Source organism: Pithys albifrons, chromosome 15 (genome assembly GCF_047495875.1).
Source record: "Pithys albifrons albifrons isolate INPA30051 chromosome 15, PitAlb_v1, whole genome shotgun sequence".
Classification (NCBI taxonomy): Eukaryota; Metazoa; Chordata; class Aves; order Passeriformes; family Thamnophilidae; genus Pithys; species Pithys albifrons.
The window spans coordinates 16968857-17039643 of record NC_092472.1 but is presented as its reverse complement, the minus strand read 5'-3'; the positions used below and the strand labels follow the sequence as shown (position 1 = coordinate 17039643).

The 70787-nt window shown below is 47.2% G+C and overlaps 2 protein-coding genes across 8 annotated transcripts in view; both read left to right on the top strand.

The window, feature by feature from the left end:
• Window positions 1-21787: 21787 nt before the first annotated feature.
• Window positions 21788-37337, top strand: SLC25A48 (solute carrier family 25 member 48). 3 transcript variants are annotated; one of them, XM_071570501.1, is made up of 8 exons: window positions 21788-21954; window positions 24342-24385; window positions 28144-28215; window positions 28874-29126; window positions 30888-31136; window positions 32338-32471; window positions 34847-34976; window positions 36255-37337. In XM_071570501.1, exons 1-7 carry the CDS (start codon window positions 21909-21911, stop codon window positions 34967-34969), a joined length of 921 nt encoding a protein of 306 aa, XP_071426602.1. In that variant the 5' UTR covers window positions 21788-21908; the 3' UTR covers window positions 34970-34976; window positions 36255-37337. The 3 variants fall into 3 exon arrangements, with proteins under 3 accessions (XP_071426602.1, XP_071426601.1, XP_071426603.1); XM_071570500.1 differs by lacking the exon at window positions 36255-37337 and adding an exon at window positions 35539-35627; XM_071570502.1 differs by lacking the exon at window positions 34847-34976 and having other exon boundaries at window positions 35539-37337.
• Window positions 37338-60231: 22894 nt separating this feature from the next.
• The window catches only part of LOC139678778 (F-box/LRR-repeat protein 21-like), a 12965-nt gene continuing 2409 nt past the window's right edge, over window positions 60232-70787 (top strand). Inside the window, exons 1-6 of one of the 5 annotated variants that reach the window (XM_071569909.1) lie at window positions 60232-60406; window positions 64610-64705; window positions 66088-66228; window positions 68601-69048; window positions 69827-69949; window positions 70276-70447. In XM_071569909.1, coding sequence (XP_071426010.1) covers window positions 68677-69048; window positions 69827-69949; window positions 70276-70447 — 667 coding nt within the window. In that variant the 5' untranslated portion in view covers window positions 60232-60406; window positions 64610-64705; window positions 66088-66228; window positions 68601-68676. The other 4 variants (XM_071569911.1, XM_071569910.1, XM_071569913.1 and 1 more) reach the window with 4 other exon arrangements.

The window sequence follows — 70787 nt, the reverse complement described above, 5'->3', positions numbered from 1 at the left end:
CTCAGACCTGATCTCACAGAACACCCTACAAGGTAATTCCAGTCGAGTTACACCCCGGAGGGGGATCCACATATGTGCCATTTTAGGAGCAGGTCCCCATTTTTGAGCACATTAACAGCACCCAGAAGGGCTGTGCTGCACAGACTTTGCAGGTCTGTTCTGCAGAGCATGAACAATTAGGAGAAACAGGGACAGTGGGTCTCTAAAGCATCTCTGGATGTGCTGTCGTGAGTGACTGGACAAATTCTGCTCAGGAAGGATTTATTTCCCCTCATTTCAGGTCTTGTGGCTGTGAGAGGCTTGCAAAACTTTTCACCTTCTTTCCCAGGAGTCAGATCTATTTTATGAGAAATTTAAGAATTACCTCTTATTAAAATGGGGATAGTGTAATTACCAATAAAAAGCAGATGTTATGGCACGACTAACGCCTGGGAATGTGTGTGCAGCAAGCACGACACGCCACCACAGCCAGACTTTGCACTGAGATAATAAAAATTGTCTTTGTAGAAACGAACTGGATGAGTCTCAGAGGTCTGAAGTCGCAGGGAGATCATTGTGGAAAAGGCTGGAAGGCTCCACGAAAGGGCAGCTTTGTGATCTCAGCAGCAAAATGTAACTCCGGGAGGCTGAGATGAAGAACCTCCTGTTCACCTTGACAGTGTCAGGAGGGGTCTGGAAAGGTGTCCTGTTCAAACAGCCACGCTGAGAACATCCTTCCCCCTCAGGCTGTAATGAGCCATAATTAGTGAGCTCCCTGACACCTCTAGCACCTCTCAGGGGTCTGCAGCCCACCTGCAGCAGTCGAGATCATTCCCTTGGATGACTCCCAAGGATTTGGGGAGCGTAGGCTGACTTTTGAACCAGGAATGTGCAAATAGCATGTAAATGGAGTTCAACAAATCTGCTCAGGCAACCCCAGTGTTCACAAACTTCTGCTCAGCTCAAAACTCTCTCTTCCTTTCCTGAAAATTGCACTTATTGCTCTCTACAACTGCCTGTATGGAGGCAGAAGAGGGGAGGATTGGCCTCTTCTCCCAGGGAACTAGAGGGGGAAATAGCCTCAAGTTGCACCAGGAGAGGTTCAGATTGGATATCTGGAAACATTTCTTCTCATTGGAACAGGTTGCCCAGGGAAGTGGTGAAGTCCCCATGCCTGGATGTGTTAAAAAAACAAGGAGACATGGAACATTTCAGTGTGGTTTAGTGGGCATGGGGGGTCTTCAGTCAAAGGTTAGACTTGATGATCTTGGAGGTCTTTTCCAACCTTAAAAATTCTATCATTCTGTTGCTTTTTGCCATAAAAGAATCTTTAGAGATGTGCTCGGTTTGCAAAGGAGCCTTTGCAGCTCAGGAGGAGTGTCTGGGTCAGGGTGTGGGTATAAATTTGGGGCACAGGGAGGATCTGTGCCTTGGCCAGGGAGCTGAAGGTGAAAGCTCAACATCCAGGGGGTGCAGGAGGGCCTGGGAAACCACAACAGCCATGGACTGGTGCTCAGCTCTGCTTTCTCATCTTCAAACCCCACGTTTTTGAGTTTTTGAGCCTTCTTTGTCCCAAACCCCATGTTTTTCCCCAAATTCAGTGACTCAGGCAGCAGAGACCTCCTCAATTTTTTCCTTAAGTCCCTCCCATATCCTGTCATTATTTCCTCTGCACACAAATTCCTTATTTCAATTTACAGGGGGAAAAAAAAAGTATCCAAATCCTCAGCCTATTCTTGGCCCTGTGGAGTGTCAGCTCACTGGAGGAACCTCCAGCCCTGTGCTGGGAGGTTTGTTCACATCACTTTGTACCAGCTTTAGCTCTGCCAGTCTGTGAAATGAAACTAAGACATATGCATAAGCAGCCTTGACAGCAATTAGTTCTGGCAGAACCTCTGTGGTAATGAATTTCAATGATGCTGGGGCTTTGGGTGCCTGAACACTCCATTAGCTGCTGGTATATCATCCTGATGCAGCTGAGGAATCACATTATAATAAACCACCTTTTACTGCAGGCAGCAACCAGGGTAATAAATGGGATGAATAATAATTTAGTCCAGTCAAAATTGTTCCGTGCTTCAGAGCTCTGAAATTTCAGTAAATAGATCAAATAACATGCAGGAATGAATCTTATTCTGAATTTCTCCATTTCCCAGGTATTTATGAGCATTTTTAATGTATTGGCAGCAGAGCTGCTCCAATCTATTAGACTTGCCAGTTAAACTCTCAAATACACATATGTTGGTGCAGTAATAGCAAAAAACATCCATGATTTAGCAAAAAAAGTGGTTTAGGTTTAAATGGAGGAAAATATATGATAACTATTTCAGGGTAAAACAGCACAAAGACTGTCTGTCTCTATATATTTACAGGATATATTCTCTTTTTAAAGTATGGAAAGACATGACTTAGAAAATACCTTAAAAGACACAGCAATACATGGCTTAGAAAGTACCTTAAAAGGCACAACTGACAGTTCTATGTTTATATACCAGGAATTTCATTATTATATGGGCAGATAATGGGAGAGCATTTTCTTGCACAGGCCAATAGTGATAGGACAGGGGGAAATGGTTTTAAACAAAAGAAAGGGAGATTTGGATCAGGTATTAGGAAGAATTTCTTTACTCAGAGGGTGGGCAGGCCTTGGCACAGGTTGCCCAGAGAAGCTGCAGCTGCCCCATCCTGGAAGTGTCCAAGGTCAGGTTGGATTAACCTGGGACAGTGGAAGGTGTCTCTGCCCATGGCAGGGGCATTGGGATAAGATGGGTTTTAAAGTGCCTTCAACCCAGACCTTTCTGTGATTCCCTCATTATGTCACAGTAAAATGGAACCTTTCTTATCACTGTCTTTGCAGTGCTTAGTATGAAAACGAGAAAAATGCATGAATCTGATGCTGTTTCTGCCCAACTGTGTCCTTTGAATGTGTCACTTTGGCTGCTGGTTGCTTGGCTGGGCATCCATCAGATACCAGTGAAGGAGGAGGTGGAAGGTGGTGTCTGGTTTATCAGGGCTGATCTCAGCAGTTCATCACCTCCCTGGCAGGGAGAAAAGGAGCTGCTGCTCCTTTAGAAAGAGGCCAGGCCATCTGTGAGCATCCCAGAGAAGGCAGGATGGCCACAAGACTGTGCTGGGGGGCAGGAAAGGGAGAGCTGTGCCAGGAGGGAGCTGGGGGTGGGTGGGGGGTTCCCCCTTTGTGATGCTGTCCCAGAGCTCCATCCCCATGGCAGCCACAGACTGTCCCTGCTGGTTTACCCTGCTTGGATTCCCCTTGAGTACTTGGGAACTACAAAATTATCCTTTTGCCCACCCTGGTGAACAGGTGGGTGGCAGTTTTGTTGCCCAACATGAAAATTCAGGCCCATTTGAATGAGATGTTTGTAAGATATCCTTTAAATGCAAAAATCTCAGAGACAGGGCTTTAGAGAAGAAAAAAAGCAGAAGAAAGTAAATGTGGGTGGGGGAAACAGCCAAGAGGCAGAGAAATTTTCTAGTACAAAGATATTTGTGTATGTTTATCTATAACAGCAAGAGGATCTTTTTTTGTTGTTTTTTTCAATGAAATAATGTCTTTTAATAGTGAGCAGATAAATGAGCTTTTCAAATAAAGATAGACATAAAACTGGGGTTGATTTGAAACATCAAACTCTTTTAAAGACCTGAATTGCATCTGTCTGTTTTGCTTGTGTGGAAAACTCAGAATGTATCTGGAGGAGAGGAGGATTCTACAGTTTGGGGGTTTTTCAGGCTCTACCCAAATGTTCATGTTCTTCCATTTCCAGAGTGCTCACAAGCACTGCTGATCCACCAAGATTTTCAGGAGACCATAAATCTCCCTAAATAGCCCAAGCCTGTGGGAGTCCCTTTTCCTTGGCTTGGAATCTGTCAAGGCAGCTCCTGAAAGCTGATCTAAGTTTAACCTCAAATGAGGCACAAACACTGTCTCTGTGGGCCTTGGTTTCACACAGTGCCAGACCAGTAGTCTATGAAAAATCAGGTAGCAGGGCACAGAGACTGGGGGGTTGTTTTTTAAAGCTCTGTCCTTGCTGCTTTGCATCACCACGAAGAAAACGTCACATTTCTTATTTTTTCTTATTTTTCCTGTGTGAGCTGCTAAGGACTGCTTGGGAGTATTGGAACTAACTTGGTATTTACATCTAAATACCTACAGGAGAGAACATTTCAAGACTAAAAAAGAGCTGAAAGACAGTGTGAAATCCTTGTGATCCTCAGTCTTCTAACTGGCCTCATTGTCTCCCATCAGTGGCCAAGGTGCAGGCCCTGGGTGTGAAGCAGAACAGGTTGACATTGGTGGTTGATTTGGGTTGTGGCTCTTGCCCATGGATAGTAAAGTTTTATTACATTTTATTAAATACAAATTTATTTCAGGACCTTTCAGGAGATGTGGAGACAAAGGAAAAAACCATGTCCCCATCATCCAGCCCAGGAGTCTCAGGGCTTCCTGCTGACCACAGACAGTGCTGAAGGTTTGGATTCCAACCTCCTGCTCTGCAATGACCAGCCATTCCCGGATTCCCTGGGGGTGGATCTTGCATACCTGCCCTACTACAGAACATCCCACGTCTGGGGCTGCCCACCTTCCCTCACTGCATCATCCCACATCCTCACAGAAGCACAAGAAAGCTCCAAAGAAGGCAAGGCTGACACCAAGCAGGATGAGAAAGTGAGTTATTCAACCACCTCCACAGATATTTTCCATACTGCGGAACACAGGAAGAGTTTCTTGGCCAACCACCCACATATGGATTATCTATATGGTTAAAGTAGGTTAAATACCTGCAAACTAGGTGAGATGAACTCCCCTTTACTGGTTCTGAAGGGGGTAGGAAGGGAGGAACAGAGGTGGGCACGTCCCACACCAAACTGTTCATCAAAGTTTGTCCCTCAGGGACAAAGTAATGTCTTGTGCTCTGAAATCGTGGTGCAGGAGCAGAGCCCTCTGCAAGGAGGAGATACCTGAGGCAGCCCTGGCAAGGTCCCTGTCCCTTCAAACCACCTGTGGACCCCACATGGCTGCTGTGTGGGACACAGTTGGGTCTGATGGGGCCTGTCCCCCTGTTCTGTGTCCCCAGGGGCAGTGCAGTTCCTGCGGTGTCACCCTCTCAGCCCTCAGCCCTTGGTCCTGTTCCTATATTTTTTCCAGACCATCCCACCAGGGCTGGAGTTGAGCAAGAGGGCAATTTCTTCTGCAACCTGTGAAAAGCCACCACCCCACCAGCTGCTGAGAGTCACCACCTCTGAACTCTGCCTGCCCACGACCTCCTTGCCCAGGGGGCTGCCCCATCTGAACCTTCCCTGCAGTGGGTACTTCCCTTACTACAGGACAGAGGGAGAGATCTGCACTGGCCCAGCTCAAGGAAATGGGCCACGAGGTCTGGAGGCCAAAGAGGGAGGACAAGGAGGAGGGACAGGCTTTTGGAGTCTCAGTGCCAGCTGCTTGGTGTGCTGAGAAGAAAGCAAAGGGTTTGTGAACCTCCTGAGTGAATGAGGAACTCTTGAAACTTCTGACATGAAAATCTGCATGAATAGGAAAGAAAGATATTCATTCTCAAACAAAACAAGTGATAACCCAGCCTGTGTAAAGACAACAGAAAGAGGCAGAGCAGGAACTGACTGATCCAGAGAGATCCAAATCAACTGGCTCTAGAGGTGAGGAGGAGAAGTGTTTTTCTGTGGCTAATCCCAAAGGAAAGATGCTCACTCGAGGAGTTTGCAGCAATGGGAAATGGCCAATGGGAAAAAAAGGAAAAAGAAAAGGAATTATTTCAATCTAAACTGCTTGGAGGAATTAAGCAGAGACATAATTTCCAGTAGGGATTGGGAAATACATTTCCTTTCCTCCTCACTACAATCCTTCCATTGTTTTACTGGCATGTGTTAGACCTGGTTACTGTGCACAACAGCCATACACAGGAGGAAAAAAAAACCATTTTTATTTAAATTCTTTGTCAATAAGATTTTTTGAACACATTTCCATTATGTCTGTCTTCATTTCACTTGCACAGTCAGTAATGAAAATCCTCCTGATTACTTTAATATGTGCAACTATGAGATTTCTATAAACATCAGTTTTGACTCTGGAAAATGGGGAATCAGCATCCAGAAATATTTTGGCTTCGGTGAATCTTGGCTGATTTACACCAGATGAGGATCTGACCAAAAAAAGCCCAGCTTGGTGTTTTCTTTGCAGTTGTGAAATCTTGCAACATCCTCTCCTTGCTGCCAACTGTGTCACCTCCTCGAGACACCACAGGGGCTGATGAAACACACGGCTCTCCCCATCCCTGTGCTGAGCACAGGCAACTTCTGTCAAAACACAGGAGTTTACTCCGAGCATTTAGACAATCCTGGAGTGTTCCTGCAATGATCCCACACTGGCATGATGGTGTTTGATAGGCTGGATCTAAATGTCCCAGGGTTATCTATTTTCTCGTAAGGATCAAAGGAGCAAAACACTCATATTTGGCTATTTCACATCTCCAGAGTTGGACCAGTTTTCCCTGGGCTAAGTGGGACAGAGATCCTGCAGCCATGAAAGGTGGGGATGGTTTGGATAATAATTTCTGCCCACACTGTATTTTTGTGTTCTTTGTCCAGCTGGGAAGGGGGTTTGGCTGGATGCTGGAAACCAGCAGAGCTCCCGGACTGGAGCTTTGATCCCAGTCTCTCCCAGGATGAAGTGGGGCCTCACCTCCAGGTTTATAAAAACCCTGGATTCAGCCAAAGGGGTGAAAATTCATCCCAGTCTCCATACCCAGCTGTCCCAGCTGCATCCCCACAGCCCCTCAGGATCATCCTGCACCTTCTCACTGAAAAAAAGAGTCAGGCTCTGGATGAACTAAGTCAGACTGTATGAAACAGCCTCTGCTTTTAAGCACAAAGAAGGCTGAAGTGTTGGGTACATTGAAAGAAAGCCATGCAAAATAGAATGAGATTATCCAAACTCAAGGGATCAGGCAGAGGAGAGAAGGAATTTTGACTGAAAAGCAGGTGTGGTTTGCTCAGAGAATATTAAGTTCAGCATTTCCATAAATTTGGTATATTAAAATAGTTCAAACTATGTAGCATCAAATCCACAAATCTGCCTGACTTCTACTAGACAGAAAATAACTGCTTTCTATTGGCTGTACTTGATAATTTATGGGAACAGTGAGCATCAGAAATCAAGGATTTGGGAGATGAGAATATCACAAGCTTTGTTCTTATGGATCAGAGAAGCCTAATTTTAATCAAAAGCTGGCAAATATCATATCATATGTTGCCATCTTGAAATTGGAGCTGAACAAAACTCATTATTTTAATATATTTTCCATACAGCCTTGCTCAGAGGTAAAAGGGAAAGGATGGAGGGCAGTGGTAGAAGCTTCTGTTTCTCTCTAAGGTTTGTGCTGCTTTATTACTTTCCCACATAGTGAACATTCTGTACACAGGCAGCAAAGGATTTTTCTCCAACTCCTGTGTGGCTCAGGTTGCTGCCTCAGCGAGGACATCATGTGCCCTCACTCCAAGAGTGGTCCTAGGGAGCCCAAAGTAACAAACAGTTGGGTTCAGTCCTGTGTGCTGATATTTCCTTTCATCTCTCTATTTGAAAAATCCATAATTATTGCCCCAAGCCTTCAGTACTTCAATACCAGCAGCCCTCTGGAGTTCCAAAAACAATCTGCAGTTACTTTGATGCATGCTGTGTAGTCGTCATTGATCCCCTTTAAGCTTTTAATCTCATGAATTCACAAACTTAATTCATAAAACAAACCAAACAAACCTCGGCAAAATATCCCCTTTAATAACAAAAGTGGTGATGACTGTAAATGTCTCGGGGGATTTCTTATAAAGCAGGTTCTTCTTTCTCAGCAGCTGATGTCAGATTTCATTTGGAAAGGGGGGAAAGGACTTAGTCACACTATTTGTTAATCTGTGTACCCCTAAGGAAAAACCTACTTCAAAGTCAATAAAAAGGTTCCATGGCAGGGCATGGAATTTGTCTCTGAAATCAGGTACAAGAGAATTCCTTCAGCAAAACACTTCAGGCCAAGATCTAGACCCAAGATTCCTAAAATCAATAAGAAACCTCCCTCAGCCTCAGCAAGGTGGAGCTTTGGCCTCCAGTCTCCCTACCTGGGACAGAGCAGCAGGCTGAAACATTCCTTTTATAAACCTGAACTGCACCAAACGCTGTTTTAGGCAGAAAATGATCTCCCCAGTGTTTAATTGTATTGCTGTGCACCCTTCTGCAAGGACTGTGGTTAGCTGAGCTCCCCTTTCTCCCCAAATCCTCACTGCGTCAATGTGGATGACTTAATAACTTCCCTTTGAACTCCTAGAAACCAGAAATGAAGCTTTTGGGAAGTAGCATTTATCAGAGAGCAGCAGAGCCCAGCAGGAAACAAAGAAGCTTAGGCAGGTCCCTGCCCAGCAATGCGATGGGGAGCAATGGAAGTGAGTCATGAATATGAAACAACTTGGCCTCCTTTCAGAGCTGCATTTGTGGGCAGGGATTAGAGAACACCTTGAATGTACAACTCCATGCAAATCCCAGCACTGGGTGGGCCTGGGGATGGGGGAACCACACAGCTCTGCTGCTGGGACAGCCTCATCCAGGGTTCTGTGCTTTGCCCAGGCAATTTGGGAAGCGCATCAGAGAGGAGGACCCGTGTCCTGCAGAGCAGGGCTGGGTTGAAGGCAGTGCCTGAGGGCTGTGCTGAGTGCTAATCATGAGCATTGGACACATGGACCACCTGGAAATACAAAGGAATGGAGAAGCAAGGGATGGCTGCAAGCTCCAGTGATCCACAGGGATGCTGGTGCAACAGGAGGGAAGCAGCTGTGCTCCTGCCACACCTGGGCCCTCAAATGGATTTCATGAGTCTGTCCTGACACACAGGCCTGGATCTGGATCTCCCTAGAGCTGTATCCCAATGCTCACCAGCACAAATGTGTTTGGATCCCAAGTGAGGTACCTGCCCAGAGCAAGTGTTCCCAAAAACATAAAGAGAAAAGCTGGGCTGGGGTGGAGGCACAGGCTGGACCTGTGTGCAATCCTTTCTTGGATACAGGTGGGAAGGGATGATGAAAAAGCAACAGTCCCCTGACCTGCATAACCACCCATAAATCCATCTGTCCCCACCCCAGTGCTACCAGTTCCTGTTAACTCCCTCCAGGTTCCCAGGCTGCTGGGGACACAAAAGCCTTTCCCAGGAACACAAGTGATGGGATTTGCAGGTGTGGGCAAGGCAGAAACACCAGCACCTGATCCAAGTTATGCAGCCTTTGACTTCTGCAGCAATCATTAGACTCTCACACGTGGAAAAATGCAAGTGCTACGGATTTCAGTTAGCAGCCCTTTGTCAAGGCTGGTGTCCCTGGGCCTGATCCTGCTACTGGCAAATGCAAGCAGGGAAATGCATTCCCCAGGACAGCTGTGCATCAGGATCACCTGAGCTGGGGACTCCTGCAAACTCATGTTTGAAATGCACACACTGTGCAGGGAAATGACTGTGCTTCTGCTTGTCTGAGCTCCTACCTCTGGGCACGAGGAGGAAATTCTGTACTGGGAAGGTGACAGGGCTCTGGAACAGGCTGCCCAGAGAGGCTGTGGAGTCTCCTTCCCTGGAAATACCCAAAAGCCACCTGGACACAATCCTCAGGAATGTGGTCTAGGGGATCCTGCCTGAGCAGGGAGGTTGGACTAACTGAGCTCCAATAATCCCTTCCCACCTGAACCATTCCTTGATTCTTGTGCATCAGTCACTGGAGTGGGCACAGAACCTTTGCCTGTGGTCTGGGGGAAACTGGGGCACCTTCTTGTGTGATTAGATGAGAAAAAGATCCTGCCAAAGCCTGGGGTGGCACACAGCTGCTTCTGCTGCAGTTACACCAAGGAATAAGCACACTCCATGAGGCTTCTACTGAGCAAAATTAGCAAAGGCAAGCAGAGAAAATGGGAATTCCTGCTGGAGGAAGAGCTGAAGGAATCTGGCACCACAAGCAATGCAAAGGGAGCGTGGTGGAGAGTGAAGAGTTAAGCTTGCCTGGCTGACCAGAGCTGTGAAAATAGACCCCAACCTGCCTGGGAGGAGGCAGTGGCCTCCTTCCCACTCCAAAACTCTGCAATGGCTGAGACATCCACCCTCCAGCACAATATGAACCTGAACAACAGGGTCTGACAGCTGCAGAGTGTTTGAGCAACGCCTCAGATGGGGAAGGTTGTGAAATCCTCCCTATCCCACTGGAGCTGCAGCTTTTCCTGGTTGCTGTGGCTGGATTTTCCCTGGACAGTGGAGTTACTGACAGTGAGGGGTGAGCACAGGTCCCACCAGCAGAGGAGAAGCAGAGGGAAGGAATCACCCAGCAATACCTTAACCCAGAGATTGTGCCCCTGATCCTTCCTGGTCCATCACACCCTTCCAGGGACCCAACATACACCCAGAGCCACTGAGCTTTGGCTCTGCTCCCTAGATATGTCCCTCTGGCAGCTCATTCTCTCATGGCACCCTCACAAATGGGTGCTCTGGGTCAAGGTGATGGGGTCTCACTCCAAGCAGCTGCCCCGTTAGCACCTGATGCTGGCTAATAATAATGATTAATGAATCTTAATCTTTCTGTCACAATTCCCTTTCATTAATATTTATATCTGGCAGATGTACCCCCAAGGGGACACTTGAGCTGCTAAGTATTAGTCTGCTATGTACAGCTGGTATTTTCTCCAGAAACTTTGAGGACATTCTTCTAAACAGCAAATTATGTGCAATTTTATTTCCAATTGTTAACACTGTCACGTGTCAGCGTGGAGAAGAATGTTTATTTTAGGCCTCCTCGTTTGATAAAACAAAAAATACTCTCCTTAAATACCAACATTTTCAGGAAGGAAGAATGAATCTGGTGTAAAGGAATGATTACACACTTAACAACTGGCATAATCACAGAGGTCAAGCTCAGCTATGGAAGCACCACTGAACCTCCTAATTACAACAGGGTGTAATTTAAGGGCATCTTTAGCAGGCAGTGATTTTAAACATGTGTCATTTGCCAGTTGGATTTATGTGTTCAGCTGCTTAAAAAAAAGTCTTGTGAAGCACTTTTGGAAGCATAAACATTCAATTAAATGATCTAAGTTGAGTCCTTATAATTGGGCTGAAGTCTGTTTATAACTAATTCATAATACAGCATCATTAGCCAAATGATTAATTGGTAATTACTCTAGGAAAACAAATTAATCACAGTGTTTTCCAAATCATGATCCTCTCTCTCCACCATTGCAAACCATTGGACTCTGCTCTGTGGTTGTCGTGATTTATTTCTAGTTATCCGTCGACATCCTGGTTATTAAATTGGGAGGAATCTCCTCCCAGCTCTCAGCAATGCACTTTCAGCTGCAGCAACAGGCAGCACCAAAAGCATTTTCCATTTTTCTCAACATTTTATGACCCTCCCCAGACATGCCTGAACCTTGGCTGGCTGGATATGATTTTTTTGATGGGGCTCTCACTTGAAAGTAGGAACATGAATCCTGCAATTATGTTCATGTAAAGACCGATCAAATCAGCAGAGGAGGATGGGAATTACAGCCAGCCTTTGTGCCTGAAACATTCCTCAGCCCACAGAGCCTTCCACCTTAGAGGCAGAGCTTCCAAAATGATTTGTTAAACCATGTGGGCACAGGGAAAGCACGAACAGGTTGTATGTGAAAAAAAAAACAACTAAAATAGCTGCCTCTGCAGTTGTGAGTTATCTTCAGGAGCTGGTGGAAATGCTCTGGTGTCTGGGAAACAGCTCAGCATGTCCAGCCCAGGGAGGGACCTGAGATCACCCTCAGGAGAGTCTGGGGACAGCAATGGGCAGCTTCACAGTCAAAACAGCCTTAAAGCAGAATAATTGAGGTTGGAAAAGCCCTCTAAAATCATGGAGTCCAACCATTAACCAGCACTGCCAAGCCATGTCTGTAAGTGCCACATCTACGTGTCTTCTAAATCCCTCCAGGGCTGATGGCTCTGGCACTTCCCAAGGGGGCCTGTTCTGATGCAGCTTCCAGGTTTGGGGTAATAAAACAAGCTGAAAGTTTCTGCTTGTCCTCATGAACAGCAGGTCTGGACTAGTTTTTTATTTGACTCTTCACAGTTTTTCCACTGAGCAGCCTCAGTGGATGGAGTGGGATGATCTTGGGATAATTTGGTAACAAGCCTTCTGACGTTTCTTCCAAGTCTGTCACTGGGAGCATTTTTTTCCCTCCTGTCTTTCTTTTCTGCCCTTTTACAACCAAAATGCTGTGGTTTGAAGGCAGGGCTGATGGGCTGGGTACCACATGCCCTGGTGGGAGGGTGCTGAGCCTGCAAACAGGAGCTTTCTGCCTCCTCCTTGCACAGCCCCAGCCTGCCCCTGGCAGGATTCTCACTCCCCAGTGCCTTTTTCTCCCCTCATCTCACACAACAGCAGCAAGAAAAATTCAACCAACTTTGGACTGACTCCTCTGATGTTGCTCATCTTGACAGGGATAGGCAGAAAGCCAGAAAAATGATGCTGAACTACTGTGTAAAAACAAACAAACAAACAACAACCCAGGAAACCCGAACAGGTGAAAATATTCCATCTGTAAAAATGTCACAGACTCAATTTGAAAGGGCACCACCACCTTTGGCCCATTCAGACCAGTCTGTTGGCTGCATCTCTTATCTGGCATCTGTGTGTTCTCACTGAATGGAAAAGAATGGCATAGGGGATGAGCCAAATGCTGAAAATCACGGTCCTCAAGGTGGCCTGGAGACGTGGGAGAGCTGCAGCAGCTTCACTGGAGAGGCAGGATTAGAGGGAACCCAAGAGTAACCAGGAGCAAAACCATGGCAGGAATTTTAATGGCAGCAAACAGCTTTTTAAACCATTGTGTAGCTGGTGATGAGCAAGGCATAAGCATTTAATGCTGAAATGAAATGGATTTAAAAGCCATCAAGAACAAATGATGTCAGCTGCTGAGGGCTGGGAAAGCTGCTCAGGATGTCCCATGGCTGGAGAGGGCTTGTGGTCCCCACCATCACGTGCCACCCACCACCGTGTCCTCATCCCTGCCCCATCCTGCTGTCCCCTGCAAGCACCACAGGGAAACCTGTCCATGCTTCCCTGAATTAGGGAAGATCAAAGCAAAGGACAGAAGGCAGCATTTGGTAGTGGGAGCACAGCCTGGTTTTGTCATTATTTAAGGCAAAAAGCTGCCTTTGAAAACAGCAAATGAAGTCTAGAATTAAACCAGAGGAGTGAATTACTGAGTCCTGAGATGTGATGCTGCAGCTCTCAGTCCCAAGGGTGGCACTGACAAAGCCCAGCTGGGCCTGGACTGTTGCCCACAAACAAAAGGCACATTTTTAGGTGGGTAAAACAAATAGCAACTGGTGTCACTGGTAATGAAATTAAAATGTTGGGAAGGGACAAAGATCCTTAGGATGACAATAAAAAATTATTTTTATACCTCACCAGTGCAGGGAGGCCAAGCTGTGGTTTTCTCATCATCCGATTAAAAAGAAATAGGGATATTCATCCTTTCTCCACAGCAAGAAAAATACAACTTGTGTGAAGCTCTTTGATCCTCCCTGCTCTGCTCCAAGAAATCAGCCTGGTCTCATCAAACCCTTGCCTCTGGTTTATACCCCTCAAGCACACTGGTCTGGGGACACCCTGACCCAGACAGGAGCTGCAAGACCCTGCTGTGCTCCATATCAAACCTGGGCAGTGTTTTTTCCAAGGTACCAGCTCCAGGCACCCGGGTGGGATGTGGAAACAGAACACGGATTTTCTCTGCCCTATTTAATTAAAGTCTTTGAGTGGGGTTGTACCATTTAGGTCTGTGCCGAGCCTGGACTGACATTCCAACAGGAAAATCCTTTAATATCCCCCTGAACGACACAGGTTCCCTCCTGCTCTGCAGAGTCCCCTGTACTGCAGCTTAACAGCACCCTCTGCAGCCACCCCGGCAGCCAAGGCTGCAAAGAAACCTTTGGAGGAGCATTTCAATCCATCTTCCCCTGTAAATGAAGACTGTTGCTTTTGGCTTCTTGTTAATTTAAGAGAAACTTGCAGTTGTGACTTCAGCTTGATGTAAAGCACATCAGACATTTAGTCCTTCATCCCTGTCTGGCAGATCCAGGTTTCAGCTGGGACTCATCCACGATAAGCCCAGGATGCTCCAGCAGCTGTGCCCAGAGTCCAGCCATGGATCAGGACCAAAACATCCTGGAGCAAAGTCAGCTCTGGAGCAATCAGTGCTTTAAAGATCCAGGCAAACTCTGAAATGTTTCATTTCCTTTGACAGTGCCTGCTTGGAGACAAATTGATAAAAGAATTCCAGTTAACCACAAGCAAATACAGTCTTGTTTTGCAGGATAAAGGGAATAAATGTCATCCTAAAACAAAGAGTAAGATTACTCCATTGTTGCAATTCAGCATTCAAGCAATTTTATGTCACTGTATAGAGCTGGAAAAATCTTTAGCTGCCAGGCTAAAAGAGACTCTCAGCTGAACGACCAAAACACAAATTTCTTTTCCCCAGTGTCTTGGGAGGACTGTGTGTGTTTCCTGACAGAGACTGATGCACCGAAGGGGGAGTAAGGCAGAGATCTGGAGGGAGGGCAGGCAGAGAACTCCTCCAAAAACACCAGCAAGAGGCATTTCTAGGCTGGGTACTTTATCTTGTTTCCTTTTGGTGGCACTGTCTGCCCAAGTATCACCAATCATCAGCTGCAGGATGAAACCCCACCTTGAGGGTCTGGCTTCCTCCAGGTACTAAAATCCAGCTCTTGGTGCTGTGAGAAATTTATTTCCAGCAACTTATTTCTGCTGCTTTCACAGGTTTTGGAGGAAAGATGCAATGAGGGAAACACTCAGCATTGCACTGGGACAAATATCCTCTGGGCAAAGGCTGGTCCAGGCTGGACCTGGAGGGTTTGTGGTATCTGAGTGTTTGTTGTTTGAAAATCAAGTTTAAATGAAATCAGGGGTTAATACTGTTTTTATTGTTCTTTCTACCTGTCCCATCCACTGTTTAGTTTAGTTGCTTCAGTGCCCCAACCCTCTCTCCATGGCTGTTCCAGCACCAGTTCTTACTTTGCTGGTCTTCACTTTTACTGCCTTAATTATTCTGTTCATAATCAACTCATTAACACTCTGCATGTCAGTGTTAGGCTCTAGAGTTCATGGGGATTAATGGAGGGGTCAGGCAGAGAGGGACCTCTCAGAGCTTTTGTTTCAAGTGGGTCTGCAAGTTGGAGAGCACTGTAGCAGTTTCCATTTCAAATGCAAGTCACATCTTTCCCAGATGTGGATCTTAAACTTTCAACACGTGTTTACATTTTGCATAGGCAGTTAAATGCCACCCTGAGGCAGATCTCAGAAGCTAAGCAGGGTCAGACTGGATTAGTACTTGGGAGACCATCCATCCATCCATCCATCCATCCATCCATCCATCCATCCATCCATCCATCCACCCATCCATCCACCCGTCCATCCATCCATCCACCCGTCCATCCATCCATCCATCCATCCATCCATCCATCCATCCATCCATCCATCCATCCACCCACCCATCCATCCACCCACCCGTCCGTCCATCCATCCATCCATCCATCCATCCATCCATCCATCCATCCATCCATCCATCCATCCACCCACCCATCCACCCATCCACCCATCCACCCATCCACCCACCCATCCACCCATCCATCCATCCATCCACCCATCCATCCATCCATCCATCCATCCACCCATCCATCCATCCATCCATCCATCCATCCATCCATCCATCCATCCAAGATGAACACAAAATTCTTCCTATAGACCCCACAGTGAGTTAATGCAGCTTAAATAGGACATTGTGCGCAGGGAGTGAGTGAGACTGAACACGAACAAAAGGATGTTTCTCCATTCACACAAATGAGAAACTGTCTCACTGTGCTCATTTCATGAAATCATTGTCCACAAAGCAGTGGTGTTTCCTTCTCTCATGTGAATTTTGATTGCAGAGGTGTTTCCAGGCAAACAGGGTGTTCACCTTGAAAAATTAGCCTGCTCCTCTTTCCCCTATGATGAGTTTCTACCCCAGCCCAGGATTCTAAAAAAAAAAAAAATCACTGTCAAGGTGATAATGTGTGATGGTCAGATTTGAAGTATTTTGGGGTTCAGAAAGAGAGTTTGGGCAGCCTGGGCAGAAGTTTTGCTTTTCACCACAAGCAGGCAGGAGGGCAGCAAATGCACCATCTCCCCTGCAGCTGTCTGAGAGTTTTGGCATGGCAGTTCCAGATGCTTTGCTGGAGTATGGAGCTCCCTGAGCTTGCAACCTGCTTGTATCCTGCAGAGACATTCCTGTTTAAGCATGAAGAAAACCTCCTATCTGCTCAACCATTCTTTCTGCATGGTCTAGTCCCCTCTGTGAAAGCATGGAGGGTCTGACATCTATGAGAGAAGGTCACAAGAACCAACACTTCCTAGAGAGGCCCAAGAAAGTGATATCCCCATGACTGTCACATTGCTATTTCAGCAGCACACCTTGGACTGTTAAATTCTGCTCTGGTTGAACATCAACCCATCCCTTGATCTTCTCTTTGGCAGCTCTCTCTGTTCTTTGCCTGTACTATAACTGATATTAAATGGTGGTGCTGGTGAAAGTGTCCCTGAAGTGCACCTTGAAGGGAGTCTGCAAGAAAGATGGAGAGAAACTTTACCAGGGTGTGTTTTACAAGGGAGTGACAGGACAAGGGGGAATGGTTTCATACTGAGAGGGAGTGGGTTTAGATTAGATGTTAGGAAGAATTTCCTGTGAGGGTGGTGAAGCACTGGAACATGTTGACTAGACAGACTGTGGATGCACCATCCATGGGAGGTTGGTTGGACTGGGCTTGGAACAACCTGGACTAGAGGAAGGTGTCCCCATGGCAGGTGATTAGGACTGGAGGAGCTTTAAGGTCCCTTCCAACCCAAACCATTCTGTCATTCTGTGGTATGACCCTGAAGTCTAATGGGGCTGAGTTGGCAGCTGTTGAGGGAACAGTCAAAGCTCAGAAACTTGTTCATGGCTTTGAGCAAAGTGCTCCACTCAGGTTCATTAGCAGTGTAACCACATGTTGCCTGACCAGCTGCTTCTGCCAGGAAACTTCCTGCTCTTTCAAGGTCTTATCAATAGCTGCTGTGTGAAAAATGAACCTGGGGGATGGGAGCAGGGAACATGAGTCACAGCTGGTTGTCTCCTCCTAACAGGGCAGAGAAAAACACGTTTTCTGCCATACTGCAGCTGGCTTTTACAGCATTGCTCTGCTCTCAGCTTCAAGCATGTCCCTGCTGAGCTGGCTCTTCTCAGCCAAAACCTCCTCAGCTGGTGGGAGGATCAGCCTTGCCTGGGTGGGAGTGTGGCTGCAGCCCACCTGGCTCCAGATACTGCTGCTTCTCCTGCTCTCCAGAAACAGTGGCAGAGGAAGACCTTGGCATGGCAGACAGGGCTGCTCATGGAAGCAAAGATGTTGGATGGTGCTTGGGAGCTGCTCATGGAATGCTTGTCCTGACTGCTGCCTGATGCTCAGGGGGTATGTTAGATGTAACAGGGAAATGTCCTGGTCTTCTGGGATGAGGGCAGCCAGTCCCAGGAGGTCTGTCCAGCACTCTGGAACTGCATCAGCCGGGTCCTGCTGATAGGTCTGGAGATGTATCTTCTCACATGACATCAGCTACTTCACCATTTGCCAGAGGTGTTCCCTATACGCAAAAAATAATAGGTAAGATGTAGAGAGATAGAGATACGGATTAGATATAGATGATAGATAAAGATATATAGATAAAAAGATATCTAATGAAAAGACCAGAGGATTCTCTTCACTGCTTAATTCTTCCTGGAATGCTGCTCCTCCAGTAAAACCTCCCCAGGTCCTGGGTAAGGAAGGGCAGAGAAGAGCTGCACAGCCATTCATAGTGGGGCCCTCCATGCCTGTTTCTGGTGTTTTTGTAGCCTCTAATTCCTCTTCCACTCACATTCCTGCAGAGCAGGAACTCATGTTTTGCTGCCCACAGAAACAGACTTCTTCAGTAGCTCCTGCAGGGGAAAACTATTTCTGCTATGTGGCCCCTGACATGTCTTCCCACAGAAGGGTAGATCTGTCTGGTTGCTGTAGCCATGAAGTTGACCTCTTATCTCCACTTACACATTGCTTCATGCTGTTTGTACATTGCTTTTTAATTTATTGGGCTCTGCTCCTGTAACTCAGCCCCTCAAAGAGACACCAAGTGTTAGACCCTGCTGACCAGTGACTCTGGCTGCAGCAGTGAGGTTTAAGGGCATTTTACTTGTATCTTGTACAGCAGCTTGAGCCATTATATGTCACTAACAGGTTAATATTTAAAGGGACTTTATCCCTGGATCAGCTGTCTTTCCAGTGAAATGCATCCCAGCCCAGAAATCGTTTACAGTTGGATAGGAAATTCATAATCTCTCTTTGACATACTCTGTCCCTGCTAAGCTGATTCTTTAATTCCCAGAGTGGTTAAGTGTGAATCCACCATGAGTTCCTGAGCCTGCTGGGTCCAGTTCCTGTACTACAGTGCTCTCCCAGAGAAAATACAAAACTCTGGGTATGACAGTGGGAAATTTCTTCCCTTTTATCAGTAGCATTATAAACCTATTGTGGAAGGGATGTAAACTGGTCAAAGGAGTGTGGAACAATGGGATTGTCAGCAAGGAGGAGGCAGAATCAAGAGTGCTCAGATGACACAATCTCCCTGTGCCCCCTCTGGGCAGGAGGAAGAGGATTTCCCATCCATAATCCAAACCACACTCATCTCCCTTTGCCCAGTGCTTGAGAGTGGCTGCAAGCCCAGGCTGGGATTCAGAACAGCAGAGAGGATGGATTCCTTCCCAGTTTTCCACATGGCACCAGTGAAAGGAGATGCCCTGTCAGCTGGGAGGTGGAAGTGTACTCAGAGGTCTCAGCAAACACCACTGTATCCAACACTGCTGGGAGGAGATAAGAGCAAAGAGCCTCAGCCCATGGACAGGATGTGGCACCATTCTGGAAACTACACTGGAGTGCAAAGATGCCCCTGCTGGTGCCAGCCACTGCCCCAAAGGAGCTTTGCTTTGGTGGTTCCAGCTCACTCCAGTATAAGAGCTGTTTGGCAAAATCATGGGATCACAGAATCCTAGAATGGTTTGGGTTGGAAGGGACCTCAGAGCTCCTCTAGTTCCAACATCCCTGACCCCTTCCACTAGAGCAGACAGCCCTCAGAGCAGCAGACAGAGCAGCAGCAGCAGCACAGGTTCACTTGTGCATAACCAGAGAGGTGCTGCAGCCTGCCTGGAAACAGCTCTCTGCTCCCACTGCACAGCTGGCAGAAAGGAAAACCTCTCCTTTGGAGCTGCAGCCACTGCACTTTAGGGGCAGAAACACCCTCCCAACCCCCCGAGGAGCACTGAGGGGCTGGGTGAGCAGAACCACCCCACACTTGCACACAGGTCCCTGCCTGTGCTGGGCTGGTCTGTAGGTCTGTGGGCACTGCCAAAGGCAGGAGCCATGAGTGTCCTGCATCCCTGTGTCTGTGAGGGCATCTCTGCTCAGCTCTGCCCATCCCATCTGTGAGGGCATCTCTGCTCAGCTGTGCCCATCCCATCTCTGAGGGCAACTCTGCTCGGCTCTGCCCATCCCATCTGTGAGGGCAACTCTGCTTGGCTCTGCCCATCCCATCTCTGAGGGCATCTCTGCTCGGCTCTGCCCATCCCATCTCTGAGGGCAACTCTGCTCGGCTCTGCCCATCCCATCTGTGAGGGCAACTCTGCTCGGCTCTGCCCATCCCATCTCTGAGGGCAACTCTGCTCGGCTCTGCCCATCCCATCTCTGAGGGCAACTCTGCTCGGCTCTGCCCATCCCATCTGTGAGGGCATCTCTGTTTGGCTCTGCCCATCCCATCTGTGAGGGCATCTCTGTTTGGCTCTGCCCATCCCATCTGTGAGGGCATCTCTGCTCAGCTCTGCCCATCCCATCTCTGCCTCCCTGCTCCAGGCTGGTTGCTGTTCACAGTAAACTCTCCATAACTCTTGGTTTCAGTTCCTGTTTCAGCATTGCACACAGACTATGTCCAGTATTCCCCCTGACTTAGCAGATGTCCTGAATTTGGCATGGAAAGGTGCTACTCACAGTTAAAGAGAATTCATGACTAATGATTAATGCTGCTGTCTGAATAATTACCTCACTCAGCCAGCTTTTCTTCTGGCATTGCAAGAACACATGCATGAAAAATGAGGACAAAATTCTCTTTTTTTCTTTTTTGTTACTGTATATATGGAATAACATTTCTTCTAAAAAGGAGAAAGGGAATTCATTGGAGAAAACAAAAAAACTGAGAAGTTTTCACAGTGCTTGTGCACACATGTTCCCTCCAACATCTATCCAGGACCACAGCCCCACCCAAAATCCATTAGAGACCTGATGTTTGAGGAAAACTCTCCTCATGAAGAATGCACATTATTATATGCATTGAAAAATCTCAAGTTTCAGGTGTAGATTATCTGAGCTGATAACCATGCAGGCAATATCAAATTTCTATAAGCAATTTCTAGACAAAAACTCCCTTCAGCCAACTGGGTGATAAGGTTTCCTGTGCCCAAGTGCATGCACATAAGGGAACATTGTTTTAAGGTCTTTTTGTGGAATATATTAACTTACCAATGGAAATTAAAATATCAATTATTTAAGAATTTTTGGCTCATGAACTACTATTTTATGTAGTTACCAGAATATACAGACAAAATACATCTCAGCAAACCCCATCTGGTATCCCTTGAAGACAGTGTAGAAAACCTGATCCCAGTATTTTCAGAAAGCCTCCAAAGCCAATCCAAGGAACTGTTGTCTGAAGAAACTTCGCCTGGACAGAATAAAATTCACTTTGGGCTGTAGTATAAACCACAGCCAGATTTGAAAGTGCCACAGAGGAAGCACAACAGCCAGGCTGGGCTCAAGGTCAGGTGTTCACCATTCAAGAAAGGGAGCCCAGCCTTCTGCGTTATTCAGAAAGGTGTGTTGGGAATTCCCGGAAAATCGTTTGAGATCAAAACTGAAAGTATCTTCATGCTGCTGTGTCTGGTTCTTTCCTATCACTTGTGGTTCTGGCTGCACATTCCAAAGACTTTAAAAAAAATAATTGAGGAGGGTAAAAACGACCATCTTGCCTGAAAGGGGAATAAAACAGAATTTAGGTTTTGACTCTGGGAAACACAGGATGGAGAGTGAAGTGGGTAATGGTTGTATTAGGAAATTGTGAATGCTGTGTAGAAGGAATAGGGTAAGGGGCAAGTGTTCATTGCTTGCCAAAATACAGAAATTGGGGGTATCTCTGGAAAAGATAATACAGAAATTTGGGGGTATCTGCTGAAAAGGTAACACAGAAATTGGGGGTATCACCTGAGCGAATGAGGCAGTGGGACTTCAGCAAAGCAAACAGAGATGTTTTTCAGTTGAATAAGGTTGTTACAGCCTTTCCCTCTAGGCTTACATCTTTAATTTGCGAGTTTCCATCATACTCCCCAGACCCTCGGGTTTGTCCCAGTGTCCCCCCGCCGCCTGTGCAGGGAGCGATGCTGCTCCTGCCGCCCCTGGGCGCGACCACCCCCGGCGTGAAGAGCAGCCCCCTGTGCCTCCCATGCCCTGTTGGACGGGCACCGGCGCTGCCCCCACCGTCCCCCCCGGGCCCCGCACGACCCTCCCCGCCCCGGCCGGGCGGTGTCTCCGGCGCCTTTAAGCTGCGGGTGCGTGATGTCACAGCGGTGGAAGCACCGGGCGGAGCGCGGGGATCCCGCACCTCTGCGGGGCCGCCGGGGACCCCCTGAGAGCCGGGACCCCCCCTGAGCGCCGGGGAGGACCCCCTGAGAGCCGGGCCCGGCCCGGCGGAACAGCATGGGGAGTTTCCAGCTGCAGGACTTCGTGGCGGGCTTGGTGGGCGGTGAGTGATGCCGTGGGTGGAGTGGGGAGGCAGCGAAGGGGGCACGGCTGTCGAGCCTGGGGATAAACTCCCCCGTGTCACCGCCGTCCCCCACGGTTTGCTTCGCTTTGCTTCGGCTCAGAAGTGCCGTTTTAATGCCGTTTCCACGGGCGGGATTATTAAAAGTGAAGTCTCAGGACGCGCGACGCTGCTGTGCCGGACGGCTTGCAGAGCCCCCCGCACACCCCGCAAGCCCGGGCTGCTTGCAGAGCCCCCCGCACACCCCCCAAGCCCGGGCTGCTTGCAGAGCCCCCCGCACACCCCCCAAGCCCGGGCTGATTGCAGAGCCCCCCGCACGCCCTCCAAGCCCGGGCTGATTGCAGAGCCCCCCGCACACCCCCCAAGCCCGGGCTGATTGCAGAGCCCCCCCGCACACCCACCAAGCCCCGGCTGCTTGCAGAGCCCCCCGCACGCCCTCCAAGCCCGGGCTGCTTGCAGAGCCCCCCGCACACCCCCCAAGCCCCGGCTGTTTGCAGAGCCCCCCGCACATCCACCAAGCCCGGGCTGATTGCAGAGCCCCCCGCACACCCCGCAAGCCCGGGCTGCTTGCAGAGCCCCCCGCACACCCCCCAAGCCCCGGCTGTTTGCAGAGCCCCCCGCACACCCACCAAGCCCGGGCTGATTGCAGAGCCCCCCGCACACCCCGCAAGCCCGGGCTGATTGCAGAGCCCCCCGCACACCCCGCAAGCCCGGGCTGATTGCAGAACCCCCCGCACACCCCCCAAGCCCCGGCTCCTTTCAGACCCCCCGCATGCCCCCAGGCCCCCGCGGCTCTCCCGTCCGTGCCCCCGTGGCTGGAATCGCCGCGGGGCTCGCAGCATTTCCCGGGGTGCCCCGGCTCCCCATCCCCGGGAGAGGCACCGCCGGACTCTGTCCCCGCTGCGGCCACCGGACTGATGGCCAGGGCAGGGATCGATACAGTCTGCTGGAAATGCCGATGGCAAACGCCGAGGGACAGGTACTAGAAAGGAGAAAACCACAATGACCCGTAGAGGTGCCAGTAATGGGACGTGTTTTAGGAAACTGAGATGCCCACTGAGCTTCCCAGCTAAGGGTGCTCAGCTCTGCTGCCCCGCTCCCAGGCTGGGCTGCGGCAGGGCAGAGGGTCCATCGTGACATCAGCAAACCTCTGCCCAGGTGATCTCCCTCGTGCCAGGCACAGGAAGGTGGTGTGAGGTGGTCACAGGTGACCTCCCAAATGGTGTTAGTAAGTTAGTTGACTCTAAAAAACCCAGAACCTTTGCCAAAATTTTATGTGAGCAGCTCATATTTTGGATCTCTGTAGCCTGTCAGTCTGCCCTGCCCCACTGACTTGTGTTGTTGCTGCACCTCTCCAGGAGTGGGACAGGATGTTCTGGGGGTTGAATGGCCACCAGCACTCAGCAGTGGTGGCAGCTGAGAGTTTCCATGTGTAGCACGACACCACAGGTTATTTCAGGTGCAGGAGGAGAGGGAACATTTCAGAACACGTTTTTGAATAAAGTCATGACATGTTTGCCAAGGACATGATGCTCTTTTCAGTACAAATCCATTCTGAATGAGAAATTTCATGCAAGTCTCCACTGGTTTACACAGAGACTTGCTGATAGAAAGTGTCACACATTACCCAGCATCTCCACAAACCCTATAAACTGCCAGTGTTGTTTGCAATCAACACATAAAACTATATCCTGACCATGGCACACGGGTTGTTCCATTCTTCTGGAGAAGAGGGAAACCAGACTGTGCTCTGTCCTGCCACAAGAGCCCCTGGCAGTGAGCAGCGTGGGTAGGTGGGCAGATGGTAAGAGAGAATGGGCCAGTTTCTCCCCAGAGAACCATCAGGAATGAGGCTGGATGGGACTGTAGAGATCTAGACAGAGCAGGATCCTCTTTATCTGAATCATTCCTGACAGCTCCCTCTATAAACTTCTATAAACCAGCAAAGGATAAAGGGTTCACAGGTCCCATCAGCAGTCAGCTACAGGACACTTCTCTCTGAGCCAGGAGAAAGCATTTCCTTGTGTCTAAATAAAATCCCACCATTCTGAGGCTAAAAGTTTGTGTGAGCTTAGAGGAGTTGCAAGAAGGGCTGGTCATGCACAGGACACAGAAACACATCACTTCCTTCTCTTGCTCAGATGCCTTTGAGATGTAAAGCTGATGGAGTCCAGAAGAGTGTACACAGAAAGATGTGAAAGTGTTTTCTGCTCTGCTTTTACATTTTATTGTGCTGGTCATTGCTCTGGCTGGGCCCCTTACAGTTGTTCCTATGGAAGTCTCTTCTCCTTCCCTACAAACCCACCACATCCTATCCTGTCACAAAAGCTTCTTCAGTGTTTTGTGTAACACTTTGCTTCCCTCCCCAGGAATTGCCAGTGTGGTTGTGGGCCATCCCCTGGACACGGTCAAGGTAAAACACTTTGAACTGTGCTCTCCTGTCACCACTGATTCACTCTCTCCAGATAATGCCCCAAGGGTGAATTTAGCCAGGGTAGAAGTGTTTTCATAGACTTTCCTCCTCTCCAACACTCATTTTGAATGGGAAACTAAAAGAACTGGCTGATATAGGTGAGTTCCTCTGCAGAGCATTAATGCTGAAAATTAAACCTGGCCTTACTTTATGTGTGGTTCACTGAACAGCCCTGCCAGTGTTTTATTGAACTTTGCCACAGGCAAGTATTCAAAGGGCAGTGAGGGAACTGTATTTGTTTTGCTGCAGGCATGTTTTTATGTGTTTTCCTGGTGCTGGCAATGCTGGAAGGACAGAGTGCTGCAGTTGTTATCCCAGGCCGTATATGTATTTATGATTCCTGCAAGACAATGATTCCTCAGAAGGGAGGATTTAGAGAAGTAAGAAGATATTTGTCAGCATGATGCAGACAAGCCCATGCACACATCAATGCAACATGACTCAACCAAGCTGACCATCCCTATTGACGCAGAGATAGAGAAGAAGATCCTGTTCCTTTCTGTTTTGAACAGACATTTCTGGGCAGCTTCATCACTTCAGTTGCTCTGCCCATGTTGGGGTAGCTCAGCCTGGAGAAAAGAAGGCTCCAAAGAGATCTTGTTGTGGCCTTCCAGTGCTTGAAAGGGGCCTATAAGAAATCCAGAATTTTTAGCAGGTCTGTTGCAATAGGACAAGGGGTAATGGTTTTAAACTGAAAGAGAAGGGGGTTAGATTATATGTAAGGCATAAGTTTTATGCAGTGAGGGTGGTAAAACACTGGCACAGGTTGCCCAGAAAGGTGAGGGGATGCCCCATTTCTGGAAACATCCAAGGGGCAGGTTGAACAGGGCTCCTGGCTTAGGTGGAGATGTCCCTGCTCACTGCAGGGAGGCTGGACCTTAAAAGGTCCCTTCCAGTCCAAGCTATTCTATGATTCCATGCCCTTCTGTGCCCTGATCTGTACCAGCCTGGTTGCTGGCATCAGGCAGGGCTGCCAGTTGTGGCAAACCCAAAAGTCGCTGGTCTTGTCTGCAGCTTGAAGACCTTTGGAGGGTGGTGGGGAGGAGGCAGGGTCCAGCATGGCCCACATCACATCCCTCCCCAATCACCACAGCCACCCCCTCACACACTGCAGGGTCTCCTGGGACCAGCCCTATCCCTCCTGACATCTCAGGTGGTGCCAGCCTGGGAGCATCACTGTGCAAAGATGGGTGCACACCCCACACAGGAGGAGCCACAAGGCTGCTCACACCACCCCAGCCATGGGCAGGGCATGGGCAAGCTCTGCCCAGGGCTGCCATGGCAATGCCCATCTCAGGCTGGTGGTCACAGTGTCATTGCCAGGTTTGGGGGAGTTTGGCTACAAGGATCCTGCTGGGAAACACGGAGTTTCTGGATGCCAAGAAAGAGGAAGCCCATCCTTCAGTGCTTATAAAGATAACTGTGAGGTTGCTTTAGCCAAGGCTTTGCCTTAGGAATGCCAAGTAGGCAGACTTGCTATCTCTCCAAATTTGGGGCCAGAAAAGTGGAAAGGAGAGTTTTTACACAGCACTAAGCCAGCAAAGGGGCTGCTCAGTAGAATCTGCAGCTTCCAGGGGATGTGGGGTAGGGTGTCCTTGCCCACATGGAGGAGGAGGCAGGACAAAACATAAGCCTGGGTGGGGTATGTGGTACCCACAGCACAGTTCCCATCAAGCACCTTCCTCCTTCAGCCTCCCCTTCCCAGCACTGCAGCTTCCATCAAACCCCAGGAGCTGTTTTTAATCCCAGGCTCACAAAACTCTAAAAGCTCTACTTTTCATCCTCCCCATTGCATTCATTTCCCCAGAACTTCCTGCAGCTTCTGGGTGTCACCCAAGAGCCCTATCAAATCAAACATAAAAAGGAGACTTTTGCAGAGGAATATCTGTGTTGGTAGCTGTTGGCTTTAGCAGAGATGCCAGCAGGGATTTCAGCACTGTATGTTAACCGATTAGCTAAGGAGTGTGTGTGCAAGAAGCCAATTGTGAGGACACTCAGTTGCCCTCAGTTACTCAAAAAACATATTAACTTGAACCTCTAAACACCTGGTTACTGTGTAAAAGTTAAAAAAACAAGCTCATGGAGGCAAAGTAGAAATGCCTGGGCTGAGCGTTCAGGTGAAGACAGAAGGGAGCTCAGGGCTGGGCACTGCAGTCACCCTGTCCTGGGCTGCAGCCACCTCCCTGCTGGTGTCCCCCAGCCCCATTTACCTCAGTGTGAGTCAGGTGTGCACAGTCTGCACCCATGGCCTGGGGCTGCCTGCATTGCACAACATGTGCTGCTTGAGCCACAGCAGCATCTTCATGTGGCAGCTTGTTCCTGGGGGCTCAGTAAATACCCTGCTGCCCTTCCTGTGCCCTCTGGCCAGGCAGGGAGCAGAGCAGCAATGCTGTTATAGTTTGAGCTACCACAGATGCTCACTGTGCAAACAGCTGTATGGAGACATCCAGGGGTGAGGGGTGAGCCTGGGCTGAGGGGTGGCCCCAGACCTTGGTCCCTTCTGCTGTGCCAGAGTCCCAGCATGACACCAACCAGCCTCTTGCAGGGCTCTGGCCAAGTGATTGTGCCATTCAACCTGCTATCTGCCATCCAAAAGCTCTCCTCAGGCATGAACTGTGGAGGACACACACTCTTTTGGGCTTTAAATTCCCAAATAATTTCCTATTCACCCTGGTGTAAGTCAGGGCTGAGCCACTGGAAGGGACTGGGCACTGTTTCTCCATACTTATCTCAGCATTGCTGCTGGCAGTGCTGATGGGTATGGTGAGAAATGCTGTCCTCACTCCCTAAAAACATTCCTAACAGAGCACACGTGGTGTCTTCCTGTAAAAAATGAGGTCTGGCCTCAGTCAAGACAAGTTGCTGAAGCCCCAGGGCCTGTGAAGTGAATAGTGTTTCTATTTCCTTGCACAACCTAAGCCCCAAAAATGCATCCCTTGTTAGGATGGTTTTAGTGCAAACTTGTGAGCAGCTTGAATGAAAGATAATCTAAATACATGTGTGTGTGTATATATGTATATACATGTATATATATGTGAAAAGTGGAAAATCAAATCCTACAGGCATTGGCCTTACACACCATTTCTTACAGCTGTTGGAAGGCATATAAGCAAATTGCTTTCCAGAAACAAAATGTCTTAGTTGGAAATGATGTGAAAATATATTTTTGAGTGAAGCATGGAGAATTTCTGAGATGATGCTGAGTTATTTTGGCTCCATTTAGTATTTCAATGTCATAAAATCCACCTTGGATCAGAAGGGCCCCAGAAGTCTCCCAGGGGAACTCACCTCTCCACTCCTCAGCAACACATCCCAGCCCTTCCTGAGAGCCCCCAAACTGAGGAGAACACACCACTCTCCAATTTCCACATAAATCAGGCCCTTGCCAATGACAGCACTGCACACCAGCAGCCTGCTGTGCTGGGTCAGGATGGCTGGTCCAGATTGGAGAGCAGTTTGACAGTCATCGATTCCAGATGTTGCCAAGAGCCTCAGAGCTGGGAGAGATGCTGCTTAGCCTGGCTTCTGGCAAAGTTCAAGGGGTTAATGCACATCTATCCTATTTTATTGCTCTCTTCTCTTTATGACTGAGGAAGGACTTGCTCTCAAAGCAAAGTGCACGTTGTTTACGTAGCATGAGCTGTCGTTGGGCTGGAACCCCCGGGATTTTAATGGCCTTTCATGAATGTTTTTTGCAGACTCGTTTGCAAGCTGGAAGAGGATATGGAAATACACTCAAGTGTTTTCTCACTGTGTACAGAAATGAGTCTGTAAGTACTTTATCTTACCTTAAATCTGCCGGTAGAAAGTGCAAGTCAATAAATAGATAAATACATAAAGCAGTGATATAAAGTCACTGTTGACACCAGCAGTTGTATGAAGACCAATAAAATTGGTGCAGTTGAGACTGCAAATCCCTGCAGCCTTCTCTTGCTTACCCGAAGGTAACCCTCTTGGTTACTCCTATAGGGAAAGGACATATCCCTGGCATGGAATGATCAGTGTCTCTGCTCGGTTTAGGGTGTTACATCCACAGTGGCTCTTATGCCTGATCCTGCTGGAAAAGCCTTCCCAGAAGGATTCTGCTGACTTCGGTGAAGCCAGGAAAGAAGATGTCCATAAGAGGGACTTTTGTGTGGGTTCCTGTGCTTTCACTGTATCCTGTATTCACAATCTTTTTAAGTCTTCAACAGCATGACCTAATTTTCTTTGCTCAGCACGTGCAAACAGCTGGATCCAGGAGACATCTGCTACTTGGATTTGCATTTATTCCCTGTCAATGGCAGGGGGTTGGAACAGGATGATCTTCAAGGTCCCTTCCAACCTAAAACACTCTATGATTCTCCATTTCCTGGCCTGATAGACAAGTTGGGGTTGACACTGCTCAGTCCTATTCACTCTCCTAACCATTCCCCCTTCCCTGGGTAGGTGACCGGCTTCTTCAAGGGCATGTCCTTCCCCATGGCCACCACTGGCATCTACAGCTCGGTGGTGCTGGGTGTGTTCAGCAGCACGCAGCGGTTCCTCAGCCAGCTCCGCCACGGCGACGTGGCCGCGGCGCCCTCGCTCACCGACATGACGGTGGCCAGCGCCGTGGCCGGGGTGGTCTCCGTGGCCATCGGCACTCCCGTGGACCTGGTGAAGATAAGGCTACAGATGCAAACACAGCCGTACAGCAAAGGTAGGAGGCAAGAAGGCCAATGGGATCCTGTCCTGTATCAAAAATAGCGTGACCAGCAGGACCAGGGAAGTGATCCTTCCCCTGTACTCTGCATTGGTGAGGCCACACCTTGAGTGTTGTGTTCAGTTCTGGGCCCCTCAGTTCAGAAAGGATATTGAGGGGCTGGAGCGAGTCCAGAGAAGAGCAACAAGGCTGGAGAAGGGACTGGAGCACAAGCCCTATGGGGAGAGGCTGAGGGAGCTGGGGGTGTTCAGCCTGGAGAAGAGGAGGCTCAGAGGTGACCTCAGCACTGTCTGGAACTGCCTGAAGGGAAGTTCTGGCCAGGTGGGGGTTGGTCTCTTCCCCCAGGCACTCAGCAATAGGACAAGGGGGCACGATGGGCTCAAGCTCTGCCAGGGGAAATTGAAGTTGGAGAGCAGAAAAAACTTCTTTGCAGAGAGAGTGCTCAGGGATTGGAATGGGCTGCCCAGAGAGGGGGTGGATTCCCCATCCCTGGAGGTTTTTAAAGTGAGCTTGGCCGTGGCACTGAGTGCCATGATCTGGTAAAGGGACTGGAGTTGAACCAAGGGTTGGACTCGATGATCTCGGAGGTCTTTTCCAACCCAATCAATTCTATGATTCTATGATTCTAAGAGTTTCTTCACCCTTTCTCTGCCAACCCTCGGTGCGTACACAGAGCTTTAGGACAACTTTGCTTTCAAGGCCTGGCTCCCCTGTGCTGATGCAGTTGGGCTAAAAATTCCCCCTTTTGCCTCAGGATGGACCTCATCCTGTTCAGCTCAAGGGAGGGTTTCCAGCCAGTTAGGATTTATAAGGAACATGGGGCGGGTCTGCTCAGGACCAGGAGCTGCAGGAACTGTGAGTGCCCTGGCTGGTGGGTCCCCTGGAGATCCCACCAGCAGCGCCACAACTGTCAGTGACAATTCCAGCTCCTCAGCTCCGCCTGCACACTCTCAGTCCCACATACATTTGCCCATCAACCCCACTCTGTTATTCCACCTTGGATGTTCAACAGCAAAATTTCCCATGTGTGTTTGAAAACCTCTGACTAATTTGGGGCAGGGTGCCAGGCAGCCCAGGTGTGGGCAGGGCAGGTCAGGAGGGGACACTGTGGCAGGATGGCAGTGGGTGGTTGTACCCTGTCCACAGGCTGCAGGCAGAAGGAGCTGCTTCTGCCCTAGACAGCAGCTGGATTCCATTGCAGGCTGTCAGCGTGAAGCAAACCCCACCAGAGCACGTGCATGGCCCAGTGAAGAGATGCAGCAGCTCCAGAGCTGAGCAGCTTGGATTTCAGCATTGCACCTTTCTCATGATGTTTAACTGTGAAATTCTGGCATTTTTGTGTTGCTTTGATAAAATAATAGTATGTCCATCCTTAAAGCCTCCATGCAGCTTAGCAAACTAGTGCCTTTTAGCAAAGCAACTTGGTTTGCATGGGAAGGGACAAACTGAAGATTTCAAGGCACCTTGACACCAAATGTGGTTAAAATCCATGAAAATTGGGCACACAGCCTTAAACTCATTTGGAAATCTCACTGAGCACATGCCACACATCTAAGAAAAACCTGTCCTGAAGTGTATAAACATATTTTGAAAGTGGACCTAAGTGCTTTTCCTAAAACTTTTCTCCCATGCTACATATTGATCCCAGCAGAAGAAGAAACTGGATGGCAGTGACTTCTTATCAATAGCAGTGGGTTTTGGAGAGCAGTTGTGTGGCAATGTCTCTATTCTAACACTTGTGTCTTTTCTTTTTTGCAGAAAATGTCAGAGTAAAGCCCACAGCTCCTGGATCTCCTGTGTACAGAGGCCCAATCCACTGCTTTTGGACAATCCTACAGAAGGAGGGGATAGCAGGAATATACCGAGGCACCGTGGCAATGCTCCTGAGGGATGTCCCCGGGTACTGCGTCTACTTCATCCCCTACGCAACGTTGTGTGACTGGGCAACTCCTGAGGGACACATTTCCCCCAGTGCCTTCTCTGTCTGGCTGGCAGGGGGTGTAGCAGGTAAGCACCTTGATTTCCTCCCAACACTGGCAAAACAAGGACAGGAAGGTTCTCAGGGGTGGTTATGAGAGTGACTCAAGGGCCACCACATCCTCCTGAACACCAGGAGAGGACACAGGACCCAACGACCTTCCTCCCCAGGGCCAGGTCCCCTGGCACCACAGCAGCACTTTATTGCTTGGCAAACTTTATTGGAAGTTGTGTTATCAGACCTTCATCAGGCTCAATGTCAGTGAGGAGGAAAACAGCAGTGCCTCCAGCTCCCGGGATGCCTCAGGGCAGTGATATGGCAGCCAAGGTGTCCCCAGAAGAGGACTTCAACCTGTTGGCTGCCCACCAGGAGGGTGTGCACCTCCCCACCTGTAGCAGAAGCCAAGCTGACTGTTACTGATCTTCTTTCTTCCGTGTGTACACCTGCCAGTAAGACTGGCATGTCTGTTCCCCACCACATGGAAGGTCAGCCCCACACCCACTCCCCATTTCTTGGCCATTCTAAATTGCAGAACCATAAAGGAAAGTCAATCCTTAAATCAGGTAGTGACAACAAAATGCCTTCTCCATTTCTCCTCAAATAAAGAAGCCCGTGGCTCATCTGGACAGCTTTTCTAGTGTGACCCAGCATTGATGTAGGTCCAAACAAACTCTGTCTGTCCAGCTGGGCCATGGATTGCAGTCCCATGCTGATCTTTCCAGGGGCAAACTATCCCACTCAGCTGCAGGCTAGTCAAGGTAAATAGATGTTTCTTTAGAGCAGTGCCAAGGTGTCTCAGCTGCATGGAGCCTGATCTTGGCAGCCTGAGGTGGACCTGCCTCTGACTCGTATTATCAGCTCAAACTTTGCTCTAAAATTGAATTATCAGAAGGCTCAGGATTTTTCTGAAATCCCCCCAGGCAGCAGCTCAGGCTCTTCCCACGGCTTGTCCATGTTCCACCAGAGGCACAGCAGAAGATGTATCTGCACCTGGGGGAGCCCCTCCTGGGCTGCCTGCACCTGATGTGCAGCATAACCTCCAAAATCTCAATGCTTCTTCCAGAAACAGAGAACTTTGCTCCCATAAATGCTATTTCTGTGCCTGAGCAGTGAATGCCTTGAAATGAAAATCACATGAATGTGATGTGTTTTATGAAAGGTGAATTTCTGAGTTCACTGACCTGCATCCAAGGAGAGAGAGATGATTCAAATACTTCTGCATTTTTCTAGGAGCCATTTCCTGGGCCTTATGCACTCCAATGGATGTTGTGAAAAGTCGATTTCAGGCAGACGGAGTTTATTTAAACCAGTACAAAGGGACCCTTGACTGCATCTTGCAGAGCTACCAGAACGAGGGCTTAAAAGTAAGTGCTACTTGGAGTGAAATCTGGTTATTGGGCATTTGATTGTCAGTTGGAAAATACAATTACAAACCTCTCTGCAGGGCTGAGAGACAGTTCCTGCTGAATTATTATAACGGCATTAGGTAATTACAGTGAGAGTAACAGTGCACCTTACACAATGAGGAAATTAATGACTGGGGGTCACCCACAGCTGGTGTAATTAACTTCAAGTAACACCTCATGGTGGTGCACATAATCATGAATGTGATTTGCCTTATCATCAATCAGAGGGAGAAAATCTTGCCTCAGTGATTGCTTTCACAAATGCAGAGGTCAGATGGTTCCCATGGACTGTGTGTCAATGAACTGGTTCCAGTGGGGCTGGGCTGGCAGCCTGGGGGTGTGTGGTCACCTTGGGCAATGCTTTGGTGGAACCAGTGCTGCATTTTGCACTGCTCACCCTCATTTTGCACCAAGATGGAGTTGATTGAAACTGTTCTTGAATCAGAATTGCTTTGGTTTCAAACGGGAAGAAGGGCTGTGTGCCAAAAAACTTATCTCCTTTTTCTAACTTTGTCTGTTAGTGTAATAAAAGATATCTGTTCTACCAGCAAACTTTGCTTCAGTTAAATGGGAATAGCAGAGAACAAGGGTTTGCAACTTTATTGCGTTGTCAAGGCAGGGCTATGAGAAACATCTCTGATATTGAAATAAATCTGTATTTATCATCAGAACATCACGTGGGCTTGTAGCTCCAAAGTGGTAATTTTCACAATCTGAGAGAAACACAAACAGAAAAATAACCTGCAAAATCACAAGTCAGTGTGAGTTCAGTGTTTGCCAACGTGCCACTGTGCTGTGCCAGCTGTCACAGGAGCCTGTGGTCTGGTTCAGTTTTTGCCACTGAGTGAAGAAAGTCACATTGATGTGACACACAAGCACCTGGAGAGATGCTCAGGACTGTGCTTGGACAGTCTGAGGAGGGAGAGGGTGCCCAAGCTCTTCATTCCATTTGGTGTGCACTTCCACAGTAAAACAGGGTGGCTGAAAAAGGACTCTCCAAGTGTTTTCCCTTCTCTCTTCCTCCTCATCATCACCCTCCATCTTCCTTGTCCTGCCTGAATATTAACAATTCAGGGCCTTAGGGGTTTTTGTGGGAGATCTGAGGTGCTCCAGCTTTTGTGTCATCACACCTCACACCCACATCAAAGCCAGCAACAGGATTGAGTAATAACTGATGGCAAGACTGGATTGAGCTGAGGTGAGGAAAACCTTTATAAATGTTGGGAAACAAACAACTGACAAACAGCCAATGCAGGGCTGGATGTTTTCACTCTGGGACAAAGGAGCAGCATTCACAGTGCTGGAAATAATTGCTTGATGTACACATAGAAATGTAAAATAACCTTTGTCTTTCTCCATAGCCAGGTGTGTTCATTCTGAGGAGAAAAATTTATGCCTCTTGGCTTTTCATCCTCTATCTTCATTATTATTTACATTGATTGTCTTGTGTTACTTCATGGATAATGCAAAAAAAAAATTGAATTTCCTTCCAGGAAAAAAACAAGTATCTCAATGAATCAAATATTATCCTACATATCCCAGTATTGCAATTTCACACTGGAAGCTCCATCTTAAACTATGTGAACACCTTTTGATTCTGCCTCAAACAAGTCAACACTGTGCTCTGGATTTATTGGATACAAGATGTGATGGTGTTTAGTAGATCTCAGTAATTTCAGCAGATGGACTGTTAGACATTTAAATCTGTGGGCTTCTGGTCTTGAAGACAAGATCCTCCACAGTAGCTCTGGGAACTTTGCCCTTGGAAAGCCTGGAATGGGGCTGGGGCTCAGAGCATTTCCTGCATGAAAACAACAGCCTTCTGGAACCCTGGGCTTTGCAGGATCCCCACATGGCTGTGGATGCAAAGGGAGGGAAGGGACAAGGCTTGGAGCAGTGTGGTCTGGTGGAAGGTGTCCCTGTCCATGGAGGGGGGTTAGAACAAGATGAGCTTTAAGGAACATCCTTCCAACCCAAACTATTCTATGGTTCCATCATTCTGTGACTGTTGCAAGGTAGGATAACACTGAGAGACATTTTAGATTTTTTGCTTTCTGTGGCATGAGATCATTTTTTTGCCCTTTCCCTCTTGTTGATCTTGCTGGTGTGTACAGATGGAGCTCCACAGGGAGCACAGAGCACAGCGACACCAAGCCAGTGACTTTTGCCGTTGTGTTTCCGTTCTCCAGTGCAGACTTCAGTGAGAGCATTCCTTCCAAGCAAACCAAGATTTGGCTCTTCAGAATCCCACCATGGCTTCCTTCAATGTTTTCTTCCTCTTCTTAAAATAGGCAGTGTATTCCTGTGCTCTAACCTTTCTCCATCCCCAACAGGTCTTCTTTAGGGGCCTCACGGTCAATACAGTGCGAGGATTCCCAACGAGTGCAGCCCTGTTTCTTGGCTATGAGCTGTCCCTCAAAGCAATGAAAAGAGACCAAACTGAGACCAATCCTTAACTTCCAGGTCAGCACATAAAGACCCCGTAGCTTTATTAAAATTGCAGAATTAGTCTTTGAACTAAATAGAATTGTAATTGCATAGGTCCTCTGAAATTCGGGTAACGCCACCTGAATAACCAAACACTTCACATTTGGGTCTGAGCAGAAAACAGATATGTCAATGGATTTTAGTTTCAGTCCAGTTCTCCTGGGGTTTTACTGCAATCTGTTCTAATTGATGTGTTTGTTTTGATTAATAACAATCAGAAATGAGTATCTGAAAGGAGATTTTTCTCTAATATTTTATACATTTTGAAATATCATTCTCACTAAAGGCCCTCCACAGTGTCCTTTCCTCCCTTGTTCCATCCACAAAAAACCTGAAATTAAGCCCTTTCAAAGTGTCCTGACTTTCAACTCATTATTTCACTCTTTCCCTCATTAACCTGGGGTGGCACAAAGGAGCAGCACTAAAAATATCCAATCAAAGAAACTATTTTTAGCTGTAAGATACTCAAAATTATTCTTGGCCATCTTTGCTCTTTTCTGCAGTACTTCATAAATCTCCTTCTTTCTTATTCCAAAAGTGCTGCCAAGAAGACCAGAAAGTCTCCTACTTTCCTGAGCCAAATCAGCAGTGTGGTGTTGGTGAGGGCTCAGCTGCTCTGACTGAAGACTCCCACCCTGCACCTACAGCATCTGCTGCGGACTTGGTCCGTGGAGGACCCGAAAATGGCACCAGCTCAGTCAAATCCAAACACCATTTTCTTACCAAATCCTTCGCTCTGTTGACTAAGAACACCTTGATCATTCCTGTGGTAGTTGTGGGTTTTTTTCACTAATAACATTTTTCCTGCTGAGCCAGGAGAACAAGTTACTTTCCTTTTCCCAAGGGATGTCCCCAAACTCAGTCCACTCGACATCCCTGAGGGAGTGTCTTTGGTCCAAAGGCTTGTCTTTTGTGTGGACAAGGGAAGGAGGAGATGTGGTGGGCCCACAGGTGCTTTTTCTGTAGGAAGGTCTGGATTCCTACCAAATCCTAACTTGTTTCAAGTTCAAAGAAATGGATGACTCCTCCTGTACAAACACATACTTGTGTTTTCCATCACCATTTGCCACAATTTAACACATTCTCATGAAAAAATGGGAAGGGCTTCAACAGCTTTCATCTTTTATCCAAGTTTATAAATTAAACTGGGAGACAGGAGGATGTTAAATTCAGAGACCAAGCAGCTTTTTTTATTCAGTAAACAATAAAACAAGTCTGCATTTCATACAAAATGCTGCCTGTTAATTTACACAGCTTGCCTGGTGCAGACCTGCCAGAGGGATCTCCATGGAATGTCTGAGCTCCCTGACATGATGGTCCAGCTTGTCCACTGCCAAATCCTTCAGACATCGTTTCACAGCCTTGAAGAGACCATCACCAAAGGAAGTCTCTTTAATACACAGAATATCTTCAGACCTCCAGCTCTTTGCTGCAATCCCACTGAGATCACCGGGGCAGACCCAGGTCTCTCTTTGGTCTACCTCAGCCTTTCAATTATTCCAAGATCTTTTACCTCATGACTATTTCTGTTTATGCTGTTGAATATCTTAATGATTTATTTTCCAAGCAGGGAGGTTTTGGTGCCAAACCCCAAGAAGAACCAGCTTTGGTGGGATGAGAAGACTCTGGTGGCATGGCCAGGAGAGGCCAAGCGTAACTGGCTCACATGCAGAGGGACACATGGCTTGGGGGAACAATGAAGGACAACACTGTCCTCTGGGAAATGAGGAACAGCCCTTCTTCTGGACAAGGGCTCTGGGGGGAAAGCCCAGCCATTGCACTTTGAGCTGATGCCTTCAAAAAAGATTTCTGAAGACAATATGGAGCAGTTGTCCAGCTTTCCTCCATAAAGGGAAGAGAAGGAAAGAGAAACTCCTACATCCTCTTCCTTGGAGGAACTGGTGACCAGACTTGAAGATCTCAGCAGGAAATGCCTTAAACTTTGGTTCTGCAGCAGTACTTAAAAGTGGAGTCGCTTTGGGCTCCTCATCATTGGGGCCCAAATTAAAAACAGAGGTGTGGGTGTCGCCAGAACTGGCCTTAAAAAGTGGAAGAACCAGCAGCAGCTGTTGTTGCTTCATCTCAGGACTTGCAGGCAAGGAGGCTCACAGTGCTTTTGACCATGGTTTGATAAACAATATGGATAAAACTGATGAGCCTTCAGACAAGTAATTTGTTGCTGGCTGCATTTAAGGATTCATCCTTTCCATGTTGCCTGTTTTTATGTATGTATGTAGAACCTGGTTTTTAAATGGATAATCTCAGGTGTCTCCAGGGATAATACTTGGGGAGACTGTTTTCTCCATGCAAATAAATGGTGTTGTTTTTCTGCCTGCATTATGTAAAATGGACCATGAATTCATTAAACTGGTCAGGTTCACAACGAGCTGAGTATCTGCACAATCCTGCCCTTGTGTTGCCCAGGTTCAGTCTGTTCAGTGCCCCCTGGGCACAGAGCCCTGAGACCCACATTGGAGTTGCATGGTGATTTATCCTGCTATTATTCATCCAATTAAAGCAGTCTTGAGATGGGTGCCCAGGATTTACTTGGACAAAACTCTTGTGTAACACTCATCTGCCAGAAGGAGCTGTCAGGGAGAGCTGTGGGCAACCTGGTGTGGGAAGGGAGCAGAGGGAAGAAAGCTACTCTATAATATATATGACATAAATACAGCAGAAAACACATGAAGGGCAAGTGGGAAGTGAATAAAAAGCTTTGGCCACTTGATGGCATCCTCCTCCCTGTCAGAGCACGGCATGTGCTTCTCGCTGGAGCTGCCAGACCTCCTCCCTGTGTCTTGTTCCCTTTGACCCCGAGCCCAGGTTTGCTGTCACACATTCCCTTCCCCATGGGCAGCCCCACCCCAGACAGCCTCTGGGTGATTTTGGGGTCACTCTGCCCTGCCAATGGTTGTCCTGGTCCAGCAGCCCAGAACACACTGGCTAATTAGTGCATCACCCCGTTAGTGTTCACAGACAAACCACAAGTGAGGCAAAGCAATGCCAGGCTAGAACATGAGGGCTCCAAGGGTGATGGCAGCTCTGACCACTGTGCTGCCAGAGGCTGGGCTGCCTCTGGGTCACTGCTGGTGACCAAGGACACCTTAGGGTTGGCCCAAGCAGCTTTTGGGGCACAGCACTCCGTGGTACAGTTATACCCATCAGTGACACATTCCACACATGTACTGGAGTGGTAGAAACCATCTGCTTGATAGCTTGCTCAAGGTCCTTACAGAGCCTCTGATTAATGAGATAGATGCAGTAAATCCTGAAATTGTCAAAAAATGAGAAGGGACACCAGAAAAACCAGGGATAGCTACTTATGTTTTTGTTGCCTGGGTTATGAAAGCATACTCAGACCTGTCAGCCCTCAAGTAAGTCTAATTGCTCAACTTTCACGTTCTGGTGGCATTCCAGCTCTTACAACACCCTTAATGAGATGCTGGCTGTGTAGTTGTATTTACAGTTCATACACTATTTAGTGCTATGGAAGCAAAAAGGGTAACAACAGTTTATTTCCCTGATTGAAGAAACCTGACCAAACAGGAACCAATTTCCCAGTGAAAAGCTGGTTTTCTAGAAAACAGCCCTGACCTGGGGGAAGGTCTTTGGGGCTGGGAGAAGCTTTGTGGTGCCCATGGGGCATGGGCTGGGAGAGGACTGGGGCTGTCCAGCAGTGTCAGCACCTACTGAAGCCCTGCCTGTAAAGGTCTTTTCCAACCTCAATGATTTTGGGGTGGCTCTGAGCCAGGATGAGTTTTTCTCATGCCTTGGGAGTCCCTGCCTGGCAAGATCACGGTCCCCATCTTGGTTTCTTTGTTTCTGTTGCGCTCTGAGACAGAGGAGTAGGGTGACATCTTCACAGGCATTAAGATATATCTCTTTAGTTTATCTGAAGTTCTTGTTTTGTCACAGAGGTTGTTATAGTAGAGATTCCTCTCCCAGATATGGCATTTGTGTCAGCCAAGGAGGCCAAAGCTGTCTTGCATCTGTGAAGAAAAAAAAACCTATAGAGTCAGAAGAAGTGGGGAGATGCAAGGAGACGAATGGGAAGAAGGTCAAGTGCTGAAGTGAATGTAAACTGCACAACGGTTCCTTCTCTCTAAAGACACTTTCTTCCTATAAATGGTCCCTTAGAGATGCATAGGCTGATCAGTGCCAACTCAGATAAGCAGTGTACAGAGCATCCTCCCAGGGACAGGCTCCAAAAGGAACAAAGCCATGCAGTGAGGGGAAATTTAAGCAGTCACACCGATTTTCAAGGCAGTTTTCCTAAACTGCAGATCCTGTGACAGCTCCAGAATCAGACACTGGTGGCACAACCAGCCTGTTAGGAGCCAGACATGCAGCAGGAGAGTATCTCTTTAAGGGGATCCCAGAGGTCCCATATGGAGTTTCAGTGTTAAATATGAAATGCTGGATACATAAAGAAATCCTTTCTTAGTCTGGATGAAATTCTAAGGCTACTGGGCCGTAGAACATCCAATCTCTGAAAAGAATCTGAAGGTCCTCTTGAGTGATGGAGGAAGGAATAGATAACCTTGGGTCATAAATAGAAATGTTTGGAGAAGCCAGAACCTTCCAAGAGGGAAAGAAGCTGAGACTGCCCTGCTGGGTCACAAGTAGAAACATTTGGAGAAACCAGAACCTTCCAAGAGGGGAAGAACATGCTGAGACTGCCCTGCCACCAACACCTGCTGCGTCAAACCCAGCACCTGCACGGCCGCACCTGCTGCAGAAGCACCAGGATTTACACAGCTCATCTCCCATGTGTCAAAACATTTTAGCACTGATGTAGCCTCCTTCACACACAGGATAGAAAATGCTGCCAATTCTCATGGAAAAGGGCCAGGCTGTTCTTACTCACCCAACTAGGTGGGAACCGCCATCCGTTCTTACTTCACTACCGAGTGAGGATCGCCGGGGTTCTCACAAGCAGGTGCAGGTGCACTGTTGGTGCTTCCAGTAGGAAAAGGGAGCTGGGAAGCAGGGCTGGCTGGTGGGGAGCTCTGACACAGCCACAGAGTGAATGCCCTGCACTGTCTGTCTGTCTGTCCTGAGTGTCCAACCTCCCTCTACAAGCCGTCCTGAGTGGGAAATCCAGCGCCAGTTGCATCGCACGGTGGGACAAACAAGGAAGGGTGAGTGGACTTGTGATGTGAGAGAGCTCAATGTTTCTCTTTCCTGGTACAAAAGCAGTCAGGACACAAAAGAGGATACAAGTGAGAGCAATGGCATCAGGAAAAACCTTAAAATACAAGAGAGCTGGTGACCTTTGTGGTCAATTCCTGCCTTCTTCTGCCTGCTTCTGGAGATGGTTGGTTGTGGGAAGCACTTTCACTGTGCATGACACTCAGTGTGGTTGGCTGGCATGTTGCTGTCAGGGCTATTTTTTGTTTAGATGCCTCAGCCCTTGCTAAATATCTTTGCAACCTGGAGAGCTTGGGTCAGCCCAGGGAAGCTCTGGTGACTGTTGTTGCATGAAACAAAGAGGACTTGCAGCTCTGAAGGTCTCTCATGTGTGTGCTCACCCCTCTCCAGAGTGCCACTAGTTCCTGTTAGTAAGCTTAAAGGGTTTCAGGTTAATTAATACTTCTGGAAGTAATGAGAGCTCCATTATCTACAGTCCTCTGGTCCATCTGCTAGGGCAGAGCACAGCATGAGGCTCTCAGGGGTGCCACAACCCTCTTCATGCTGGCATATGAACTGTTCCCTGAGTTCATCAGGATTGGATGACTTTCTGTCACAGGCAATCTTGATATTGCTATGCTATGGTTTACCCTTTCATGAAGGAATTAGAATTCCCCTATTTTCCTTTCTTTCTACATCAACATGTGTCATCTTTATCGAAAAGAAAGGGAAAAAGAAATACTCCAAGCCACCTTATCTCTGGAAAATGAAACTATGGATAGCATCTCTTCATTTGTGGTCTTTGCAGCTCTTCTATCTTGATCAGTGCACACAACAAACGTAAAAGAGGCTGGTTTGTTATCTGGGTCATTTTCCTCTACAGGGAGTCTTCTTTTTTTTTTTCTACATTAGAAAACCCAAAATGTGCAAAGTTTCTTGGAAACTCTCCACTGGGATGCAAATTCTCTCATGAGAAAATCTGGAGGTTTATGTAAACCAGGCTAAAGTACTGAACTGGAAATTGGATGTCTGTGCAGCATTTTTGATCACTCAACCTATCACCAAAGTAAGTGCATTGAAAGAAAATATATCCCAAAGTATTTACACATAAACCAAAAGATATGAGGGACATTAGATGAAGATTTCCAAAGGAGCCAGAGCAAACTGCCTCTAAGAGACCATTGCTGAGTTTTGTGTGTTCACCTTTTCCAAATATCTGTCCTGGGTTGGGAGCTTAAAATCCTGTCATTTCAAAGTTGTTGGGCTGCCCTGGTGCTGGCAGTACCTCTGGGGATGGACCTCTCTGCCCCTTCCTTACTCTGCCCCTCAGTGGGCAGGGAACCAGCAGGACATGTGGGGATGTGCCATCATTTCCTCTCCACATTTTGGTGTGAGTTGCTGAAAGACATGAAGGGACCAGAACAGAGATGATCAGCTACCTGGACATGGGGACAGAAAATTAGCCCCCAAAGGACAACCTGTTTGGGAAAATATGTTGCTGCAACTTGTCATCAAAATGAAGAGTTTTAAAATATCAAAGAAAAACGCTTGAGGATTCTATTAAAGAGTTGATCTTTCTGCTGAGATGGCATCAAATATTAATTCCTACACCAGAATAGAGCCTAAGCTCTCTGAAGAGAAGCTGCAACTGGTGCCACTCTCTCCTGAACCTCATGCACCTCTGCTCTAATCAAGACAGGGAAAGTTTGACTTTGGTGATTTCTGTTTCATTGTGAACTGAAGGCAGCGTCTCTGACGACCCATTTGCCCTGCAGCAACAACAGCGTGAGTCGGATCTCACCAAGCAATCAGAGAGAAATGCAGAGATGTAGAGATAGCGCTGGCACTGCTGCCAGGTGGTGACTGCGAGGAGGAACCGTGGGCTTGGGAGCAGCTCGGGAGAAGCTCTGGAAGCTCTGCCACTGGGATTTTCAATTAGTAACAAAGATACACATCTTGCCCCTTGGGCTGTAGGCCTGGGAAGAACTTGGCTGATCTGCTCACTGCCCCGGTGTCCACGATTACATCTCGTGCAAAGAAAAGTCCTCATTCTGTATCTTGCATACAATTCATGCCACCAATGGCTTTCACTTGTAGTGTGGCAGCTGCACTGAGACATCATTCCTCAGGAGATGAGGCCCCAGAGACCCTGCTAAGTATTATCAGATTTGGTAAAATCCTTGCAGTTACTGGGAAAAACTGGATTTCTAATGAACATATTTGCCTGAAAAACAGACAGAGTAGAACATTCTGGCTGTCACAAAGGGCCCCACACCCCATTGTTATCATATTCCTTGCACAATCAGGGCTAAATGAAAGACACTTGTGAATTCTTCCCTTGGAAAGAATGTAAAATAATTTTTTTAAGCATCTGAGAAACACATGTCTCACGAATGCTCCACATAATTTATTTCCTTCAGGGATTTGTGCTTTGAACTAATTGCTCTTGCTCTTGCCATGTGGCTTTACTGGCTGAACAGACAGAGAGCAGCACGGCCATTGCTTTGAGCAAGGAGCAGTTTCCCTGACGGAGAGGTACCTGTAACAGAGGTCTCTTTGTTGCTTTTCAGGGAATCACAGGCTCTCAATCACAAATCAATGGTTTTAGTTCTCCTCTAACCATGCAGTGCCTTGAAAGATGCCCCTGCCTTGCTCCTGGGTGCCAGCCATCCCCACGGTGTATTTGTGTGTCTGTTGATCATAGCACAGCTCGCTGTTGGCTTCAGCTGCCAAGGGAGGGTCTCTGCCTTTTTCCAGCTCTTCCCTGGGGCCTCTGTGTGAGCTGTCCCTGCCCAATGGGACGTGTACACTTCCCACACTACGTGCCCTAAGGACAAATTTCTAACAAGAAGGCAGGAAGCACCCAGTGCAGCCTGGAGGTGATGCTGGCTGTGCAGGCAGGGAGGCAGGGGCAGGAGCAGCAGGCAGGTCCTCCTCCACTCCCCGTGCTGGCAGCAAAGCCATGCTCAGCCAGATGCATCCCTTGCTGGAAGGCAAATGCCAGAGAAAAAAAACAGCTAATTGCAATCCAATGTTTTCTCTTTCCAGGACAGTTTCCAGAGGGTTCCTGCTCATCCTTCAGCCAAAGTGACCAGAAGGCAGCTCAAGGTTTTGGAGAAGACCTTTGAAGCACAATGGGACTTAAATCAACATTGGGGATTTAAAAGAAATCTGAAGGGCTACCACTTGCTTTGGCAAGGTGTGCAACTTGATAAAAGGAAACCTCTGTGGCCAGGGAGGGCTCTGGCCAACATTCAGCTTCATTTGGAGATGTCACTGGAGAGAATTTCCAAGTTAATACCATTTTGGTTCCCCAGGACTACTTTTGCATCCAGTGCTTTCTGCTGAAGAGGGAGTGGGTGGGATGTGTCACTGTTTGCACACTGAGGGCCCCAGCCTGAGCTGCACCCTGGTGCACGTGCCTTCAGCAGAGGTGGGACCACAGGCAAGGACTATGGGATCACTCTCTGGATGCTGCAGCTGTAATTCAGTGTGACAACGGCTGTCCATCTGTCTGTCTGCCCCACAGCCCCCTGCAGTGGCACCTTTGGGCAAGGTCCTGCTCTGAACCTGGGGGGAAGCCACCCTGCAGCACATCACTTTGCTTTCTCAGGAACTCTGGCAGTGCTGAACGTTGTCATCTCCTTGCTTTCATGGAACTGTAATTTACATAAGTGCAGGAGACAAAACCCACATCTGAAAAAAAAAAATGCTTTCGTAGATTTTTAACCATTGTTTCCTGCTGGGGTGTGACATCATAATGTTCAAATTAATCATTTCTGAGGAGCATTTGTGAATTTCCACGGTACTAAAGAAAAGTCACTGCAGTAGGTGACTCAATTCCACATTTGATTTCATTAAAATGCTCTCCAAGATAGCGGGAAAAAATAGTGGGCACTTGGTATCGGTTTTATAGTTGGGTTTTTCCGTATTAGAACGGGAATTTCGTGAAGACTCAATTAAAAGGAGTGTCCTCCTGTTCTTGTGTCACCCATCAGAGTGAGCTGACATGAGGGCCAGCATGCTGTCATACATACTCTTCTCTTGTCTGCTGCTCTCTGTGCGAGCACAGTATTGCGGGGGCCGGGAAATTATCCGCTATACGCAGAGTCTGCTTGTAAGTGGCTGTTCAGCACCTTCGTTCTGTAAAGCTGCATGTTTCTACAGGAGAGGACAATAAATACTGACCTCTCCCTTGCTCTCCTTCCAGGGTGATAGTTCTCTGAGTTGCCCATGCAGGCAGACAGCTGGCAGTGTGAGTACCTGGCTTTTGAGAACATGAGACTAAACAAATCTGGGTTGTACTTTGAATGCTGGATTTTAACCCTCACTCTTTTCATTTGCAGTCCTGTTCGTGTCTTCCCATTCCTGAGGTAAGTATATTTTTTATACCTTTTGTAGCTGTCAGAGAAGTTTGGTATTAACTGAGCTTAAGCTTGCTCACTTTGCTCCACACAAACCTTTTGCTTTCAGTTATGAGGAAGGTTTTAATACACCAGTAGCAGCCAAATTGAGCTTGATGAGCAGTGGTGGGAGGGAAGCAGAAGCCCTCCCATTACAGTGCAATCAGCAGCAAGCCCAGAGTCAGCCAAAAGTCCTCTGAGGGCCTGACTTACCTATCAAGAGATACAGGCTCTTGCTTTGGAAATCTCTGCAAGACTTTATGGTTGGGTACCTAAATACTAAGTGGACCTGAGACAGATCTCAGGCCTCAGATGTAGCTCTAACACTCTTTAATTGTTTTAAACCTCTTCAGATATGGTGAAGCCCCACCATCAACTGAAATTATACTTCAAAGAGGTTACTTTTACAGTCTGAGCTTTTCTGAGAGATGGAACAGGTGTTTCTTATGGCACACATGAGGATTCAGGGTTTTGCAATCCCCCCAAAGTTCTTGTAGCAGTTTCCAATATCTTGCAAAGTGCGTTGTGTTTCACTGTGACCTGCTGCCACCTTCAGCAATACGTATTTCTTCTTTCTGTTGATGAACACAAAATGCACTGTAGCTTTTTCTAAGACCTTCTTTGTTTGACAGCCTGGCCATGAACTGCCATGCTTTGTGGAAGGAACCAAACATATGAAAACCAACATCTCTTCCAAGCGAGAAATTACAAGGCTCTACTGGACCTTCCAGGCTCTGCTGGATAGAAACCTCTGCCAAGTAAGACTTCCTTACTTTTCTGCAGATCTTTATCTATATAATATATGTCATATATAATTTATACATTTGTGGACAAGGTTTTAATTAATTTCACATGTGTTTTAAATACCTATTTTGTGCAGGAGCCAGATATGATAACTGCAACATGTGAAAAGCTATTAAAGTTGGCAGAGGAAGGAGGGAGATGTGGAAGGCAGAGGAAGGAGGGAGATGTGGAAAGCAGAGGAAGGAGGAAGATGTGAAAGGCAGAGGAAGGAGGAAGATGTGAAAGGCAGAGGAAGGAGGGAGATGATGTGGAAGGCAGAGGAAGGAGGGAGATGTGAAAGGCAGAGGAAGGAGGGAGATGTGGAAGGCAGAGGAAGGAGGGAGATGTGGAAGGCAGAGGAAGGAGGGAGATGTGGAAGGCAGAGGAAGGAGGGAGATGATGTGGAAGGCAGAGGAAGGAGGGAGATGTGGAAGGCAGAGGAAGGAGGGAGATGATGTGGAAGGCAGAGGAAGGAGGGAGATGTGGAAGGCAGAGGAAGGAGGGAGATGTGGAAGGCAGAGGAAGGAGGGAGATGATGTGGAAGGCAGGGGAAGGAGGGAGATGTGCTCTGCCCCAATGTGCCCTTTCCCTTCTCCAAACCCTTCTAGCATGAGGACCTTTAAACCCAGATCTCTGGGAGAGAAACTTTATTTAAATTGCTTTTCTATTCTCCTTTCTCAAAGTGTGTTTTGACATTGAGGGACAAGGGTATAGAACTGGAGAGTGGATGTGCAGGAGCTGCCTGGCAGTTCCTTCAGCGATCCTTGGGCATGAAACTCTGCTGTGACTGCAGCATCTCTAAGCTTGTGGTGATGCTCTTGGCTCCTCAGGTGCCTTTTCTGAGGCACTGAAACATACTGAGCAGAGGTGCTGTGTAATTCCCTGAGACACAGAAGGTGCTGTCCATGCAGTGTTTCCAGCTCTTTAAGCTGCCTTCAAACTTGCAAGGAGGAATGTTGTTAGGATGGCCTTGCCACACCCAACAAACCCACTGCCCTGGTCTTGCCCAGCTTCTCACACTACCCACCTTGTTTTATGGATTGAAACAGTCTGGTTTAAAGGACTTCACCTTTAGCTCTATGACAGTCCAACTGCCACCTTCTTAGCATGAAAAGCCATTCTCACACTCCCTACTCAAGGAACAATTCTTTAGGAATAGTTTTTTAAATTCTTGTGCAGCTCTGAATAATGTCTATCTTTGCTGTTTCATCTAAATTCTCTGTTATGAAATCTTTGCTAACCCAATCTTTGTTCTTTCTGTCTCAGAGCCTGCCACGTGGGGATCAATGCCAGTACAAGACCAAGGGAAATGTGACAGAATTTCTGAATAAAATCCTGACAACCTATCAAGCCATGAATAAATTCAGTCCTGAAATAAAAACAAATCTTTAATAAAACTCCAAACCCTTTGAAAAGAAGGGGGAACAGGAAAGTTATTTATTGTATTTATTGTCCATCTGAAATATAAAAGATAGAAATAACAACTGATAAACCAATAAAATAATAATTTACCTGAGCACCAAAAGCATTTGAGAGTCTTCATTTTATGTTTTGTACTTGTGAAAGGTTTGAACATCCTGTTTTCATACCAGTAGGTGTCAAAATGCTTCTGCAAAGCTCCAGTCCAACAGTTTCCCTCACATGAGATGCTACAGCAGAATTCACACTCTGCCCACTGGACAGCATGAAAAATATTTGTGGACTTGAGATGCAAACAAAAATTCCATGTTTTCTTTTTGCATCACTCATTTTTTGGCACTATCTACACAACATGAAGAAGTTGCTCAGCTTCCCTCCTGCAGGGCTGCAGATTTTCCTGCCCACAGACACTTATTTTGGTAGAGAACTCATGAACATCTTAATATACAAAAGCAATACCAAACCCAGTGTTAATTACAAGTTCTTAATGGGTTTGTGCATTTGGAACAAGTTGTGAACAACTGTTTCCTTCTGGGTTGTATCTGTCTTTGAGGTCCTTTCTATGGTGCCCTGAGCTCAGATGCTTCTCTATCACTTCTTCACTCAGCTCAACAAAAGAGTCATAAAGGGAGCCTTGATGGAACAAAAAAAACACCAAAAAGCAAAATGTAGTGGGAGATGCTTATCTCAGCCACCTATTCCAGCCTTACCAGCATCTATCTTAGATCTCTCCACACCAGGGAAAATCCCAGATAGGTGAGAGAAGGTCAGATTTCATCTCCTTTGTGGCTCAGAGAGGAACAAAAAACATGAGGCATCGTAAAGGGCTGGCCTTGAGGTGGAGCATCTTAAATACCTGCAAGGACTCTCTTCACCAGCTCCACTGGAGCAGGGTGGACTTCTCAGACTTCAAGGAAGAGGCAAAGACATAGAATCCCATTTGGGTTTTTCACTGATGGGATGAACATGTTTCTGCATTGTTGTTCTTAAGCTTTTCCATTTGTGTGGGCTTGGGGAAAAGACAGAACTAGATCATAGAAAATGCATCTGATACAACTCTATACAAGGATTATGTAATATTTCAAAAGCATTTCCTCATGTGTTTCTGCCACCTGCTTAAAATATGATGAGGAAACAATAAATATTAAAATAGAAAAGATGTCTGTGGTAACACCTACAAAGATGAAACCAAGAATTAAACACCTTTCTCATATTTTCATATCTTCCTACATTTTCTACTCCACATTCAGCTCAGACAGCCCTCTCTTAAATAATCATTTTTTTGCATTCAAGTCCCTGAGCAGAAGAGAAAGGTTCATTAACATGCACCTATCTTATTGAGTCTATAATGCCAGATCTCAGATTTTTAAGTATCTACCCACCAAATTGATATTCAATCTTGTTAATATTTTCCAAGTGCCAATCCAAGCTATTTCTCTCTTGCCATGACATGTTACTTTTCATATCCTTGTGTGTGCAGCTCACCAGCACTGTCAAGCCATAATCTGTAGCAAGTGCACACTCTGAAAAAACCTGATTCTTTTTTATAGATGACCAAAAGATTTCCCAGATCAGATGGCAAAGGAGAAAGAAAATCCTTTGTCTCATATTTTTATTCCCCAAATTATTTCATTAAACTTATGAAATAAAGAAATGGTGGAATTGTGACACGAGCAAATGACACAACATAAAGTGAGTTTTGTCCAACATAAACTGGCAAGAGTGAAATACAGCCAGTCAGCTTCTAGTCAAATCTCTTCTGCAAGATAGCAATAGGAAACTCCTGCACAGGGTTTGAATAAACAACCAAACTTACTGCACTGCAGAAGAGACGCCTGCAAAATATCTCCTCATCTGATGCCTCGATTTGCATCTGCATGAGAGAAACGATGGTTGTGTGTTCAAACAACTGTGCACCTGCAGCAAGAGCCTCCACTGCCCACTGCACCTGGGAGCTGGAGCAGCTTTGCCTGCACTGGTGACCTCCCCAGCATGTGGGATTTAGGGTGCAGGAACGTGGCAGTGCTCCATCCTGCAGCATCTTCACCCTCTACCTCCTGACAGGCATATTGGGATCCTCTCTGTGGGTCTGTGATGCCCCACGAGGCTCTGCAAGCCCCAGGGCAGCCCGTGGGAAGGGCTGGATGGCTCTGGGAAGGACAGAAGGTCCCTTCAGCCAGCTCTGGGCCAGTCCTGGAGCAGATGGGGCAGTCTGGTTCACAGTGGGATTGGGAAACTGTCAACTGGAAACAAAAGGCAACTCTTCCATTGTGTACTTAATTACTGTAACAAGTGCCTTATTCTGTTATCTCCGTTATCTTTTTCTGAGAGCTCCCTACCACGATGTGTCATCCTATGCTGTGATAGAGAGGATGTGGCACAGGGCAGGGGGGACAGGGGAGGTGAGGAAGGTCAGATGTTCACTGTACAAGATAACTTCTCTGCACAAGGTAATTCTATTGTGGAATGGATTTACAATGACGAAATGATAATCAAGAGTGACTTCAGGAAAGAACCCGTCTTCCACCCATTCAAACCTGTCCAGGAGTCCATGGCAAGGTCTGTGCTTGTTTTCAAGCAAGCCCAGTTCCACACTTGCCGCCTTCTACTCCTCAAGTCAGGAAAAGGAGGCTTGAACACAGTTTGATTTCTGATTTCTGAGACATAAACCCACAGGAGTGGCCCTGCAAGCTGGAAAGCAACACTGTTCTCTCTGTACACAGCACCTCCTCCTCCAGGAATGCCTCTCTCAGGAGAGTTGAGTGTTGAGAATGTGCAGGCCAATCCCACATCACACACCACCACCACTCGATTATTCTCCTCATTAGCATGAAATAATGCAAACCTGTATGCTCTGAATGACCCAAAGGCACTTGAGAAGCTACTACACCCCTCAGCAAAGAGGAATTCTCCCACTCCTGCTGCAGCAGCCAGCACACAACCCTTTCTTTTGAAAGGCTTTGCTGCTGACAGCAGTCAGTCAGAAACCCATGGAGAAAACCTGCAGTTCCACAGTAGAATTTTCTCAGTTCAGGCATCCCCTTAGCAGCATGGATATTACACAACTCATAGTGCTGTCTTCAGAAACCTGGCTAGGACAGCTCTATGGGTTGGAGTCTCTGCTGGGACACTTCTCAGGGCAGAAGGACCACTCTGTTACCTCTGATTTCATCCAACTCCGTGACCTGCTGCAGGACAAGCCAAGCCCTAAGCAGTGCCAGTGGTCTGCTAAGAAGCTGCCTCCAAAGACAAATAAAGGAACATTGGGTTTGAAGATATTGTTGGAGGGACAAGATCTGCCCCAGTGCACTCAGTATGTTGTTGGTTTTTTCCCTAATCTCTTGCACCTCTGTGACAAGCCTGGTGTATGCCAAGCTATGGGAAGGAGAGGCACAGGAAGCCGTTCAAATGCTCCCCAAACAATAAATCACACTGGGAATAGAACTGCAGATTTATATGCTCATTAAGGAAAGCTGATCTTATCTGGCTAAGCCTCACAACACCCTCCTGAGGCATGTGGACAAGTTTCACTCTCCTAGTTTTACAGAAAAGGAAGGGAAAAGTCTGGTGAGATGGAGAACTTCTTTCTCCTCAAAAACTCTGGGGTTTACAACTGTCTGAAGACTGACAGAATTTGGTTATAGAGCTCAGCACACACCAGGGTTTAACATCACCAAGACTCAATAAATATCACATAAATCATACCATATTAATAATATCAGGTAGTGCTCCTGGGAAGACTAAAGCCAAAGTGAGTGCCATTTCCAGTCTTTCCCATGGAAGCAGCCACAGTGGTCTATAAATTCTATAAACCTTCATGGACACACATTCTACAGCATAAGTTGAACTTTTGTCATCTTACACGAAGTTCTGTAAATAATCCTGAATTTTCACACCACTGTTATGACATACAAGGTAAATTTTGTTTTCTTCCAGTTAACACACAGAGTGGATTTTGGCTCAGAAGCCTCACAGTTGAGGCAACAGAGGAGTGAAAGGGCTGGACAAAATGCAAAAAGCTTCACCAACACATTGCTGTGATTGTCTTAATTTTGGGGTTTTTTTCATGAATTGCATACAAAAAATCAAATGAGCAAAGTGTCTGAATTGCTTCTGCTATCTTAAATCTGGTAGTGAAGTAATACATGAAACAATCCCAAGTGTATATCTGGTTATAAACTAGAAAAAGTATCATTAAGTAAGAAATTACATAAAGATATTTTCCCATGTCAAATACCAGTGAGATTCCTTTTTACCCATGTCAGAAACAGAATCATCAAGGGATGTTTGGAACATGACAGCAGATGCCCTTGATTTGTTTATTGCATTCATACTGCTAGTTTTTTATTTGACAGCTTATTTCCCAGTAAGTCAACAAAAAGCCCAGGAGTGAGGGGAGTTCCCCCCTGACTCCCCACAAAATTGGAATTGTAAAGAGCAAAATAAGAGGGAAATCATGACTTAAGAGATGCAGATAATGATCAGCCTAGTTCTGACTTCACAAGCAGCTTGTGGGAGAGAAGAGAGATGTTCTGTCTGACATGAACTTCAGGCAGGATATAAATCAGCCATTAAGACAGAAGATTGTTCCACAGTGGCACAAAGTTTCTCACTCTCATTTTGCCATGTTTCCCTACGCCAGACAACACGTGATCAAGTAAAATGCAATAGAAAGGAAAGCAGGAAGACTGAAGACACCTCTTGACCAAAAGGCATTTTCAGCAATATAGTGCAGTTAGAAATAGAGGCCATGGCATTCACAGGGCAGGAAAAGAGAAAAAATGCACAATTCAAACTGTTGTCACCTATTTAGAAGCAAGCACTCTAAAGACAAGGATTTAAGAGAACAGGTTTAGGCTGGATATCGGGATGAAATTCTTTGCAGAGAGAGTGCTCAGGCATTGGAATGGGCTGCCCAGAGAGGGGGTGGATTCCCCATCCCTGGAGGTTTTCAAACTGAATTGGATGTGGCACTGAGTGCCATGTTCTGCTAATCAAAGTGGGGTTGGACCAAGGGTTGGACTTGATGATCTCAGAGGTCTCTTCCAACCCAACAGATTCTATGATTCTATGATTCTATGATTCTAGGTATTTAGGGCCCAGTGAACCCTCCAGTGGTGGCTGACTGAGGCTGCAAAAGTTGTACAACAGATTTGGGGATCAGGGAAGGGAGATTTAAGAGTTTCAAAGTACAGTCTCCCTGCTCCTTGTAAACTTTGTGATATTGGTGGGCCACAGAGGACAAGATGGACAGGTGGAGGATAGTTTAATGCAGCTTTCACCATTTCAGCAATCCTCTTACTGATCTATGTGCAATTAAGAAAAGTTCTGAGTGTATAGCACATATTCTGCATATTTCAATATAATGCCCTCATTTACATAGAACACAAAGATGAGGGTGTTGCTTCTCATTTCTATGAACAGTTTCCCTTCTTTGGTAACCAAAAGGGCAGGGGTTTATACATAAATACAGACTTGCACTTACATATCTGGCACACATGCATGTCCTAACATCTCTTTATTAGTCTGCAGAGTCCTCAAAGTTTAATTAAAAAATCAAACACAGAGACTGATATGCGAGTTCCCTCTTGTGACCAAGCCACGTTATAGCAACACCTGAAATACACACAAAATACATGTTTAAAGAAAACAGACCTTTAGGGAGCTAAGAAACAACTCAAATTGCAGAGACCTCGTCAGTTTTGCATTTGTTTGTTCATCAGCCATTGATCTAACAAAAAAAAATCACACCATCTGTGCATAGTACAGAAAAGAATTAACAGCACTGTGTCTGAGAAGACTCTCAGAAAAATTAATCAGAAAGGAAGCTGAGGTTGCTAAACATAAACCATTCTTTTATCTATACATGAATCCTAAGCTTCATGGATAGAATCCAAAGAGGGTGGAGGCAACTGTTTGAAACCCCCTTTAATGGTGTTAGAATTGTCTGTTCTGGCAGAGGAACTGCAGCAAATCCACTTTTTCCTCCTGCCAAGTGGGTGAACAGATTTCCTCAAATCTGTGAAAAAACACCCACCACTTGGCAGTGGCAGCAAAAGGAGATATGGACATAAAGAGATGATGAATGATTGAAATACAGGATTGAGGGGAACTTAACAGTGTTGTTGAACCCCTTCCTCTGATCTGAAGGAAGGTTTTGTATGTCCAGACCATCCTTGGCCAATATTTTGTTTGCCTGCTCTGAAATCTTCCAAAGAGGGTTCTGGAGGCTCCACAGGCAGCCTTTCCAAGCCATAATTCAGCTATAAAACAACAAAGCTTTTTCTAGTATTAAAGCTCAAAATGTTTGCCACTACTTTAGTAGCTAACACATTATCAGGTATTTCTATTATCAGCTATTTTCCTGATCAAATCAAATCTTCAGCTGCCTGCTTTGGAGAGCCTTAGTCCTCTACAGTTTGTGTTTCCTCAGTGTGGAGGGCACTTTGTTAAAGCAAGTATTCAAACCCCAAAGTATTACAGATGGCATCTAAAGGCAATTTGTTGTGTGCTCAACTCCAAGAGTTTATCAGAACTACGTGGATGTGGCCATTTCAGAGGATTTCATTACTCAGGTCAGCCACGCTGTGATCTGTACATCAACACCAGCAAACAGAAGCTGCATTAACTGGCAAGTTATTTTTAACTCTGCTCAGCTAATATTGAGTCAGAGGATCAAATAACCTGTTTTACAGATTAGTGGGCATAGTTACCTATCGAAAGTGCCAGGGCACTAACACATTAATAACCTAATAGGCATTAACAGCCCTGAGCAGCCTCACCCCCACCCTGGCCCCAGGGCCCCAGGTGCCCATTTAAGCTCAGCCCTGGTCCTCAAACCCTCCCAGAGCAAAGCGGGAGCTGTGCTGGTCTGCAGGCACCACCACCCCTGAGCCTGGCCCGGCTTGACCTTGGATCTGTCCCATCCCCAGGACTGCCCCATCCCCAGGGACCTGCCCCATACCCAGGGACTGCCCCATCCCCAGGGACCTGCCCCATCCCCAGGGACCTGCCCCGTCCCCAGGGACTGCCCCATCCCCAGGAACTGCCCCATCCTCAGGGACCTGCCCCATACCCAGGGACCTGCCCCATTCCAGGGAACTGCCCCATTCCAGGGACCTGCCCCATCCCCAGGACTGCCCCATCCCCAGGGACTGCCCCATCCCCAGGGACCTGCCCCATCCCCAGGGACTGCCCCATCCCCAGGAACTGCCCCGTCCCCAGGGACCTGCGCCATCCCAGGGACCTGCCCCATCCCCAGGGACCAGCCCCATCCCCAGGAACTGCCCCATCCCCAGGGACCTGCCCCGTCCCCAGGGACTGCCCCATCCCCAGGAACTGCCCCATCCCCAGGGACTGCCCCATCCCCAGGGACTGCCCCATCCCCAGGAAGTGCCCCATCCCAGGGACCTGCCCTATCCCCAGGGACTGCCCCGTCCCCAGGGACCTGCCCCATCCCCAGGGACCTGCGCCATCCCAGGGACCTGCCCCATCCCCAGGGACCTGCCCCATCCCCAGGAACTGCCCCATCCCCAGGAAGTGCCCCATCCCAGGGACCTGCCCTATCCCCAGGGACCTGCCCCATCCCCAGGAACTGCCCCATCCCCAGGAAGTGCCCCATCCCCAGGGACTGCTCCATCCCCAGGGACTGCCCCATCCCCAGGGACTGCCCCATCCCCGGGACCTGCCCCATCCCCAGGAACTGCCCCATCCCCGGGACCTGCCCCATCCCAGGGACCTGCCCCATCCCCAGGGACTGCTCCATCCCCAGGGACTGCTCCATCCCCAGGGACTGCCCCATCCCCGGGACCTGCCCCATCCCCAGGGACCTGCCCCATCCCCAGGAACTGCCCCATGGCACGGGCTCTTGGTTGAACCTGGTGCCACCCTGGGGGTGCCTGGCTGAGCTGGACAGTGCCCCCTGCCCAGCCTGCTGCAGCACCCCTGGCCCCCAGCCAGCCCTCAGCGTGCCCTGACTGAAATCCTATTCAACAAGTTAATGATTGAAGAACCGACAGAGGGATTATACAGATGTGTATTTAGAGATTAAAACACATTGCCCCCATGGAGTTTGAATAACATGCCTGCAGATGCCACAGGAATTCAGCATCTCCACTTTGTTCATTTTCAGACAAGTATAAATTATTAACACAGCTCTGTGGTGGCTTTTTCCACAGAAAATACAAAGAGCATCTGCATCAATAATTTTTCTTGTCCTTGTTTTGTAGTTTAATGGGCACTGCTAACTGTACCTATTAACAATTTTGTCTAAAAGACATATGTCTAGCATATATATAAAACAACTGTAATATACCATCTTATAGAATCAGAGAACTAAACAAAGCTATTGAATTGCTACATACTTGGAGTTACTTCCTTGAGTGATTCATGCTTGTTTCTGGAGAGACAATATTAGACTGGGTTTGTATTTTTAAAAGCTCATCTCATAAAGATTTATCCATCTAAGCCCATGTTTTAACTCATTCTTATAAAGGAAGGCACTTAGAAACAGACATGTAAATAAGCCATTGTTTTCCCCAGTTGTATTTCAGATTCAGTGCAGGCACTGGAAACATTTACAAAGGAACTTGGGTGATTTCTATTCCTAAACCAGGTTGTTGCTGCCTGTACAGCAGAGCAGCTCCCAAGCCTCCAGCTCACATGACATACTAACCCACTTTCTGGGCATGAGCATCATTCACTATTCCAGCCTGCCCCGTTAAGTTTAAATTGTTAAAGCTGCAGAGTTTGATCACAAAGTTTGAGTCTTTGGGTTTTAAATTCAGAATGACAATTAAGCTTTTAAAAGGAGCAGCTACAACACAGGACTTGCTTGGCTTAGCACATCAATACAAATGCAACTGCTCTCAGAAAGATGCTGGACTGAGCCTGAATATCCTTCAGCCTGGAAATGACGGTGCCTGTGTGAAATTTCAGCCCAAGAGTATCCTGTGGCTGTGTGGATTTGTCAGAACTCTTGTCATGACAGAAACAAAGCAGAGCTTGCATTAAAATGTGTAAGTCCTGCTATGAAATTCAGCTATGCCAAAGTCAACATGATAAAAAAGCTGGCAGTGATTCCTTTTTGAGAACTCTCTGTATGAACTGGCTTTGTACACCACAACACTGTATGGTTTCTTACTTGATTTGACAATAAAACATCCTTGACTTTATCTTCTTAATTTTTTTTCCAACTCACTCCTCTCACTTCTGGATTCCTTTTGTAAAAAGCTGGGTAGGAAATGGTCAATAATCATGAATTTTCACACAGTTTTGGTTAAGCTTCCTAGTGCATGGCATACTGATTCGGAATTAAAACATGCACTCTCTGGTCTCAAGGAAATTTTTGATTTCCTGAAAGCTTTTTTATTCTAATTAACTCATGGCTTTACTCAAATTGCTTTTATTGATTACTACTTCAATGCCCAATGATAAAAAAATTGAATACCACAACTGATCAAAGTACAGGAGTATATATTACGAAACCTGTGTGAAATATTATGCAAAATATTCCTGTAATCACCATAAACACGAGAAGTGAGTAGAATATATTTCTCTGTAAACCTGGTTCCAGGAGAGACAACCACAGGGGGAAGGCTAAGCTTGACTTTGAGTGGCTGGATGGTGTGGGCAGTGATGGCTTAGACAAGCAGGGCCTGTATCCCACATCCTCCCCTGTATCCCACATCCTCCCCTGTATCCCACATCCTGCCCTGTATCCCGCACCCTGCCCTGTATCCAGCAACCTGCCCCCTATCCCGCATCCTGCCCTCTATCCAGCACCCTGCTCCCTATCCAGCACCCTGCCCTCTATCCAGCACCCTGCCCTGTATCCCGCATCCCGCCCTGTATCCTGCACCCTGCCCTCTATCCTGTATCCTGCCCTGTATCCCGCACCCTGCCCTCTATCCCGCACCCTGCCCTGTATCCAGCACCCTGCCCTGTATCCCGCACCCTGCCCTGTATCCAGCACCCTGCCCTGTATCCCGCATCCTGCCCTGTATCCAGCACCCTGCCCTGTATCCCGCATCCCGCCCTGTATCCTGCACCCTGCCCTCTATCCCGCATCCTGCCCTGTATCCCGCACCCTGCCCTCTATCCCGCACCCTGCCCTGTATCCAGCACCCTGTTCTATCCAGCATCCTGCCCTGTATCCAGCACCCTGCCCTGTATCCCGCATCCTGCCCTGTATCCCGCACCCTGCCCTCTATCCCGCACCCTGCCCTGTATTCCGCATCCTGCCCTGTATCCCGCACCCTGCCCTCTATCCAGCACCCTGCCCTGTATCCCGCACCCTGCCCTGTATCCAGCACTCTGCCCTCTATACCGCACCCTGCCCTGTATCCCGCATCCTGCCCTGTATCCAGCACCCTGCCCTCTATACCGCACCCTGCCTTGTATCCAGCACCCTGCCCTCTATCCAGCATCCTGCCCTGTATCCCGCACCCTGCCCTGTATCCAGCACCCTGCCCTGTATCCAGCATCCTGCCCTGTATCCAGCACCCTGCCCTCTATCCTGCACCCTGCCCTGTATCCCGCATCCTGCCCTGTATCCCGCACCCTCCCCTCTATCCCGCACCCTGTTCTGCATCCAGCACCCTATTCTATCCAGCACCCTGCCCTGTATCCAGCACCCTGCCCTGTATCCCGCACCCTGCCCTGTATCCAGCACCCTACCCTGTATCCCGCACCCTGCCCTGTATCCTGCATCCTGCCCTCTATCCCGCACCCTGCCCTGTATCCAGCACCCTACCCTGTATCCCGCACCCTGCCCTGTATCCCGCACCCTGCCCTCTATCCCGCACCCTGCCCTCTATCCCGCACCCTGCCCTGTATCCTGCCCTGTATCCAGCACCCTGCCCTGTATCCAGCACCCGGCCCTGTATCCAGCACCCTGCCCTGTATCCCGCACCCTGCCCTGTATCCCACACCCTGCCCTGTATCCAGCATCCTGCCCTGTATCCAGCACCCTGCCCTGTATCCTGCATCCTGCCTGTATCCACACCAAGCTGGATGGGGCTTGGAGCAACCTGGTCTAGTGGAAGGTGTCCCTGCCCATGGCAGGGAGTTGGAACAAGGTGACCTTTAAGGTCCTTTCCAACCCGAACCATCCTGTGATTCTGTGATCCAGTGGAGCCGTTCACTTTCATCTTTGCATCTTGTGTATGAGAAGAAGGATTTGCAGACACAAAGCAGAAGCTGTGCCAGGCACCTGGGAGATGAGGAGAAGACACAGTCTCCTGTGTGTGCCCATGTTTGTGCCTATTTCCTTCCAGTACTGTCAAATCCACAGCTGATTTTTCTTTTATTCATATATACCAGTAAGCACCTGAGCAATAAAGATTACAGCTACAAAATGTATAGAATCCTTCTATTCTATACTTGTCTATTTTAAATTGGGTATAAAATACGCCTCTGCCAGACTAGATCAAAACAGGAAACTCTTCTATACAGAAAGACTCAGAGATTACCCCGTATGAATCTTTCTAAAGTACATTTGAAGCTGCTCCTGCACAGCAGCCCAAAGGTTACTGGCAATGCACCAAAGAAACCCATGACTGGCGGATTTAGATGCTCACTGCAAATCTGCATTAATCTCTGTTTACAATCTATCCTCTACTACTGGCTACAGAGTAACTCCTAAGATAAGGATGCTTTTTGTAGCTGTATTTACTGGGGAAAAAAAAAAACCAGTTTAAAGGTTTATGCTAGGAGCAAAATGCTTGAAAAAATTACCTGGAATTGAATCTCCCACTTCCTGTAAGCTCTGAATAAATCAGTCAAGAGCCATACAGGTAAGAGTGATTTTAGTAGATTTTCTAAACTCTATTTATTTTAAGTGTGCACTGGATCATTTTCTCCCTCTTTCTGAAAAAATTGTGTACTTTGAAGATGTCACAGTGACTGCATGATAAATATTCACTAGTCCTTCAACATGCTAATGTTCTATTTTTTCAGATGTGTGTGAAGAAACTGTATTTTGACATCCCACAAATACTCAGGTACATTTTGCCAGCTTTGGTTGTATGTAGGGCAGATGTAATCTCCCACGGAAATGCTGCTCATGTTTAGCATTGCCTCCTGATAAAAGGATGACATAAAGGCTTGTTAATGGTTAATAATTGCTATAGGAAACAGCCAGGAAATCAGTGGCTGCAAGTGTTTTGTAGCAGTTAGTAATAAAAACTCCATTGTTCAGATGTAACTAGAATAATAGAGCTTAGTGATGAGCTGTTCTGCAGTATGGCTGCACAGATAAAATCTGCATTTTTTAAAAATTATGCTTTAGAAGGTACATTAAAAGGGATGCTTTGGCAGCTGCAGTTTGGGCACGATGCAGTGCTCAGCCCTCTGTCCTTGGCAGGATGCTTGGGGAGGCAGTGAGGATACACACAGCAAGCAGGGAAAGCCTTGATGTGCAGAATGGCCAACAGACAGCTAAAAATCAGTAATAGCAACCTGTGCCCCATTTATTCTGAGGTGCCAGCTGGGGGCTGAGGGTGCCCCTGAGGGGGCAGGAACGTCAGGCCGTGAGAGGATGCTGCTCCTGCATCAGTTCTGAGCCTCCTGTCCCAAAGGACAGAGCTCCTTCACTGTAGGGCCACAGAGCTTTTCTTGTCTTTCTCTGCTTCCCAAACACTTTTCTTGTCCTCAGCACAAGAATGGACCTGTTGGAGCAGGTCCAGAGGAGGGGATGACGATACTCAGAGGGATGGAGCGGCTCTGCTCTAGAGCCAAGCTGAGAGGGCTGTGGGTGTTCACCTGGGCAGCCCTTACAGCCTCTTCCAGTGCTTAAATGAGACTTATAAAAAGGGGGGAGAGGGACTTTTTATATGGGCAGATAGAGACAGGACAACAGGCAAGGGTTTTAAACTGAAAGAGGGCAGATTTAGGCAAGATATTAAGAAGTGGTGAGGCCCTGGCACAGGTTGCCCAAAGAAGTTGTGAATGCCTGACCCTTTAAACATTTAAGGTCAGGTTGGACAAGGTGACATAGTCTGAAACTGCACCAGGAGAGGCTTGGATTGGACATTAGGAACAATTTCTTCACAGAAAAGAGTGCCTAGACATTGGAAGGGGCTGCCCAGGGAGGTGGTGGAGTCACCGTGTCTGGAGGTGTCCAAGCAAACACTGCATGGGGCACTCGGTGCCATGGCCTGGTTGACAAAGTGGCATCTGGTCACAGCTCAGACTCGACGCCCTCAGAGCTCTTTCCCAACCTAATGGCGATGGAGGCGCTGAGGGGGGACCAACCTCTGGGGCTGCTCTGGAGTGGGGCACGGACAGGGCCGGGGGCAGGACCTGTCCCTGAGTGCCAGGGGGTACCCTCATGGCCACGATTCCCCTCACGGCCCCACATCCTCCTCGCGGTCCCACGTCCCCCTCGCGACCCCGCGTCTCCCTCGCGGCCCCGAAACCCCCTCGCGGTCCCCCCGCCCCATTTTAGCCCCGGGCCGAGGCCCCGCGGCGCGAAATGGCGCCCCCGTCACGTGGCGGCGCCTGCGCTCGGGGCCGCCGCTCCTCCCTCGGGCCGCGGCGTGTCCAGGGCGGTGGCGGCGGGGCCGGAGCGCGGTTGTGCCCAGCTCCTGCTCCTCCTGCCTCCCCTGGCCCCTGTTCCTGCTCCGCGCTGGGCACCGCCTGACTCTGCGAGGGAGCCGCGCCGAGGCGGCGGTGAGCGCCGGGGACCGCGGGGGGGACGGGCCGCGGGGGCGGCCTGGGCTGCGACACGGACGGGCAGACACACAGACACACACACACACACATACATAAACACACATACATAAACACACACATACATACATAGGGACAGACAGACAGACAGCCGCCCCCGCAGCCCGCAATCCCCCCCTGGAGCCCTCAGGCCGGGCCCGGACCTCGCTGTGGGAGCGGCTGCTCCCAGGGCCTGATTTTACACCATAAAGGGCTAAAACGGCTCGGTAAAGTCGTGTGGGAACGTTTCTAGAGAAGCTGAAGAAAACAACGCTTTGTTTTATTTTTATTTCCCCGCGGTGCAGTGAGGGGGAACCCTCAGGAGCTTTTCTGCACCCCAGCAGGGCCCGCCGTGTCGTGAGGGCTCCGAGGGCCCTTCAGGCTCCTCAGTGTCCATCGGCAGAGCAGCAATATCTGAATTTCATCACTGAAAGCGCTGTGCGTTTGTATTTCTTAAGTCAGAGCTAATGCAAGCATTAAGGTGTCCAGCTGAGCGGGGTTTATTTTTAGGTCTGTTCAGGATTTGTCATAAACATGCCAAAAATGTGATAAATCCCTGGAGAGGGAGGCGCAAGGCTCATTTTTGAGGAGAGTGAGGACTGATTAAAATAAAGCAATAATCCCCTTCAGAAGCAGAAATGCCACCCAATAAAAGTCTGCTACGTGAAGAAAAAGCTTCATCTCGGAGCTCATCGTCCTGAAGGGTGAGACACTCAGAGACTTCAGCTTGAAATGGGGTTTTTCCCTGTTTTTTGAGCTGCACTCCGCGGTGGGATTTGAGGCTGAGCAGCTTCCCTGTGCTCCCGAATTCCCAATCCCTGCACTGGCCTCGGTGCTATCCCCGAGTTCTCCAGGACACTGTGATTAATTGGACCGATGTTTCCGCTGCTAAAGGCACGTCCGTAAACATTAATTCCCAGATGTTAGAAAGCTAAAGCTTAATTAATTACCAAGACGCCTGCATCATCCCAGAGGATTTCCAAGCTTCGTTATTTGAAAGGTTTTAGTTTTTTTTTTTATTTCTTGTGAAAAGCATTTGGGTTTGGTTGTGTTGCTTTGGTTTTAATGTCTCTGCTAGAAACCTGATTTTACGGTGTTTTAATAATTCCTGCTGAGTCTTGGTGGTGGAACTGAAAGGGGAATCTAGAAATGGGAGGAAATAGTTATTTTTTTGTGGCTTGGATCTGTGATTAGTTGGATAATAGTAGTAAAACCCCTTTTTTTTAACTGAAACGATGAACAGCTGCCTGACCAATCCTCACTGAGCCCCCCCTGTCACAGGAGAGGTTTTTCATGTCTTAATTTTAGCAGGAATGGATGGTTCTGTCCCAGGATAAGTTGCAGAGTCGTTTAACCCGATTTTTTGCTGAATCCCTGTTATTGTTTGTGGATTTGAGGTGGTTTGAGCAGGATAATGTGCAGCTGCACAGAACAGCCGATCACAGCGTGTTGAGGTCAAAGAGCTGGATGGAGCAATTTCTGATACTTTGTTTTACACGAATGAGGATATGAATAGATTTGATGAACCTCATCAGTTATTGAAGCTTTTCATTTCAGTGATTGTGTTGCTGCTTTTTATCTTGGATAACAATTTGGATAACAATCTGAGATAACAATTCACTGTTGTTTGCCTAACAAGCTTGTCTGTGATTGCATCACTGATAACGAGGGCTTTTTTTTTATAAACGTTTCTGCTTACATGAATTAACATGATTTAAGCTGCTTTGGATGGTTTTTGTGACCTTAGACACTCAGATGTACATTAGATGTACACCTGCTTGTACCTTTTTTTTGTTGACAATAATTTTCAGTAACTTTTATTTTTTTAATGTAGTACCTAAAGTTTTTCTGCTTTTTATCTTCAGTGTAAAAATACAAACTTCCTTTTGTGCTGGGGGGTCTTAGGACAGGTCTGTGCAAGAGAATCTCAGTTCCTCAGGGGGTTGGTCTGTGGTTATTCAGCTGTTACAGGTAACCAGTCCAACATTTGTGAAATTCAGAAGCCTGCTGAGCATTGTAGACACTTTATTGATTGCTTATATTTGATACATTTACTACTATAAATGGATATTTCTGCCCTTTTCTTAATTTCAGATGTGAGTTTACTATTAATAATTACTTTTGATTGCAGCCACGCTGAGAAGTGTTGGGAAGAAAGTACTGAGTTTAGAACAGGTGGAAGGGTTCTCTTCCCCCACCCCCATGGTAGGCAGGTAAAGTTTATCACAACAAAGCTTTCAGTTGCTTGGTGTGCTTTTATAAAAGAAAACTTCTTGGGGGTAAAGGTGTGAGTGGTTACTTACGCTGGAAGACACTGAAACACAGACTCATCTGTGATGCAGTATTAAAAACAAACAAGTGTGGAGGGACAAAGGGGGCTTTTCCTCTGAACCCGCAGGAGTGGTGGCCTGTGATCCTCCTTCCCGGGCTGTCAGCTGGATCGGGGAGCTCGTAAACAGGGAGGAGGCTGCGGTGGGTGGTTGTTGTTGCAGCTCGTGCCGTGTGACTGCGCCCAGGGCTGGGGCAGGTGCTGAGTGAAGGCCGCGGCACGCTGGGGGGTGGGAACCTGTGCCATGTGTGTTCATCACCTGCCACAGTTCCCCCAACCTGTGCCATGTGTGTTCATCACTGTCACAGTTCCCCCGACCTGTGCCATGTGTGTTCATCACTGTCACAGTTCCCTGACCTGTGCCATGTGTGTTCATCACTGTCACAGTTCCCTGACCTGTACCATGTGTGTTCATCACTGTCACAGCTCCCCCAACCTGTGTCATGTGTGTTCATCACTGCCACAGCTCCCCCAACCTGTGCCATGTGTGTTCATCACCTGCCACAGTTCCCCTGAGCTGTGCCATGTGTGTTCATCACTGTCACAGTTCCCCCAACCTGTGCCATGTGTGTTCATCACTGTCACAGTTCCCCCAACCTGTGCCATGTGTGTTCATCACGTGCCACAGTTCCCCCGACCTGTGCCATGTGTGTTCATCACTGTCACAGTTCCCCCAACCTGTGCTGTGTGTTTGTCACCTGTCACAGTTCCCCCAACCTGTGCCATGAGGCCTCTGTGTGTTCATCACCTGTCACAGCTCCCCAAATCTGTGCCACATGTCTTCTGTGTGCTCATCACCTGTCACAGCTCCCCCAACCTGTGCTATGTGTCCTCTGTGTGTTCATCACTGTCACAGTTCCCCCAACCTGTGCCATGTGTGTTCATCACCTGTCACAGCTCCCCCAACCTGTGCCGTGTGTCCTCTGTGTGCTCATCACCTGTCACAGCTCCCCAAGTCTATGCCATGTGTCCTCTGTGTGTTCATCACTGTCACAGTTCCCCCAACCTGTGCCATGTGTGTTCATCACCTGTCACAGCTCCCCCAACCTGTGCCGTGTGTCCTCTGTGTGCTCATCACCTGTCACAGCTCCCCAAATCTATGCCATGTGTCCTCTGTGTGTTCATCACTGTCACAGTTCCCCCAACCTGTGCCATGAGGCCTCTCTGTGTGTTCATCACCTGTCACAGCTCCCCAAATCTATGCCATGTGTCCTCTCTGTGTGTTCATCACCTGTCACAGTTCCCCCAGCCTGTGCTGTGTCCTCTGTGTGTTCATCACCTGTCACAGCTCCCCAAATCTGTGCCACATGTCTTCTGTGTGCTCATCACCTGTCACAGCTCCCCCAACCTCTGCCATGCGGCTTCTCTGTGTGTTCATCACCTGTCACAGCTCCCCAGCCCTTTGCACAGCTTTGCCAGTGAAGGAAGAGCATTTGTTTTAGCTTTTTTAATCTCTATTTTCCGTGACTCTGAGGTTACACTCGTATTTATGGTGTTACTTGCCAAACTTCACTACTAGTGGTGATGATAATGCAAATACTGAATAACTTACTGTTTACGTTGTACTGTTGACCCGTGCCATGTAAATGCAGTTGCAGCACTTGTTTCCCAGCAGTTTTATACTTGATCTGAACTCACATTTCTCTCAATGACAACATTTTTCATGTGGGATGAGCTGCCTTGTGTTGAGATGATGCCCTTAAGCTCCTTTGCTAAAGCAAGAAAATGTACAGATGGATGTCAACACATTTTCCTATCATTTTTGCATTGGTTGTAATATGAGGATTATTCTTTTCAAAACTAAGCAAGTTTTTTGTGGCATTTTACCTGGACAGGAGGGGAAAGCAGACAGATGCATGTGAGTGCCCCATGGCTGCAGCTGCCTCAGGTCATTCAATTACTGCCTATTGTAACTTGGAAGCATTCTGTAGGTAAGAAAGTTGCTTCAGAATATGTGGTTTATAAACTTAATACATTTCTATGTTGAATTTTTAAATTGCATCTCGCTGTTTTGCTGTCAGTTATAATGTTATTAATGTATTCTGTTTATGTGTGTCATAAACCTGCTTGTCAGAGTCTGGCAGTACCTGTGAAATGAGTTCTGTGCAGACTCTGCTCACTTCAGAGCAGAGAGAACATGTGACACTTGGAGACTGTGCAATGCAAGGCCACCATAAATGGCAGATTTCCTCAGGTGCCACCCACGGGCAGAGTCACTAAGGAGTATCAACTTTCTCATTATAGACAAACATGACTATTCAGCTCTTAAATTTCCTGGTGTGTGAGCTGAGCAGCCTGCACAGATTGGATTGCAGTGTTTGAGTGTGATTTTGCACAGGAGTGGGGACTGATTCTCTTGTGTTTATAAATAACACCTTTGCTAAACTTTGCAGCTATAAAGATGATATTAATTGGGTGGTTTTCCATAAGGTGATGGTATGACCTGGGAGAATCTAAAGCCTTGTGTCCCATCTTTAAAAAAAAAAACCAAAGTGCAGCATTGAAGGATTTCTAAAGATGTTTTAAGTGCTTTTACACAATGCCTGGTAAACATCTTAATTCTAAATCTGCTTTTAAAATCTGTCATGATGTAACGCAGTGGGTGTTGCTGTTCCTGTAGCTTTCCATTAAAACATCTTCAAATAATCTAAAATGGGGAACTGAATGTGGAGGTTTTGGGTGTATTTTCTTACAGCAAACCAAGATACTCCTTAAGATATAGGGTAGTATTTTCAGATCAGTATATGGGAATGTATTTTTATGTTACTGATACCTTTTTTCCACATACAGTTTAATTGGTCAAAGTAGTTTTTAATTGATCAAAGTATTTGTTTTACTGTCAAGATTATCACGACAGAGTAAGCAGAGTTTTGGAGTAAAGGTGAGTAGAGTTTGAAGCCAAGAGTTTCTAAATTTCAAAGAATTAGGAGTCATATCTTTAAGTAAAACTCTTCTGATTTATGTGGTTTTGATATACAGCAACCTGAAAAAATAAACACTTCTTATCCATGGCTGTAATTCCTTCAGGTAATATTCAGGGATCCAGAGGTGTGTCTGTGTTGCACAAGAATGCTCATGTGACTAAAATAGTTAACAAAAACCCCTAGGTTTTTCCCAACAATTCCTATTAGTTAAAGATATTTTTCAGTAAATGGTACAACTGATTTGCTTGTCACATTCTGTAGCTCTGCCTCCACACCTGCCCTGCAGAGCAGTGTGTGCTACTCCTCCCTGTTCCAGAACTGATTTCAGCCCTCCCTGTGGGTGTCCCGGGTGCTGCAGAACAGTTTTAATGTGGTTGATGGCTTCACAGGTTGGTTCATCTTCTGGGACCCGTCCCTGCCTTCTGGTTAAGGAATCCCTGCACACACACAGGATGACTCCAGAGTGGGATGGATGTTCAGATACCAGAAAGGTGCTGGTAACTTGACAGGAACCTCCTCATTCTTTGGAGGTACGTGTGTGTGTGAGCCTCTCAGTGAGCAGTGCCTGGACTGTAGCACATGGAACTGGGATTTAGTGACTTCAGCTGTGTTCTGAAATACTGTTGGTAGTTTAAGTATCCAGAAGGAAATCAGCATTCATACTCTTACAGTAAATTTTGTGGCTTCATGTTTGGTTAAAACTTTTCAACACATAACCAATGGAACCTTCTTCTGGCTTTGCATCCCATGGCAAGTAGTAGGTCTTGATCTTGCTAGATTTAAAGGGCTGTAGTATAGAATATTAAACATTAAAATTTGTGAAATAACCAGTTTTTAAAGGCTGTAGCAACAAGAACAAGTTCTGCCTGTGTTCCATCAGCTCTTCATGCAGCTGGAGTGGATGTGCTGCTTGTGCTCTGTAGACTGGCCTGGGGTTTAGGGGAAAATCCCTTCTGGTTGTTCTCAGATGCCAGAACTTTTGTGGGAGCCAAATCAGCACCCATGAAGGTCAAGTAAGTTTCAAATAAGATAGCAAAAGTTTTAACCAAGATGTTGCAAATCTGCATGAAAACAGCAATAGCAAAGAGAAGCTTCTCAGAGAAGAGAAGTTGTTTAATTTCATTTTCTACTCTGGACTGTGGTTTTAGCAATCAGCTAAATATATAATTCCTCTTGAGGAGGGAGGAGGAAAAACAAACAGCAGGTATTTGACTCAAAAGGTATTTGGCCTTTGCTAAATTTAGCAAGGCTATGAGCAACTGAGAGTTGTGTAATAGTTAATTAATACATCCACACTTAATGCTTTGGAATGCCCATTCATCGTGTGACTTAAAGCACTCAAAAGTCATAATAAAACAGGGTTGTGTGGATGATGATTTCATGATCTAGTAGCAAAATGTTTATTCATGCTGAGATTGCATCTTCGTTACTTTAGTAACACTGTTAATGTAAGCCAGGGAAGAAAACCTTCTGTCTTTTAATATCATTTAAAGAGTGTTGGTAGCCTGTCCTTCTGCATGTGGTGCTGATTCCAGTCAGTACTGGAACTTTAAATAGACTGAGTGAAAATTTGTAATTGCTAAAATGAATTCCTTGCTGGTTGAGATAATTTGTTAGGAGGTCAAACAGAAGTGGAGCTGGTCATATGAACAGCTCTTAATTAATGGAATAGGTTGTTCTTTCCCACTTCCCAAAAAGCACCTGCTTTCTTTTCATGAGAATGGGGTTTGTGTGTCAGACACCTCCTCAGCTACACATGTCAGGCTTTATAAGTTGGGGAAAATGCCAGGTAGGTTACTGATAGGATGATAAGTATTTTGGCAGCTGTTTCTGCCATTTTGGGGGGTTTGTTTGGGTTTTTTCCCCCCCCATAATAAGGATACTATGGAAAATTTTCAGTCTGGAAAAAGAAAAGCTTGCTGTGAGGGTTGCCATGGAAGTTTGCTCAGCAGAAAACCAGATAACGTGCTCTGTTCTTGAAAAATGTGTGGTTGCTTTGAAAATACTCCCTTGAGACTGGTTAGGAAGAGAGAAGGTCTGGCTGAACATCTGATTAGTGGGACATTTGAGAGGAGGCCTCAGCCCGCTGTGAAATGAAGAGGCCTTTGAAACAGTCAAAGTGGCTGTGAATTGTCTGAATCACAGAATTCAGTCTGGAATGGTTTGGGTGGATGGCACTGCTTCAGCCTGTGGAAGCAGAGCCTTCCCTTAGGCTGCTCCTTCCTGAGCTCTGGCCAGTGTGGCAGTTGTCCCTCAGTGAATTTTGCTGAATTCCAAGGTCACTTTTCTTTCTTCTGCTGAAGAACAGCATGAGAACCTCACTTACTGTGCCCTGCTTTGATAAGTGGCCTTGGAAGTTTTTTGTTGTTAGTTGTACAAACGCTTTTCCCCTGTCTGACATGATTGGAGGGAAAAAAAAAAGCAAAGGGAAACTGGGCAAAGCTTTTCAATGTGACTGCTCTGAACACGCCCATTCCAGGTTTATCTGTGTTTAAAAAGGGAGTTTATGGATTGGGTTCTGTAGTTGATAACTGCTCTTAGAAATCATGAGTAGATTCCATAGTTTGTCTGCTGAGTTTAAATTTAAAATGAAACTTTTTTTTTCTGCTTAAATTAAATTGCTCTTTTACTTCTTTTTCTGTAGAAAATGCTCTGTGTACTATGAAATACTAACACATGAAACTACACTTGGTGAATTAACAAATTCTCCAAATGCAAATCAAGTTGTAGAAAATAAAAGGTACTGAGAGGGGTCCTTGCCAACATCTGTGCACTGGATATTGACATATGGACATGCTTCTTTTCAGAGTAACATGCTATATTTAAACTTCATTACCTTGTTATCTCATCTGTGTTCCCACTGCCCTGTCTTCCTCCCCTAATCTTCTGTATTTTTCTAAAGACCTGCTGTTCGTGAGCCCTTCCAGGAAATTGCAGCTTGAACACGTTGGATTGTTACAGTCCCTGAAACTTCCACGATGAAGAGAGCTGGGCAGAGAGTTGTGGTTGGAACTGAAGCTCCTCAAACATCCCAGACGAGCAAAAAGCAGAAAACTGGTTTCTATGGCTCAGTGCTTGGTGAGCCTGCCCTGTGCTCCTCCATGGACTGGGGCAGCCTCCCCCACCACGTCATCCTGCGTGTTTTCCAGTTCCTGACTTTGGTGGATCGAGCCAGGGCATCTTCAGTTTGTCGCAGGTGGAATGAGGTTTTTCACATCCCGGATCTCTGGAGGAGATTTGAGTTTGAGCTCAGCCAGCCAGCCACTTCTTACTTAAAGTCCACCCATCCAGATCTCATTCAGCAGATTATCAAGAGGCACGCTGACCATCTGCAGTACGTCAGCTTCAAGGTAAGCCTTGGCAGGGGCTGCTGTGTCACGTCACTGCATGCAGGGATGAGCTGCTCTGTGTCAGCTGCCTCGAGGGCTGCACCTGGCAGGTCTCCTGTTCAAAAATGCAACTGCTGCAACAATTATTTCCACACATGCACAGGGTTTCCTTCAATTTTCTACACAGTAAAGAGAGAGCTGTTGTCGTGCAAAACAGTGGAGGAAGGTGAGATGAAAGAGGTTTGTCCAAAGATACTCTGCAGGCTTATGAATTGAGAATCTGTTCATTATTTAAGGTGCTGTCCATGCAGATGAAATGGAGTAGTTTGCTGGAACACATCTAGGCTTTGTCAAGTCTCTTTTGAGCTGTAAGAATTGGCATTTACAAAAGAACGTGTCACTGTCTATTGTAGCACCAGTACTGTCACAGTATTGTAATAATATGAGACTATTTGAAGAGAAGTCTTAGATTTAAGGTCTCTGTTCATACAAAAAATGCCCAGCAAGTGATATTCAGGAAAACTTTCTAATAGTAACTTTCCTGAACTCTTACTTGTCTTGAAATTTCTAATTACTGTTGCCCTTTGTCCCTGTGGTAATTGCAGTTGGAGCAGAACAGCTGAGAGGTGTGGGTGTTGCAGTCTTGGGTTTCCATGGTGCTATTTTCTAAATAGTACTGAAAAATGACTTTGGTATTTTCAAATTGCCTTTATAGGTTGATAGCAGTACTGAGTCAGGAGAAACTGTTTTCTAAATAGTACTGAAAAATGACTTTGGTATTTTCAAATTGCTTTTACAGGTTGATAGCAGTACTGAGTCAGCAGAAGCAGCTTGTGACATCCTTTCTCAGCTGGTGAATTGTTCCATCAAGACACTGGGTTTGATCTCTACAGCAAAGCCAAGCTTCATGAATGTCTCTAAGGTAATGTCCCACAAACTGTAACTAGGTGCTTCAGGCTCATCTCTGTGTCCTCTTATCTCTGTTTTATTACAGTGAAACAATAAACCAGAGTGGATGAGTTAATTGCTGAGTGTAAAGTTAACTTTTGTCACATGGAGCAGCATGTTTTTAAACAAAGATCCCATATGTTCATGTTTGAATAAGCCTTTCTTCGTTGCACAAGAAAGGGGATGCCTGAGAAGTGATTATTTTTGTACCTGCTGTGTGCAAACATGAGGTTAAGAAGCAGAAGTTCTGCCTATCTTTTCCTAAGATGTTTTCTTCCCTTCTTCAATTTCTCCAAACAGGCTCATTTTGCTTCAGCGCTGACAGTAGTTTTTGTAAACTCCAAGTCATTGTCATCAATCAAGATAGATGACACACCAGTGGATGATCCTTCCTTGAAGGTTCTTGTTGCCAACAACAGTGATACTCTAAAACTGCTTAAAATGAGCAGCTGTCCTCATGTTTCACCTGCTGGTGAGTAGTGAATGTATGTGAAAAATGGATCACAAAGCAACAGTGGGAACAGACATACACAGTTCCTGATCCGTGAATCAGCTACACCTTGGTGGGATAAAGGAGATTAAAGCAGTTGTCAGGAGTGGTTTTGCAAGGTGCTGTGAGTGTGTACAACTTTCACAAACCAGTGGTGTAAGACTGTGAGTGTTTTCAGTGTCTGTAGTGCCCTCGTGTGTCCAGATCTGGATCTGAACTCATGGGGTGGTGAAGGGCTCACTCCCCTTCAAAATACAGCCTTGCTAGAAAGTTCAGAGGGCTTTGGGGTCCCTCTTGCCTTTCTCCTGAACCCTTAATGCCC

What these genes read in the sequence shown, in the direction of transcription:
- SLC25A48 (XM_071570502.1), top strand. Translation starts at nt 21,909, where the DNA reads ATGGGGAGTTTCCAGCTGCAGGACTTCGTGGCGGGCTTGGTGGGCG. An exon ending in CTGTGTACAGAAATGAGTCT is followed by an intron (nt 28,216 to 28,873) that starts GTAAGTACTTTA and finishes TTCCCTGGGTAG; the next exon opens with GTGACCGGCTTCTTCAAGGG. An exon ending in AACACAGCCGTACAGCAAAG is followed by an intron (nt 29,127 to 30,887) that starts GTAGGAGGCAAG and finishes TCTTTTTTGCAG; the next exon opens with AAAATGTCAGAGTAAAGCCC.